Source organism: Leuresthes tenuis, unplaced genomic scaffold (genome assembly GCF_036924035.1).
Source record: "Leuresthes tenuis unplaced genomic scaffold, fLeuTen1.0.hap1 SCAF_13, whole genome shotgun sequence".
Taxonomy (NCBI): Eukaryota; Metazoa; Chordata; class Actinopteri; order Atheriniformes; family Atherinopsidae; genus Leuresthes; species Leuresthes tenuis.
The window spans coordinates 14,619,622-14,677,149 of NW_027325367.1; the positions used below are offsets into that span (position 1 = coordinate 14,619,622).

Sequence of the window (57,528 nt, forward strand, 5' to 3'; positions counted from 1 at the left end):
CAGAATTTCTCAAAGCTGGTAAATATGTAATTTGGTTATATAATATGTCCCTGTGGGCTTGCAGCTCTTCAGATGACATACTAAACAAAAATGTCTCTGATAGTTAAGGATAGTAACTCTTATTTTACTATGTGCAGGAGGTTCACGCTGGTTGTTGAATTAAAACAAACTGATCTTTGCTCAAATAATAATTAACTCTTAAAGGCTAAATAATGTGAAACCTGACACGACGTTTCTGTTAGTGGGAAAACGGGAGAATTAAGCTCGTCTGTTTGTAATATCGCGAGACTACAAAGTAGGAAGGGAAATAGGGGAAGGTCAAGAATTAAACATGGCAGCCCGCAGTGTGTTGAGGTCTGTTTGGACCTCATTTGCGGGATTAAGACTAAGTACCACGGGCATCAATGTGAGTCTACTTCAAAGGGTTAATGTGCCCCAGCTGTCTGCTTTTACCATCCAGAACCGAAGTCTTCGTCAAGGTGAGACTTCTCAGCAAACCTCACCGTTGCAGTCAGGCAGTTAGCATAAGGCTAATATGTTATCGTAGCATGTAATGTGTGTTCGTCGTTTGCTTTATCTTTGCGTTTTTCGCAATACTGCTACTATAACTCATTTTAAAACGACTCCAGTTGACCAAAGTGCTGTACAAGTTTCAGCAATATAAATGTAATATATACATATTTATTACTGACTATTGGTCTTATAAGCGGTAATAAATATGAGCGAAATTTTACGATAAAACAAAAGGAAATTATTCAAACAAAAAAAAAAAACACTGAATGACAAATAAATCATGTCTCATTGGCACAAGGCAGGTTACTCTGTGGGCTGAATAATCCTGAAGCAAGGAGAGTTGATTTAATTGTTCTCTTTTTTTTATTTCTTATACTCCTGACTTTACAGATCTTTGTTGATCAAGCCTAATACTAATAAATGGTCTTATATTCACAGTGGTGGAGAATCAAGAGGGCAAAACAATACATGTAAGTAGAACTGTGCTGTAACATGAAACACACTGGTTTTGTTTTGTGCTTGTTAGTTTTGGCAGATAGATAAATCAGTAATAACCAGTAGTAAGGTGGTTTGGTACAGTGGAGAGACATTTCTTTGCACCTATGAGGTATTTCATCAACCTGATCAGTGTCTTACTAGACCAGATGTAATCATGTTTATCCTTTTGTAGGTTGAGGGGAAAATCCTAGATGTTCCAGCTGGACCACAGCCTCCAAATCCCACAGCCAAGTGTCCTATCTACAGATGGAACCTGCAAAACAAATATAACTACACGGTACATGCGACTCAACCATGCGTCGACCAGTTTATCAGAGATATTTTCAATTGACATTGGTTGAATTTCTTTTTGTCCTTCCCCCTCAGGATGTCTTGTTGCTCAGTCAGTTCATCAGGTCAGATGGAGGGATGTTGCCCAGGAGGATCACTGGTCTTTGTCCAGAGGAGCATCGCAAAATCGCCATCTGTGTGCAGATGGCCCACAGAGCAGGTCAGTGTAGAGCTGCGATTTATAGTTGATGCAGAGGGTTAACAGATGTTCTACTGTAGCTAACCATGGCTGAGATTTTTCATTTCCTGTGGCAGCCAGTTACGGTTAGTACAGGCCACATCAGATGCTCTTCTATATGTGTTTCAGCTCTCGATGTGCAACGGATGAATTTTCATATTATTAAAAAATTTCAGGGAATTTCAAATGGTATAAAGAGACAAAAAAACTATTATATGTTGACAAAGAGTTGGGGATGTTTGGTGCTCTGTCATTGTTGCAGGAACAGAGGAGAGTTGTCGGTCGAAAGACTTTTTAGTTCTTGATATGGACCAAACTCATAGAAACGGATAAGCAAGTCGAGTTACACAGACCACACAGATTTTAAACACCATCCGTCAGACCGTGTTGCAGCACAATCCAGAAATGCTCCATCATTCTGATGACTTTCATAATAAGACCAATGTTGAGTGCAAATGAGTAGCTAGATTGTGTGAAACTTTAAAAATGATTCCTTTTTCCATTTGATTACTAATTTCTTACATCTTTTAATATCATCTGCATTCAAGGTCTGCTCCCTGACCACAAACCCAAACTTCCAGAGGGTCATGTACCAAAGAGAGCAAAGCTTCAACTCAACAGGTGTCTGGTCTTTCTGTGATTTTCAAATCTCCGTCTGCATATTTGTGCATTTGACACTACTAATTATTGTTTTTTTTCTGTTGTACAGGTACCTGACTCGCTGGTCCATTGACTCGGTGAAACCCATTTATAAAAGTGGACTGAAGTGGTGCAAGAAGCGCATGGACGTCGGTCACCCCGCGCTCAGGAACAATGTGCGTTACGGCGTCAAGCCCCTGTACATAAAACACTGAGGGACAGAAAGCATGAAAAATCAGAAAAACAGCTGGACGAGGAAGGAGGGCCCATCACATGGGGATTCTGTGGAGAGCTCCGTGTCTCAGCTACATCTGCAGTTCCAGGCGTGGGAAGGGAACCTCATGTGTTCATCCCTCTGTATTTATTCCAGTTTTTGTTTATTGAGCTGCGTCAGACTTTTAAAAAACTATCCGTTTTGATTGCTTCCTCGAAATTGCCCTTCAAGTGACAACGCTGGCAACTCAATGTGAGCAACAACTGGGTCAGTGTTACTTTTTCAAAGTAGGTGGTATGTTGTCTGTATAAACTCAAGGCAACACAGATGTTCAAATAAAACCTGTGTTTACTCTGCCTCTCAACATGTGTTTACTGTGTAAGGAAAGCTTTTGTGAAAAAAAAACTAAAAAGAACAAAAAGCTCGAGGACACAAACTGTGGTTGACTTTATAGTCAGTTCTAACACTGAAGAAAAAAACAAAGTTGTGAGGAGTTGACATCTTTGTGGAAGTTTATAATTTATCTTTCACAGCATGAAAGGAAGGTTTACATTTTTCATCCCATCACCAATGTAGATGTATCCGTGCTGGGGTGTCATTGGCATATGGTAGAAAGTCAGTCCAAGCCACAGAAGGCTGCGCAGCACGCACACTTTGCTTGTACATTCGAACTGAAGGCTCCACGAACCTAAACACAAACACAGAAGACTCATAAACAACTGATGTTAAATGCCGGAAGCTGCTACATCCTGTTCTCCGCATTGGAATAGAGGCTGCAGTAATCTTTGCAAATGTTACACTGTTCACATGCAAGAAACCGCCAAAGGACAGACTAATAAATCATCCTTTTGGCCTTTTGATGTGTGCCGTCTAACCGGTTTCTCAATATGTTTGGGTGTGACTGTGAAAACCAGGACCATGGGAATTCAACAAGAACTGGACTGACTACTAGGAAGACATTTGATTACACAAAAGGGAGGCGAATCCAATTGATAAGACAGCTGTTCCAACACTGTTGTTTTTGGACACATCTCAGAGTATGATGCAACTAAAAAACTGCCATATGACATTTGTTATGTAAGATGCAACAAGTAATGTCTGTTGCAAGAGGACAAACAGAGATGTAAATCAGGAGCTGGAAATGGTTAGCAGGATTGTTTTGGAACAGAGGGGGAGCCGAGCTTTGGGTCTTGCTGGAAAGCACCTGTCTTTTGGTGGGGATGTTAGCTGTAGCTTTTTCAGCGCGATCTGCCACAGCGAGCGTGGCACTGAAACAGCTGCGTCCTGAGTCTGCTGCAGTGACGACACTGCTGACATCCACACCCAGCTCAAAGAACACCCACAAACATGTACACATGGCTCGATTCAGACATCTACAGCATGTTTGCTTGCGAGTGCTAAACATTTTTTTTCTACCTCGAATGCGCAAATACTTTTACACCCGGGACCTCACTGTATGTGTTCATTCTGGCCTGGAGTACATCCAGCCACTAACCTCAGAGATTTGTAGACATGACTACGCATAACTAAATTCCCATGACTGGTTTCACATTATTTGTGGCTTAATGTTTGCCTCCTGGGGTTGATTTTTCCATTACATGTAACACTATAAGTGCAGAATTTGAACTCCATACAGTGACAGAGGTGACAAAAAAGAAAATTTAAGGATAAACAGGTGGAGTCTATCCCATCTGCCAACGAGAGCCAGGATACAACCTGGACAGGTTGCCAGTATATCACAGGACCAACACACGCTCAATGTAGAATCACTGTTTAACCTAACAGATATGCCTTTGGACTGTGGAAGGCAGCGGGAGCACCCAGAAAGAAGCCTACATGCACGGGTAGAGCACGCAAAGCCCACACAGGCCTGAGCTGAGATTCAAACCGTCTTGCTGTGCGACAGCAGTACTAACCACCACACTACCGTGCAGCCAAATATGGTATCCCATGTGGAAAATTACCCGTCTAAAGAAAGAAAGTCTCTCCTGGGTCATAAATCCTACTCACTCCCCTACTCACTCAGACGACTCCAGGACTAACAGTTAAGATATTTCAAATCTAACAGCAATCGTCTGGTTGTCAGACCTCTGCATAAATACTTAATGAGCTATGCCTAAAGAAAATTCTTCCAGCATATTCCCAGGAAACCTTTCCAATCTCCCCGATACTTTCACATCCAACAGTTTGGAGCTTATCAGTTTAGCCTTCTTATGCAATTCGTTTCCACTAGGATTAAACCTGCTTCACCCCTCAGTCAGCTGAATCACCAGTGTATCATATATAATCACACATCCTTTTGTTGTGGTGTAGCATGGCGGAACACATTAAATAGGAAGAAACTAGTTCTGTTCTGAGTGCTGGTTGCGTGTACTATTGTCAGAGTGCAAAGTATTTTGTTTTAGCTGTGCACATTGCAACAAGAGCTCTGTCGCTTCTTCACCTTTCGGAATGTCGTCACTCAGTACATCCAGGAAGTCAATAGCTGGGCTGCATTCGCCCATCTCATGGATGGACTTCCTCTTTTCATTCTTTGGTTCACTGAAGTGCATGAAATTGTCAAGCTTCCTCGCTTCTGAGTCAGAGAGACCTGAGGGGAAAAAAAAATCCTAATCCTAATCACATAGAGACTGAATCACTCAGTGATGATGCATGCGTACAATAAACAAAGACGATAAGGAATTATCTTGAAAATATGTCTCATATCCATCCATGTCAAATAAGTGACTCAGAGAAGCTTTGCACGGCATTCGTATGCATAGGAAAATCTTTACACTCCACAAAGAAACACAGAGACAGACTCCACATGATATGCAGTTAATTTACCACCAAAGCTGCGGTTGATCTGCACAAGGCCATGTGGATTCTTGATGAAGGCACCTCGGGGTACCACAGTCACTTCTTCATCAATGTGGTGAACGGTCACAGCCAGCCTCTTCTCCTCACTCACTTTGATCTGTAACCAAGAACAGTCGGTCTCTTAAGATGGTATTTTATAATGCTCTTTCTGATGCAGCAACACTGAACACTGTAATAACATCTCTGTTACTGTGAAGCACTTCACCTCACAGTCTAACACTTACCATTGCCTCCTCTACAGCCTCATCCCTACTGTGAACCTTTTGTTCATATACATAGGAGGGGTCTCCCAAGAAGCGAGCTTTTGGAGCTTTGGACACTTTCTCAATCATAGAGTCTGTGGCAGGGGGAAGCAGGAACCAGTCCATGCAGTTGAAGCTGGAAATGACACAGAACACTGGTATGAGGACGAACCTACAGCAGGTAAAAAAAAAATAGCATTCAATCCCACCTGTGGCTGCTTTACCTGTACAGATTAATCCTGTCTTTGAGCTCATCTTCTCCTCTCCCCTGAGCAATGAAGTAGTCCCTCTTTAATCCCAGTATTTTCCCCCAAAACAAGACTCGTTTAAACTTGTAGTTTTTCTTCAGAATCAACAAGGAAGTCTGCAGGGCCGCTCTTTGCTCAATTGTCAAAACATTCCCACTACCAGCAACGAGTTCCAAAGAATAGCACAGGAAATTCGCGTCCATTATGTCACATATAACCGACCGTTTAAAGTAGATTTTAGGTAATCTAGTGTTTTTAACGACCTACTAGCTAGCAAAACGGCTAACCAAAAACGGTTAGGCACGAGCACTTCTTTGGTTGCTAATGACAACAAATCCTGTTGCCATGGTTGTTAGCTTTTCTCCTTTATTTTGTATATACTTATTTACATTAAACACATAACTTTACTGTAATCGTCTGTCAAAATGGAACTGAAACACAAATGTTAACATCTGTTTTTGGCCGTTTAGTGCTTGTAAATTGCATCAATAAACCAGACCACGAGCGACTGACGTCAGTCCCATCGGCTCGCGTACGTGCGTGCCAGCTGCAGACAGTATGTCAACATGACTGTATGTAGTTACGTTTGTCCAGAGGAGGAGATCCGATGACTGTGCCGTCGCCGATGTAAGATATATGACTCATCCTCAGTATAACATAAAGAATTAACACACGTGGACGTGACTAAAGAACGGAGAGCGTGGTTGTTTTTATAATGTGGCAAAAGTAGACAGTGACTTCGAATATGTGTCATGAACAAAACTCAATTAAGTATTACTTAATATGGTTAAATTAATATTTGGCCCAAAGACACAGTCACAAATTATCTGTAGAGAGATGGCTTCACAATTCCAATAAAACCTTTCACTGAAGACATCTCATTTACATATACATTCAGTCAGTTAGCAGATGTTTTTACCAAATGCAATAATCCCGTATCAAAACAATTTTAGAAGGAAAAGGACATGAGATATAGTTAATAACATGAAACTGAATCCTATTAATGTAAGATGTGCTTCTCCTGCGCTGGAGGATTAATATTGTAAAATAAGTGTAGGCAATCAGTTATCAGTTGTCTGATGTAACAATTACATCTGTGCTGTTAGTGTCATGATAAAGCACACATCAGCATTGAAAAATCCCAATAAAAAAGAAATAGAGCTGTGTGAAGGATGTAGTGACATCAAATGGCTTTAACCCCTTAGCTGATGTGATTGACAGGCATTCTCTTACAGTACCTTGCACCGCAGAGAAACTGGGTTCTGACATCCATGTGTTACTTTGACACAAACCAACCCCCCAAAAAACATTGTTGCCTATGAAGCACGGCACCCCTCCATGGCAACGTCATTCTCTGACGGCAGAAACCTCTGGCAGCAGGACAATGCGCCCGGGCCACACTGCAGGAACTGAATAGCAACGGCTCAAGGAACATGACAAAGAGCCCAAACTCCACAGATCCCAGTCTGATCGAGCTTCTGTGGAGCCAGAAAAATCCCGATCCACGGAGGCCTCACCCTGCAAACCCAAGGACCCAAATCATGAACTGAAAACTTTCCAGGTTACTGACATGATACGACACACTCGGTCCTGTATCCAGTCCTTGAAGGGTCAGCTGTTTTGGTGGAGCAAGGGGGACCTACAGGTGATTTTAATGTTGTGACTGATGCCAAAAATGCTCAAAATAATTTTGCCTTGACACGTTATGGTGTTACCACATAGCACACGAATCAATGCATGAGAAAAAGGAACAAAGATAGATTTGGTACATTTACATTTATGACTTATCTCTCACTAGAATAGGTAAAATGAGGGATTTCCCTGTTTAAAACATCTCGTCGATTCTGTTGTGGCCCCAGACACAGAGGAAAGCGTACAGGGGAAAGGAAGGGCCAAGGGCAGTTTTGTGTCGTTTTCAGCCAAGTGTCAGGAAGATAAAATCGGGTAAGCCCAGAAAACATCTGGCAGGATGCATGTGTAGATCTCTCTGACATGACTCCATGGCACATGGGAATTTGAATGAACAGTGCTAGGAAATCAACTTAGGGTGCGTTTCCTGTTTATTCACGATAATTTTGAATGCATGCCTGTATATTAGTGTTGACTGGGGTGATATACAAATAGAGTTGTGTTTGTTAAAATGCTTCGTGAATTTGATTTAATTTGAATTGAATAGTACTTTATTAATCCAAAAATGGGAAATTGTTTTAAAAGTTTAATGCACATAAAAGACAAAAGACTGTGTGTCTCTTTTTGGTGTTGAGATGAATCTGGGATCTGAATCTGCAGGGCAGAGGATGAAGAAGGTGTTTTGTGTTGGTATGTGCTGTGGGATTTGAATATTGAGCATTTGCAGTCTGTCAGGTGTGTTATATGTAGTTTAGAGTAAAATCTGTTTGCTTTTGAAGGTTGATGCGACAGTGAAATGTCTCTTGATGAACTTCTGAGCATATGTGACTTATGGATTGTCATTGCTTCTTTTCTTTTTTTCAATAAAAATGGGAATTTTGAGGCCAAATGTCAGCAAGTATGACCAAACTTTTGGATTTTCCAGTGGTCACCTTGTCACCCTATGATGCTTTTGCCAAAGTTTAGCAAGGAAAATATAGTGTCTCTCTTGTACTGGTGATCTTTTTAGGAAATTTCCAGTATTTCATTAGTTAATATCCTCTTGCATCAGCTGCCACACACTACTTTCCCCACAAATTTCATTCATATCTGATCAGTCAGCCATGTTCCCGTATGACCTGTAAATATTTCTGTGATACTTTCAGACCAGACAGCCGACTTCAACCTTCATCAAGATGACTTGATGGAGATTATTTCTTGAAACTTTAAACTTCCCGCTTGACTCCAAAGACTCACACATTTCTGTCTATATTAGTTTTATATTACTGCTATTCATTATGTTGACTTGTCTAGTTGACTTCTTCTTTTCATTGAAACTCAACAGTGATGCAATGTCCTAAACATAAAGCATAAGCATGCAACAAGCTATGGAAACTATACAGTCTGACCCACACAGTGCTGAAATCATTTGCTCCTCTGAGCAGTTTATGGTGCAAAATACTGTTTAAGAGACATTGAACGAACATCGGTTGTTGGGTTTATCCTGGCTCAGGTCCAGCAGCCTCAGCCAGAAGAAGCAGCATGAAGTTGGCTTCAGTTTCACTCAGAAAAACATGATTGGCTACTGTCCAGCAAATGATTTTGGACAGTCTGCTAGTATTGGGCTAATCCTGTGCATGATGATCCTATTATACCCTCCCTGACAGTGGAGCCTTCCCCTCTTTTAATTTGAGCCATATGACTTACACGCCCTTGAAATCCAAGTATGTGAGGATTTCTGAGTTGGAAACTTCAATTACTTACATGAAAATAGAATAAAAACAACAACAAAGAAATGTGGTTTCATTTATCACTATTGTATCCCTTGAAGTTTTCCTAAAAAAATGAAACTCAATTTTCCATACTATATTCCCAGAATGAAGAAATATACCATAATTACTTTTCAGATGGCAAAAAATATACAGAAGGCTCACAGTTTTTAATATCAGCGTTTTGCATGTGCACTGAGAGAAAAGTTTGAGACATGGAATGATAATTTCTCTTGTTCCATAAGCCAGCGGATGCGCAACATATAATATCATTATTTTGTCCCAAGTTGAGAAGTGATCGCTCCTCAAATGAATTCACAAACTATTTGACCAATCCTTAAAATGTTGTGGTTCAGGGCTATAAAATAACCACTAGATTAAATACCTCTCACATTTCTTCACACAGTGGAACACAGCCATTGGTCTGTTTAGTGCCTAAGCAGAAGAACCATAGCCAGACTAATAAATAAATGTCAGCCATTCTATAATTGTGGGTCTTCAGTAACAGTCTAACACTACTGAGGCTGTAAATCAAGCCCACTGAGGTCATTTACGCCTGACTATCATTTGACAGGATGAGCAGATTCAGCTTGTCTACCTGTTAGATAGATTTCATCACATCCATCATCACAAACTGCTTTTACTGGTGTGAGATGGCACGACTGGAAGAAAAGTGAGAAAATCATGCATGGTTACGGGATTCAGCTGCATAATCCACACACTGGTCCTGTGCTCACAGCCCGTCACAGAGGGAACAAACTGCAGTGGTGTTACACTCATCAATGTCAGACCCTTCAACAGTGCTCCATTGTAGTGTTGAGGTCAGATCCCTAGACAAGGAAATTAGAGCAATTAGACTGATGGTGTGGCCCCAGTGTCGCGGTATGGGCTGGTATTACTGCTGATCTGCATTCAGACTTTCAGTCATTGGCGGGGAATCTTATTGCTCAAAGATACCACAATGAGTTACATAAGTTATCCACTCAACCCTTCATTCGGCACATCCGACGAGGTGCGATGTTCCACCCTGGACTGTAGAAAAATATAGGGATATTATCATTTTCTGTAAGACATGACATTCATGTCAGCCACAAGGCATTGGCTCCAAAATATCTCTGGTACCAATAATTTCCCATTCAAGAAGCATCAACTTCCCTCATTAAATGGTAAATCAATAAAAGCTTCCCATAAGTCATTATGGTGTTTCACTTATGGTGATTCACTTCTTCTGGGCAGAGCGCCGGTGGTCTTTGTGGAAAAAGAATTCACGATTCAATAGAATTTTGTCCTCAAAGGTATTGCATATGTCCAGTTGGATTTTAAGTATTACCTTCCAGCTCCAGTTTCATGTGCAAATATGGTCATTTCCTACTCCCGAAAGACCAAAATGGCTATCCTCAAATTCTGAACTCGAGGTTTCGAAATAGCAGTTCACTATCCAGCAGGTGATGTCACAATGACTCAGCTCATCTTCTGCTTACAGTCTATGGCTGCATCATAGCAGTGGTTGACCACCCATAGCTCAGGTCTGCGGAAAAATGATCTAATTTTGGCTTCTCTTCAATGGCTGTAAATTTCCTTACATCTGAAGCTCTTATTGACCAAGCTCCATTGCATCACAAAGATCTCATAGTTCCATATTTTTCCAACAGAGCACTTTGCTCTCTGACTGCAGGTTTACTTGTTGTCCATCGAGTTTCTAAAAGTAGTTTTGGAGGCAGACTCTTTAGTTGTCAGGACACCTCTTTTAGAACCAGATCCCAGTGTGGATTAAAGAGACAGACAGCCTCTCTACCTTTAACATTAGGCTTGATACGTTCCTGTTTGATAAAGCATATAGTTGAGGCTGGCTCAGATGACCCTGAACTGTCCAGTTATGCTGCTTTAGGCCTCAAATGTTGGGGTCCTCCCATGATGCACTGAGCACCCCTCATCACCCTGCTTTCTTTACTCTTCTTGACTGTATATGCCATACCTGTTGACACTAATTTTGGTCTTTCTCTTTCTTTTTTCCTCACAGCAGCTGTCTTTGGTCTGGTGTTGCTGTGTTTGTCTTTGTCTTTGTCTTTGTCCTGTCCTCTCATGCTCAGTCGGTCAAGGTCTATGGCCATCCTTCCTGAGTTCTTCCTCTCCACTGTCACCTGTTGCTCCGTGCACACACCCTGTGCACACTTATGTCAAGGGATTGAACAGGTTAGTACTTTCCTTAGCTAGGCATTTTTTTTAATGAATTGGCTTTGTGTGAAAATAAATATATTGAAGTTGATAGACTCAGATATACTTAGATTGAATTAAACAGAATCCATTAGGACTTGTAATGAACCTGTTTACTTAATCTTTACATTGCCTTGAGATTACTTTTGTTGTGAATTGGTGCTAAATAAATAAACTGAATTGAGCTGTATGAAGCTAATTTCTCTGAAATATTCCTATGTAATAGGAATGGTTGGCTTTTAAATTAGATATAAATTGATAGATATATAAACATGGATAAATAAAGAGATATATACAGATGATTCAGAAGAAAGCAAGCATGCATTGCATAGATTCATATACAGAGGTTTGCAATTTGAGTTTCACTGCTGATAGTTCACCCACCAAAAAGCATATCAGAACTGTTCTAAAGTATTACAAATCCAACATCTCCTGCATTTTTCCAAAACAGCAGCAGCAGGGAACATGCACTATGGGCCTGGACTGTTTTGTGTATGGGAAATAAATGACAAAATGCAAATACACTGACATCAACCATATATGGTATCAATAATGTGATAAAAGGTCTATAACCTCAAGACCCTGTTGTGGAAGCATTGCAGTCACAAAACACACATTCGAGTTTTAATTATTCCTGATGTCTATTCATTCCCATGCTTTTCTATTCCCATGTCACGCGACATTTCCAGGGCTCTGTGCGTTGGCTGTAATTGTCCAAACAAAGGGGCCTCGGTCCGGAGTCACATGCTTCATCAGCAGCGGTGATTTCAGCTGCCTGGCCCTCTGCCCTTCTGGCTAATGTAGTCCACCAAGTGAAAAGGGAGGGAGAGTGGGGTGACTTTTCTACAGAGTACCCCACACAGAAGAGAACACACAAGGACAGCCCCTCACCATCCCACCTACTCACCCACACAGACAAACACACTCTGAGCTTGTGGCTCAGGATGGCACCTCATTAGAGTTGGCAATCTTGGTGGAAGTTTTGGACTTGGAGACTGACTCACACAAATACACACCACTCAAGCCCTGCTCACCCCATTGGCCTTGGAAGGAAGTAAGACTTGGACTGAAGCGGTCTGTTTCTGTCCTTGTACCGCTGCTCTGGGAAACTCACCTCCCAGGCGGCCAGCGTTGCCATGGCACTAATCCTGACGGACAAAAGATAGGAGTGCCACGGAGCATGATACTGCTGGAGGGAAGCTCATTGGTTGGCACAATCCCACGCGATGCCGTGATTGGCCAGTGCCATGTTTATATACAAATTGGAGCAGATTGGTCAGAGGTCACATCCATCGATCTTAGTGGTGACAAGAAGGAAATCTGACCCCAAAACCTCAGAACCCTAAATGGCTTTAATCCTTATTTGATACACACACGCACACAAATAGTGGTTCTTTCTGAAGTTCACTGGCCTGGGAGTGCAGAATTAAGTGAATACTGAGAGAGAAAGAGTGAGGTGACTAAATAATAGCGTCTGCGGTATACAAAAGAACAAACGACAACAATACCAAGAATGCATTTAGAACACTGAGTTCAGTGGTTGTCACACCTTCACAGAGGTTTAGGATTAACACTGCTTAGATATTTTGCTTTCAAGAAAGGTGCATTGTGTATGCTAGTAATACCTTACTGGCTAAATCACAGCTCTTTAAAGGAAAAGTTGGCATAAAGGGGAATGCACCTATTCACTTTCCTATGAACGCATAGTTTGTATGATAAATCTTGTTTTACAAGTGTGAAAACTTCTTACTTATTTCCCAAAAACTGATTAAACATGTTTGTAAAACTAATTAGGCGCGACCCAAAGCTTAAGAACCATTTGATCGGTTCAAAGCAGGTCAGCTAAGCACACAAGAAAAGGCCAGTAAACATTAAACATCCAACCCTGTTTAGGAACAAGCTGGGATGCTGTGTGAGCTGTAAATAAAAACAGAAAGCAGAGATATACAAATCAATACAATTTCCCACTCCACCTCTTCCTGGTGTGAAGTGAAATGTTTTCCCATGCTTATTCACCTGCTCAACACTTCGGGCCTCCTTTGTTGTATTTTCCATTTCATTATGTGCCAAATCTTTTCAGTGGGAGACAGGTCTGCACCCAAACAAGCATCACACCCCCCCCCCTCCCAAAAAAAGACGAGGTCTGGATGTCAGCTTACATTGGTCTAAAACCTGTATGTATGGTGCTGCATTAATGTTACATAGCCCACATGCACCAATGCACCTCCAAGCAATCATAAATGCTGGCTTTTGCACTGAAAACAGGCCAGATGGCTCATCTCCTGTTTAGTCTGAATGATGCAGTACACACAAGTGAAAAAGAAAAACAATAATCAGACCACATGACGGTTTTCCTCTTCACATCAGTCCCTCTGAATTAAATCCAGGCTCGCAGAGGACAGCGGGATTTCTGGGCTTTGTTTGTGTACGTTTTCATGTTCTCTTTTCTTCTTTCTCGAGCATGCTGGGGTTGAACTTATATTTGCAAATGACGTGACAAATTTGATTAGTTGGCAAAGTTTTTTTTGGAGCCCACGGAGCAATTTCCACCACAAATCACGTCTGTTTTAGGACAGGGTCTTATGTGGAGATTTCTATTAATCTCTCAATGATATCATATACCGCAGATCTGAATTCTCTGTAATCTGATGATGAGAAACACTATTCTTAAATTTCTTGGACGACTGTATATGCCAATTTAGAAATTCGGAGTAAGAAGGACTAAAGACTGAATATTTACTTGGGTTTAAATGAGCGTTTCTAGAAAGGCCATTGCTACTTTCCCTGTAATTTGTACCATATTATATAGCTCCTCTCCAAGAATTCTCTTGGGAAAAATGATTACTTTTGCTATCACCAAGTATTTCTTTCTGCATGTATCACTTTAATAATCAAAGGAGTTCACAGGGGATATGTGGTTATAGAACCTTTGGTGTAAAACTACACAATGTATGTATGTCTATATGAACAAGGTATTTGTACACGACATGCCACAAACCACTCCCAGTTTACACGTCACTGGACCGAACTTTCACACACCCACGAGTAAAAGTCAAAAACCATGTGAGCCAAAGACGAGCCAGTGAATTAGTGGTGTGTTTAACGCCAGGTCAGAGTTTGATGTGTGGTTTTGGAAAGCTGTGCAGTGTAGTTCTAGCTGCTGAACACAGCTGCTTCCCAGGCTCCGGGAGCCTCAACGTCTAAATTACTTTTGCTCCACAGAGGAAGCTTCTCCTGCAGGGACCATGCATGATATACACAAGGCACAGACAGTATATCAGGTGTCTAACATCAAACTCTTATCCTTGGAGCCTTAGGAGAATATCTGCAAGTCATTAGCGGCCCCGCGTCCTGACCAAGGACGGCTGTTGTTGAGCTATGCCTATTTAGATCTGTTTCCAGGTCGCTTTGCTTGGGAGTCATGCCGTGTTTGTCTGATAATTAGATTTTAAGTAAAAAAAATAAAATAAATGACTGTATATAATCATATATGATGGGGCGTGATATCATTTTCAGGACACTCCAGATCACGCAGCACTATGAACAGAGCCTTTATTGCTCCATCACGTGCACTTTATACGAAAAGACTTAAGAGTGTGTAAACAAGTGAGACTCTTTTGTAATATGTGGCCTGTGAAAGACATCAGGGGCAAAGGACAGTCAGTGACCTTTGTGCACTTATAAGATTTATGTTGTGGTAAAGGATTGAAATAAAGGTATTTGTCCTCACAGTCTTCAATTTTGTGTGACCACAAACTAAACGTGCAGTTTAATAAAGAGTGAAAGCTGGTTTGAAGTCGTCTTTGATATTTATGTATCACTCTTCTGTATGCAGTCTGTATGAAAGGCCTCTAAGAGAGGGTGTGTGCATTAATATGGCATCAGATTCTTGAGCGAGTAAGCAGTGTCTTAAAGGAGCGTCAGACCTCTTCAGCAGTCACTGTTCCTGAACTGGTCTTTGTTGTTCAAGAGTTTTTTGGCTCCATAAGAGTACACTGAGCCTCGTTCAAAGCTCTCCTTCCACCACATTCTAACCTCGATGTGATAGCGTAGCACTTCATTACCCGTATTTAACAACTGTGCTAATCACCGCAGCACCCCAAAAGCCTTTTATTTGACAACAGTGGTGATTCCCAGCTGAGGCAGGTACCGTGGTGAGAAAGGGGAAAAGGGCAGGAGAGAGGGGAAGAAAAAGGAAAGGGAACAGAAAAGGAAACAAAAGCAAAGGATCAGGTGAGGAGGTGGAGCTGCTGGAATTGTCACCCAGTAAACTGGCTCATACCAACGTCAGAAGAAGTTAGAAATCCTCAATGCAACATTGTGTGTTTGACCTTTTTGTTGCAGCTTTATGAATATTCCAAAGGTTAAGCTACCTCACTGCAGCGCAACAGTGCCCCCCAATGTCAAGACAAGCTCATGCACACCAAGTTGTCTTTGGGTTTGTATTTAAAACTTCATGTGGGATAAAAACAGAAGACCACTTACAAAGGTAAAGTTTAGTTCATCTTCACATAAGCAATCCATTTATAAAATATATAATAATCTTTTTTCTTTTTTTAAAGAATCAACACCTTTACAATGAACAAGTTTTCTTTTGAGATCAGTTCCTGTAAAATGGACATTTTTAAAAAAGCTGCAAAAACACAACTGCATTCAATGCAAATAACTGTTGACCTGTTTAAAACATCCATTCATTAATTGTACAGCATCACTGTCTGAGTTTTGAAAGCAGTGAAGATAATTGGCTTCAACGGAAAAAAAAAAACAACACCAAAATAATCTTGGCTATAAACCTCCTGCCGTACTTGTGAATAAAAGAAATATTTACTTTCCTGTCCAATTACAAAAGCAGGAACAGTACGTTTTTTAATGTTAAGACACAGAAAGTGCATTGTTAAATCGTAACACTGTGGAGAAATCTAAACTGGATGAAATCTTAGTCTGAAGTATCTGTTGTGCCGATTAGATGATCAGCATGTGCAAAAAAGATCATTCCAAAGTTACCTGAAACATCATGGCTTGATCTGAGTGGCGGTTTTTGGTCCTCATCAGAGAGTAAAGTGAGCTCTGTAAATGAGCTTTTTTGGCATAAAACTAAAAGCATGTCTCTTTTCTGTGCTGCACAAGTGCAAAATGATAATTCTAATGTAAAATAAAACTCCTAACACTCTTTTCTGGAGAAAGCATTTTAAAACAAAACACTGCTCTCATTAACACCCTGAGCTTTGTCCTGTGGCAGAAAGCAAGGAAGTTGGGCCAGGGTTAGACAGAACCATGGCGGATTTAATGGGACTCACTGGGAAACTCTGTGTTCAGACTCGGGAAGGACGCGGATTTACGATCAAGGGTCATAGCCATTTTGACTTCCAAGCTTTAACTTAATGTTGAAGTGCATCAAGTGAAGGCTCTGATGTGCTGCTCTCCACTGGGCTGAAGCTGAGTCCTGGGCTCTCCTCCGTAGAGCCATAAAACTGCTGCTGTTTAGATCCCTGTGGGGTGCTGGCAGGAGATTTGGGATTAAGCACTCTGGGAAGATAAACCTGTAAAAACACAGTAAAGATGACAGATGTGAGCACTCACAGACACTTATGTGAGTGCTCAATGTGCATGTTAAAAAAGAATGCTGAGGATTAGGGAAAGACAAAGCTCCTGCAAAAATCAACAGAAGAAAAAAAACTTAACCTGCAAAGCTGACTGAAACAACTTACGTTTTCTATTTACATGCTCTATTTAATCAATGACTTCATTTGTTGTGCCATTTCAGGATATTTGCTGTTACTGTGGCAGGTCAGGCAGAAGCAATCGATCACGATGATAGTCATTTCTTTGTTAATGACTAACATCACAGGCATGACCAACTGGGCCAATAAATCCACAGAAAGGTTAACTTCAGGTCAGGCCTGAAGCATTAATGAAACATTTTTGATCTATAATGACGTTTGTTAAAGAACAACCACGGGTACAGTACCTTAGTATTTTCTTCCACTCCCTCTACTGTATCCTCGTCCTCCTCTTTGACCTGAAAAAGAACACAAACGACATGAACACGAACACATGTCTCTGAACGATGACAGCAACGGCATATCGCACGCAAGCAAACACTCACCGCGTAGTTATGTGGACTAAGGTACTTAAAATGGCCAAAGCAGGTGAAGCTGATACAGATGAAGACTGTGACACAGAGGACCACCAAGGTGAACAGAGACGTGGAAGTCAAGAAACCTGAAACACCACACACACACGTGGATTTAAAACAGTGGCACTGAATTTTCCCTTGGTATGCATCTGCAGGCAAACTGGAACCTGTAGGTAATTTGAATAATGCAGGAAGATTTATGAACCCTTTAGAATCATTCATTTTCTGCATGAATATCAGCTAAAACAAATGATTTCAAACCTGTACACGCCATACATTCGCAACACAAGTGACTGCAGAGGGTACAAAATGCCAAGGTGAGCGAAATGAACCCTGACACCATGATGGGGGACACACTCACAAACAGCCAATATATAGTACGACAGTTTGACAAAACGTTAAGAGGCACTGAAGCCGTGAAGATTGCTTACAGCTTCTTGTAAGCAATCTTCACGGCTTCTGAATCCTCTGACTTTGTTTTTTTTTTTTAAAACCTGCAACTTCGCAGCTTTACTTAACAGCGTCGGGCACCCTTTAAGTATCCCCAAAGCAAAGCAGCTGCATGCATGCACGCATGTGAGAGACCAGTAGCAAATCATTAACTATTCATAACCAAAAGTTATTCCCGACAAAGACTCAGAATCACTCAGGGTATAACAGTAAATCCCAGTCTGTACTTTTCTAGACCTGTTGTCACAACTACTTTGTTAAAGTTAAATACTCTATTACACAACAGCTGACAGCAGGATACCCCCTGAGCTCCATTACATCTGTCGGGACAGTTTTCAGGACTTCCTGACCTAAAACTTAATCACTGGGTTTTCTTCCCCCGGTTAAAAAAAAAACCAACAACAGACAAAAAATACGGAACTGTGACCTGGCGCTATATCTCCCTAACTGGAGCAGAGGAACCGGGGAATGACAATTCCGGGACTGTTCACACACGGAGGAGGAGAAGTGGCAATGGGGGCTAATTTGCATATGTATAGATCTTCCTATGCGAAATGCAGAAAAGACGTAGACTTAGGGCTCTTATGCACCGAACCGATGTCTAGAACAAGTGGCAACGAAAGAGCTCTTGCGAGGCCAGCGTTGCCAGCGTTGCCAGCGTTGCCAGGGGCAGTCGTCTATAAATGGTTTCCGACCGGAAGACGGCATAGATGACAAAATGCAAGCAAAGCAGTGTTTGCTTACTATCCCTTCACTGTTGTTCTCTCACCAAAGAGGTTTGGGTATACGGTTAGTGAGAACTTTATTGTGGGAATACCGCTGGCAACACTTGGCCTGTTTGTTGTGAAAGAAGATAGGAAGACATAGAGACAAAATAATAAGGAGCAAACACGCAAAGTGGGGGCAATCATGGATTCTCAAGCTGCACCAAACAGCCAGTCAGAATTCTCTCTCTGACTGACAGACGCGACACTCATTCAACATGCTAAAATGGCTGGACATAGCATCACTCCAGAGGTTCCTGATGGCCAATAGTCGGTTTGGTGTATGAGGCTGCTCGTATTTGAATTCATAGTTTTCATGAAAAAAAAAAAGACTTTATGGGTTTAAATGAATGACTTTCCGGATTTTAAAAGAAGGGCTTTCAAGCCTTTAAGCAATAATTATAGGGCACTGGCTCTTCAGAGGAACATGCTATCTTCCCTCTTTTTTATTTAGGTTAAAAACATTAACAGTTCAGTAATAATTTAGACGTGTAAAACCGCCCGCTGCATAAATAAAATCTGAAAATTCTGAGCTTGCAAAATTTTGTAACTTTGTAACTTTTGTAACATCCAACTTGTAAGTTGATCGTCGACAACCGTCTTTAGGCGCTACCTACTCAGAATGGGCCCAGCGGAGTTTGACTTGACCTTGGGCTGAGCGAGTGGATGCTAGCTGTTAGGACCTGCTTACTCATCTGTAGGAGGGACTGCTGGCACATGGTTAACTTCTCCTCAGAGTTTGCGATCAATTCAATTAATGGTGGGCAGACATGTTAGCAGGGTCAGAATAGTATCATAGATCCCCACTCACTGAATGTGGAAAAAGGTGGAGAGTCATGCCCTCGCCGCCGTAGAGCCATTTGAGGTTTTATGATGGCAAAAACATCTAAATGTTTCATTTTGAGTAACAGAGTTTTTCATAATGAATAGAGGTTCATAACGTATTCCTAACCTGCTCTGAGGACAGAGAAGAAGTAAAGCCAAATTAGGCAGATGATTGGTGCAGCCAGAGCTTGATTGACAGCTCCCAGGTGAACCTGGTGGTCCAGTCGAGTAGGCAGGTAAGCAAAGTACAGGTTGTGCCTGTCCACCAGGTGCTTGAGCAGCATGTAAAGAAGACCTGATGGAGTCGAATACAAAGCAAATTAATAACACCACCATGGAAATCACTGAAGATACGTTGTATTGGAAAAAGAGGTGGAATGTTGACTGGGTGACTAACTACTCACCAAAAGGGACAATTATGGGACAAATGATGCTGTAAGCCATAATGACAGTAAACACACAGAGAGTCCAACCATACATGGCTCCATATTCAAACTCATAGGCCTGGTTCTGTGAATAGAAAACAAGACAAGTTAGTTCTCTTCTCATGTTGTGGTGAGCTTGACAAAACACTAACTAAAAATAAAATGTTCTTTCTTCCTTTGAAGCTGCTCTATAACTTGAGTGTTAATCAGTTTTGTTCAGGGCCCTTTCATATCTTTCTAACAAACACTGTTTACAACACTTGTTTACATATCTTGCCAAAGCTCAACCATTAACCCCGAGTCTGAAATACTTGAGCCTGCCCCTGCATACTTTTACGAATACAATGGAATAATGTTGACAAAGAAATTATTTAGGACATATCAAGAGCAGGTAAAGTAGGTGTTGACATTACAAACCTGTTTGACGTATTTTCTTTCAGCAGCAGAGCGAGCGAGCATCAACCGAACGGTGTAAAGCAGTAATCCCGGCAGCCGCAGCAACTCCATTCCAGAGCCCACCAGGCCAGCGGTGATCACATAGTTGACGAAAAATGCACCTTGATCAGGTAAAAACACACACCTGGCGTGAGGAAAGGAAAGAGAGCATCAAATGTCCATCCTTTATCGTAATAAAGGAAATCTTCATTTGTGTAAGTTTGACATTTTTACTCACAAACTTAAGATGCATTGTGCAGCAAAAAAGAAAAAAAAACAAGTAGATAAATATAAACTAATACACAAGTTTAAAAAAGAAAAAAGAAAAGACATACTTACTCAAACCTGAGTTTTCCACCTGAAAGAAACTCCTTATCGAACAGCCAGCGGAAAAACACTGCGAGACTGGGGCGGAGTAACAAACAAAATGGTTAAAAAAGCTGCTCAAGGTTCATCTTGAATATAATGATGCCAAAGTGCATCTTTTCACTTGGAAAGAACAGTTTTCAGCCAAATTGCAGCCTCCTCTTTACTCTCTTTTATCTGGTAGTCCCTGAGTAAGTGCCTGCATACTATCGGGAACAGAGAAAAGCACATTTGACTGAGGCGAAGGCAGCTGGTCACAGAGTTAAAAATGAGTTTAGCCTCAGCTTTCCCCATCTCTCATTGTATGTGACAAACCATGAATACGCAAATGAGATGAAAATTCAGAGTCAAATGGTAATTTTTCAAACTGAAAGTCATAAAAAAAAAAAACCTGGTGAGTCCCAGCGAGGGAAGAATGAGGACCATGAAGAGCAGGAAGAAGTACAACTTGCGCATCATGCTCAGCTGCTCACTGGACCTGTGGCACGGATGGAATAGACAATTTACCTCAGGGAAACCACTCAGTGCTCTCAATACCAAAGTGTGTGTGTGCGTGAGTGTAATACCTGCTCCAGTGTGCCTCTCCCAGTGTAGAATAGTACACTATCGTAGGCAGCAAAGCAGAAAAGGACCACAGCAGGAGAGTTGGGAAGAACTGACTGATGATGGGGCTCTGGGGGGGGGGCAAAAAGCAACTTGAACATCTGAAACTCCGGAAGCAAAACCATTTCATTTATAAAGGTGCCACACTCACGTTAAGATAGTAGATGGGCTTAGTCACATTGAACTTGTCTATGGTGTTAATAATGATGGTGGGAGTCGTAAGAAAGGTGAGCAGGAAGAATAGGAAGAAGTTTATCATCACGTAGCGAAAGAACCAGCGGAAACCTCGCACAGAGAGGTTGTCCCTGTAGGGTCCAGAAAACACGTAGTTACACACAAAGGGATGGCGCATGGATGAAAAAAGTTCTCCAAGAATTCTCTAGACGCTAACAGGGGATCACATGCTGTGTTTCTACGTGAAGTACTTTGGATGACAAGGTTGAGGTCAATATTTCATTGTACAAAAACAGCCACTAAAAGGAACATTTCTGCAAGATCACAAACAGCCTGTTGTGTTATGGATGGTATTCAGCACAATTAAATATGCTCCAATGTTATACGTTACTTTTGGGTCACTTTGTTTAAATGCACTTTAACGGGAATCATTCACTTTCAGATAAAACCAGGCCATAAGATTCCACTAAAAATCCCTTAATGATAATATTGAATTATTGCTCCTCCCGGTGTTATCAAAACAGAGTCATATGATGTGCACGCAGCACATATCTACACGATTGCTTGCGGACGCAGATCTCACCAGAATACACTTTTGGGATGTGGTGCAACGCTGACCCGCCACTTGTTCACGTTCAGGGTTTTGCTTTTGGACGACGGTTGGAGCGCCCTCCAGCAGCAGCAGCTCGTGCCACCACACTGGAGCGCGTTGAAGTCTTTCAGAATGCTGCAGTGAGCAAGTAGCTGCTGTTATATACACTATCCACCTTTGAACACCAACAGTTGTACACAGGCCTCTTCTCAACAACGAAAAAAAAAAAAGAAAAAAAAAGTCATGTGGAGAAAATAGAAATATGTTCACATGGGATCCAGATCAGGTCAGGGGACAACGATAGTTTCTCCTCGTGATAATCCACTAATTTCAATGATTGACAAGAGTGAAACTTGAACCATGGGTAGTCAAAGGAATCATGTAATGGATTTTTGATACAGTCATGGGTACATTTTCATTAAAGTCGCACATATTGTACAAACAGACGAAGACATTGTAAGACTACTCACTATTTGGCCATAGCCTCTGTCTGTAAGGTGACAAAAGCAATCCCCAGGGGGTGCTGTGGCACTACTTCTGCCTGACGTCTCACTTCTTCCAGCAGATATTTTTCTTTAGCGCAGTAATACTCTATGGCGTCAACCTGAGAGAAAACCAACACATGAACACTGCTGCTGTACCGTGGCGCACTTGTTTTCAGCAATGCCTCTGGTTAAACTTTCTGATTTTAACACAACGTTTAGAGCTGTGCGGCTTTGAAAGATGTCTACGTTTTTTCCTCTTCTTGAAAAAAAAAAAAAGTAAAATTAAAAAGCTGACCGCAAACATCATCCGGGCCGTCTCACCTTCTCACAGCTGGAGCAGCAACAGATGTGGCTACATAAACGGGGGTTGAACAGCTCCCGTGTACCCGTTTTCTCTAGGACACGCTCATAGAAGCGCAGGTTTTTTCCGGCTCGCATCCTTGGGTGAAAAAACCCAAAAAGAATCAGTACAAATACAGAGACCTGCTTATCAAGAATAAAGCCTAAGTGAATGTTCCTGAATATCTTTTAATGCATACTGTATATATATATATAGTAAGTATAGGATATAACCCACAGGATGGCGCTGCAAAATCTGCACAATCTGCTACACTTAAAATTCTGAGGCATAAAAGTGACACATAATCACATGTTAGCATGTGCCTGCTGACACAGAGGAATATAATCACATTATTTCTGCAACACTACCACTGATTTCTTACCTTTCCTTATCAAGATGCATGAGTTTGGCCACGTCATACCCCAAAGTCACAGCACACACTTGGCAAGATGGATAAGCCTCTCTACGGACAAACAGAGCTGGCAGTGACCAATAGAGCGGGTCACAACTATTTAAGCGAACACGCTCCATCAGGTCAAGAGGTCAACTAAAACTTATTATCATCCAGCTTTGCTCACTTACTCAAAGTGGGTCTTTATATCCTCCTCTGTTGCTGTTTTAGGGACCGAACACACAAACAATGTGTTTCTGGCCTGTGGAAAAAAAACAAAAAAAACAATGTAACACAACAGCCTGGCGCCAGCTCAGCTGAGAGACCCAACAGTTTTCAGGGCTCACTGAGAGCTTAGGGGGCTGAGGAGAAAATCCAAACTTTACATCGCGCTTTGTGGTCTGAGCTGGGTAGAGACTCACCGTCTCCCTGCGCGTGCCTTTCATTTGTGATGTGTGAAGCCGCAGCAGCACAACTGTCAGGGTCAGGTAGAGAACCGCAAACACCGTATGCAGCCACAGCAGGTTGTTCCTTGGAGAGAACAAAAGAAAAAGGGGGCACCGTAAAGAATTTTGTTAGTGACAAAACTGCGCTGGGTTTTTCTTTTAATAGACAGACACTTTGACGGTATGTCACGTATTTCTGTGGTAGTTACCCGATTTTAAGATTCCCAATAGTTGTCCTTCCAAAACTCTGAGGATCATTTCCTGTAGGAGAGACATATTTTTGGGGGACAGAACTGTTAACAATCAACAGTTCCTTCCAACACGTTTTGTTTTCTGAAGTTGTGTAGTTTTCTGAAATATGATGTGTTCTGCTTTGTGGTATTTTCTGAGATGATTTTTGTGTTTCGGTTTAGTTGTTTTTCCTGTTGTGCATCTAAAACGCGACTGCTTTGTCTCAAATGACACAATCTTTCCTTTTTTTTTTCTATATATGTTTGTTATTTTCTTCTTTGTTATGTTGTTGTCCTTTGCACCTCAGGGCCACCGTAATTTCACTTCAAAGAAGATTCACAGTGGGTTCCTATTACTGAACACTTGTGTAAAGTGGACTGTAATAACTATCAAATGGACTCTCGAGCTGTGTTTTGTACTTTAGAGACAGGGTGCAGAGTGTGATGTTAAACCTACTCAGCAGGTCTCCAGTCATATTCACAGGCAGTATGATTGCGAGGGAGGTGACAGTGATGACCACCAGCAGGATAATCAGATGTCGCTGAAACGACAGGTAGTGAACAGCGTCCACGCCGCATCTCTCTTTTATTTTTTCCTCACTGAAACACAAGCGCATACCATGTTCATTAGTGGCAATCTGACGTCACGCACCTTACTTCAAAGATCACATGATAAAGTGGATGCATGTGAGAGAAATGTGCCTGGCAAAAAAAAAAAAATACTCACTCCATTCTAAGGATGTAAGGCAGCCAAGAGCAGAACCCCTGAAAGAAGGAGAGAGTAGTTTTAGTTCAAAATGATCGTGCAAGTAAATTAGCCCTAAAGGAACCACTCATTTTGATCTGTACAAGAAGTCCTTTCTGAATAAAGAAGCGATCATTTTGGTGCAAATATTGTTTTTTTCATTATTTACTTACCGATTCATACTCAAGGTCCTCCACATTGGACCTAATGGATGACATATGTCCATAGCGACGGTGTGTTGATTCATTGAACCTGATAGAAAAAGTTTTGTGTGAATGACTTTATCATACTAGAACAGACAGGTAAATCAGAAACTCCAATTTATCATCAAGCTAGCTTCTTATATTCTGGTCGTTACGTCTACAAACGTCTACAACTCTGAGTATAGGCCACTATATGGCCACTCACAGCTGAAAAAAATAAAAAGTGTCAAACTATTAACTGACCCTTCATTGTCTGCAACCAAAGCTAAGCGACCGTAATCCCAGAACTTCTCCCGAATGGTCGAGAAGAGGATCAACAGTATCTGCGGGTGGCAAGAAGAGAGGCTATTTAGCTATTATGGCATATTTCTGCCAAACAAAACAAACTTAATTTGGGGTATTCAAAGCGATACCAATTCATTTAAAACTAGACTTAAAAATTCTGCCATTCAGTACATAACAGGAAGAACCTCTGATCACAGGAGGCTCAATATTCTCTTACTTGATCCCAACTATACGAGAAGCAGACAAAAGAAACGTACAATGAAGAAGCAGAAGTCAAGCAGCAGGACAAGTGGCACTCCACCGAAGTTGAGTCCAGTGAGGACGGTGCTCTGGTTGGAGTTGAAGCAGCTACTGTTGTCCAGGAAGCCTGAGGGAGAGGTTCCATTTGAGACAAACAGGGTCTTCCACCAAGGGGGCGACATCACTGGAGCGAGACCAGCAGTTTGTCTGAAGAGAGAGACAGTAGCGCAAGTTGAGAAATGACTTCCCAGTGTTACAGCTACTACCATACTGATAATAATGTGCAGTGATTATCTTTAATGTTGATTCAGACGCCACATTCGACAGGTGACTCAATAAGCAGGAACAGTGCCTATAATGCGGTGGAGTTTCCAACAAGGTTTGAGGATGTGTGAGGTACGAGTCGTTTAAAATCAATATTTGAAGAACAATAATGGAAAGACAACACAAGAAATGGGTGATCAACTAAGATCTCTTTTGAATAACATATTTGTGTTTTAGATTTGATGCCAGCAATCCCAGTCAAAAAACCCCGAACCGCGTTGTGTTTACCACTATGTTGCATGGACTCAAGAAAAAACAGGGCTGAGTATGAGTGAGTCACAGGAAAAGAGACTGTAGTTTCTAACAGTAACAGTTAAGCAACTTTGCCTCCTTTAAAACGCCTTCGCCTTTCCTGAAATCAGAGGATGACTTCAAAGTGATTAGCATTTCTCAATCCTCCTGTGGTAACACGCTAATGTTGTCTTTCCTCACCCTAATAGTGGTACTGAAATCCTTTAATGAATGCAAAAGTAGCAACATTGCAGTGGAGGACCTTAAGAAAGGCACACGTTCAAACATTGAGTCGGCAAATTTACATTTACCCACAGAATGGCCTTAAAGGGGACATAATATGGCATTTTCTGCTCTCTTTCTCTTATAAACATGCTTCAAGTGTTATATAGAGCTCTGTAGATATGTAAGTGGAAGCTGTGGGACTGATGTAAAGATGACCCTGTGGAAGAGAGGCGGAAAAGAGACGAGTTGCTGCAAATTATATGGAGTTTCAAAGAAAAGCGTTGTACTGTGTCTCTGTGATATTTGGAACAAAGACATTCCTTTAAGGCTTCCAAGAAACTTTGTCAACTTGTGGAAAGAGGGCACAATAGCTCAGTTCTATAGGTTTTGTCCGTGATACTCAGGACATGAAAAACTTTCTGAAGACAGAGTTGAATCTAGCAGCTAAATATTTGATAGAATGCAGTGTTGGTTGTTCTTTAACAGTGTTTCACATTTTGTAAACTGAACAACTTGTTTTGTTTCATAAACTTCAAGTTCACCAGTGCTTGTAAAGAGGAAACCCCTTGAGTGCAGTGAGTACTTCCACGTTTGTTTCAGTTTCAGAGGCCTTGCGTGGTTTACTCTGACAGAAATGTACAGAATCATGATTAGACCTGTGGGTTTTAATGTTTATTTAAACGACCCAACCTGGACTTAGGAGCTTTTGTCGAAGGCCAAGATAGGAAACAGTGTCAGTGGTCGTGTGGTTTCTGTTCTAAAACCCGTGTTAACTTCCTTTGGTTCCAAGTAACTGCAGCGCTCGCGCCCAACCTTGCCTGGACTAGATGAATGGCGCCCCGGGTCACGAGGAAGCAGATAACAATTAAAAAGTACGACGCTGTCAGATGTCTGGTGACGCTGTCAGATGTCTGTTACCGCTGACAGTCAAAATTATGAGCCAGGAAAGGCACACACTTTTAAAAGTGCGATGTCATCACCGTCAGTTGAAAAATACCGACACAGTCGCTTTCCTCAAACAGCTGTTGGCCGCTTTGACAGATCTAACGAACAAACCGTGAGAAGCGTCTATTAACACACACCGAGCAGGAAATAACATGCCCAAAATGTTGTGCTGCAAGAAAACCAACTGTAAAAGCAATCAAGGAAGAACAAAAAGTTTGCTCATGCCAATGAGGTAAACAAAAATCCGCTTACCACCGCAAACTGCCTCAAATCACAAAGTTAAGTTGACACCCACGTACACAACTTGATTATTCGTCTGAAAGTAGAAAATATCTGACTGTCAGATTGTGTATGCATCTGTGGTATGCAGACGATCCCAACATTGACTTCCTTTTCACCGAGAAGGAACCTTCCCCGTACCGTTAATAACCCAAATATGTGGAAGTCTTTTCCCTTCGCTCTCTCTGTTCCGCATATGCGCAGACGCTGTCACTTATTAACCTTGTCTCGCGCGCTCGTGGTTCCTCCTGTCCTCGAGTCTTTTCAGATGAAGTTTAGCGAGTTTGGCGGCTTAAGACATCCTTGAAATGCAAATTCTCTGTTGGAGGGATATCCCTTAAACTGGCATGCTTCCATAGACAGGGTATTTTATCATGGCTCTTAGTATACAAACAAGATTTCAGTCCACATCTACGCTATATTTAGAAAAATAAGGACATTGTGGCGACCTGTCCAGGGTGTACCCCGCCTTTCGCCCAATGACTGCTGGGATAGGCTCCAGCCCACCCGCTACCCGACTGACGGATTGACGGTATAGGAAATGGATGGATGGAAGACGTGTTCTCGAAATAAGTCAATATGTTGTCGCTCTTGGTTCAAAAATGGAATTATGTGGGTTGGCCAACGTCTAAACAATCATGGCACGTTGTTAAATGATCAAGAATTGATTCATAATTTGGTTTATTTTTCAAACTCTGACTTACAACTGTCCAAACAGCACCTCTTTACAATTTCATAGGAAATGTGAATTTGAAATTCAGCTTAATTACTGAAGAAAAACTGTGTTAATAATAAAACTGGACAATTAAAGTATCATCTCAAGTGTTACACAAGATTTATCCAGGTAGAAAGCTTTTGAAAAGGTTCAAGATGAGTGTAAACCCTGTCTGTGACTTTTGTAACTTGGATAAAGAAACTATATTTCATCTTTTCTTTCATTGTACACAAAACACATTTGTTTAAGATAGACATACAGTGTTAATTGTAAATTAGTAACAACTGTCAAGATATGGAAGTTTGAGATGTCAAGTTATATTTCTCAAGACCTGATTTGGATTCAAAATCAACATTTTTGAGACCGTTTTTGATTCTCCATGGCAAGTTTAATTTACATAAAACAAAATGGCCCAAGTCCAAACTATGTTCTAATAACCTTAACCCTATTTTTATTAGAATTGAAGCAATATATTGACATGATAAAGTCACAGCTTGTCGGTTATTGGAGTGTTTTAATTTAACAAGATACCGATGACTGTTTTGTCCCCGGAATGATCTAACTGACACATTTTTTTAAGTAGCCTTTTTTATTTTCAATCTTCCTTCAGTCTGTATTACAGCATACTATGATGTCCCATTTTCTGCATAAATCCTTAACTTTTGTTTATTATTCCCCTGGCAGTGTTTTGTAAATTGAAACTAATACAGCATAAATGAAGGGAGGACAGACTGTTGTGTCTAAACTTGGGCTAGTCCACAACACTTAACAAGGTAAATCAGACTGTTATATAGTGACAACAAGTGCTTATCAGGTCACCTTTGGTGCCTATTGATTGCACCTAAAAGCTTTTCAGTTGTCCTGCCTCTAGGATGGAAATTCAACAAAAAATATTCCTGGGATTTCTGATATTCTTTCAGTCTGACTGTGACTGTATGAAATGCTGCAAAAAGAAGATGAAAATATATTTTCAACATTCTGTAGACTCGTCAATGTCTTCATGGTTCATTATCAGTAATCGTCATAGATTCATTCTGCCGAGTGCAAGTATTCAGATGTTATATGAGCAAATGAGGAAACTGTGCAACGTTCCACAGCTCTGTTAAAATGAGAAGTTTGTATTAAAAGTCAACTAGGTTGGGTATGGATGACTGACCAATATAAAACAATTTCTCAGTAAAGTATAATACTAATTTGTATAGTTTAGCAGTGTTATTTTGTAGTTGAGCTCTGAGTCTTCTTTTTAGCTGCGATGAGTAAGACTGAAATTTGCAGCCTTGTCTACCGTGAAATACATTCACTGGAAAACAATCCTGAAATTCTTGTTAAACAACTTAGGGACTTTCTTTAGCCTTACAGGATGGATGTTTTTAAACCTATTGTGGAAACGCATTGTGTTTCCTTGTTGCCTATTTTTAGTTAGAAGAGATGAATGATGTAACTGATAGATATTATCTAATAGAAACTGTATTTTATCATTTTTTTCCCAAAAGTGGACAGGAATCATCTAAATAAACTAGAACACAACTTGTCACTTGATTCAGCATTTATTTGTATGTGTGTAACTGCTGTCATATAGAAATGAAGAATACTCTAATCGTAACACGAGGAAAGACAAAAAAATTTTCCCTCCACATTCCATCAAACCATCAGACTATAAAGACGATGACGAATGATGAGCAGTATTTCAAGTTTAGGATGTCTGACAGCTCTGTCTTAAGCAAATTCACTGGCCAGATGTACACAGGTTTCAGTTCAGAGTTGGCTTAGCTTGGTTACTTTAGGAAGACTTAAGCCAACGAGACGAAGAAGAAGATGACACCGTTCTTAAGTTTCTGCCTCTTTTTCTCAGTTTTTTCGCACTTTTTCTGTGTGGGATGCAAAGGAGAAGCCAGAGCTCCGGGTGACATTATTATCGGAGGATTGTTTCCAATACATGAAAGTGTTCACCGCGAAAATGAAAATGAACCGTGGACCTGTAACAGGTGATTTTTTTTTTTTTCATCCAGATTTTTGTTGTTTGAACATATGTGTCAAAGTAGGGATTATCTGTATATAACGTGTGCGATTTGGAACATACAGGTTAAGCCCTGCTCGGCTGGCCCAGTCTCTAATGATGGTGTACGCTGTGGAGGAGATAAATAAGAGTGGTGTGTTGGGGAACATCACCCTGGGATATCACATAGTGGACTCCTGTGGTGATGTTACAACTGCCCTGAAAAACAGCCAATCCTTCATGAGTAGACTCAGTGAGTACTGTCAAAACCTGAATGCTAAACTGTGATGTAGAAATCTGCCATGATGAACAATAATTTGTAATTGTACTCAAAAACTGGGTTGGGGATCGCTGCATGTCAGTTATGGGAGATGTAATGGCAACAGGCACCAGTGGTAATAGATCTTGTAAATCATAATGGAAAAGTTGGAAACAAATGATTATGTATGTAATTGTATGTATTACATAATATGTGCTTGTCATATTTTCCTTTCCTGACATCTCTCCACACATTCAAACAACTATATTACAATTAGCATGTCAAAAACAATAATAATAAATTGATCATTATAAAAATGAATTAATAATATATAACTTTATGATATTCAGCATTTTATTAGAGTCATTTATTATATTTATTATGAATTTGATGACATTAAAGAAAAGAGGCTTTCCTCTGATAACCCTTTCAAACAAGCCATACGTTTTCAGTCCTTTATCACCTTTACTGTTATGAACGTTAATTTTTCACATGCTAACTGAGATGTAGCTCTTGGGTTTTTTACTATTTTTCTGAGCACTGCATTGCATTCTGACCTTGAGGTAAACTTGCTGGGATGTCCACTCTGCTGGAAATATTGTGTCTTGAATGTTTTCTACTTGTGAATAACATTTCTTACTGTACAATGATTGATTCCAGATCGTTTTGAAATTGCCTTATAACTTTTCCAAGACTGCTGGGCAGCAACAGTTGTTTCTCTAAGGCTACGTTCACACTGCAGGTCTTAATGCACAATTAATAAATGTGGCCTGTCTACGGATTGCTGTGTGAACAGCACACGCTCCTGAAGTGACCCGCATGCGTAGTTGATCATTGATGACATCACGTCCATAGACCACGCCACGATGTTTACAGAAGCAACCATGGCAACTGCAACCGGTACTGTATGGCTAAATGCTAAAAATCAGGGTTCTCAAGTCTCATGAGACACATACATTTCAACAAGTTCTCACGCTCACAGCCACACATAGTATATTTTACGCTGAAAAAAAAAAATCTATATAATATAAATTTCTCTGGCGAGCCGCTATTGCCACGGAAACGGCAGGAAACAAGCACGTCTCCCATGAGTCTGAGCAGAGCAACGCTAACAACAACACTAATAATAATATAAGTAATGAAAGATCTGTCCAACCCCAACCACCCCCGGCCCGGCTCACTCTTGCCTTCATTCATAACTTGAGAGCCCTGCTAAAAATAGTGTGTGGCAGCAGCCGGCAAATCTGTGAGATGACAAAGGAGGAAGAAGAGGAAGAAAATTCAGATGTTAATGATGGCTCTGTGCGGAGCAGCAACATCTGCACAGAGAAGTATTTGGATGTGGCGTCGGAGCCAGGAGTGGTGGGATTAGGATGTGGCTGGTTACACGGAGCAGGATTTCTTCCAGAACTTTAGAATATTGAGGAATACCTTTCATCACATTTGTCAGCGCCTCTCCCCGAGACTTTCAAGAGGAGACACATCGTTCAAGAGATGGGGCTATATTGGGCAATAGGGCGGGTTAAATGCGACCTGGCTGTTCAGGCTGCGGTCGCATAAAAAAAATTAGATACGTATCCGGTTCAGTATCACATTTAAAAGTGGCTTGATTCCGATTCGAAAATGTCAGATTCAATGTGACTTGTGCTGTTCACACTGTCAAAAGCGGAAAAAATCACATATGGGTCACATATGAGTGAAAAAATCTGATTCAGGTCACTTGCAACTGCAGTGTGACCATAGCCTAAGATCATTGTTGATGTCTTTCCTCCTTTGCATCTTGTTATGTCACACCTGAATGCTCCAGACCAGCAAACCTTCTGCTTTTATAGCAGTGCTCATACTTATTGGTAATCAATTATTCAAGTGGATTTGATTGATAAAGTTACTTCCTTAAATCCTATGGAAGCAGTAAGGGTGGACTTTAACACACACTGCTGCAGCGTTTTGTCTTAGTTTTTGTTAAAGAAGTGAGAATACCTAAAACAATAACAATTTTGTCATTATTGGGCCAGATACAGTAGATGTAAAGTGCAAGACAGATAACATAGAAACTCTTACACATCAAAATTGGGTTTCATGCCGATTTTAAATGTATGTAACTGCATCTGTTGATGGGATTTTTTCAGGGAATACCAACAAAGATGATTCAAAGCAGTCCTCCTCGCCGGTGCTGGCTGTCATAGGTGATTACTACTCAGAGATATCCATAGCGGTTACAAGGCAACTAAACCTGGAGAACATCCCTGAGGTATGACTGAGTTTAAAAACATTCTCTAGATTTTATGTATTTATTGCACTGATATGAGAATAGATAGCCCATCTAACTCTTAGCAACAAAGTATTTTTTTTCCAAATTTCTAACCATTCATTCAGAGGATAAATATAGAAGACGCAGAAAAAAATTCTCTTTGCTCTTTGCTATTGCTACCAAACATTTCTCTTATTTAGTGGCTGTTTTGTATTATTCGCACAGATAAGTTATGGCGCAACATCTGGACGCTTGAGTGATAAAACCCGATTCCCAAGTTTCATGAGGACTGTGCCAGAAGACGATCACCAAGCACAAGCCATCATTGAGATTCTAAAAGAACACAATTGGACTTGGGTTGGCGTAGTGACAACTGATGGTGAATATGGTCGCTACGCAATTGAGCGCCTCCGTCAGCATGCAACCAAGAACAACATCTGCTTTGCCTTCACTTCCATTCTGCCAGAGTTTCTTGTTGATAATCGAATCCAGGACAGCATCGACTCCACAGTCAAAAGCATCACTGAAAATGAAAAAGTTCAAGTCATTATATCCTTTGCAAAAGTCTATCATATGATGTATATTTTGGACAAAGTTCTCAGGAGTCGTCAAGGCAGAGGAAAAGTTTGGTTGGCGAGTGATAACTGGTCACTGTCAACTAATGTGCTGAATACCAAAGTCTGGAAATTGACTGATGTTGGAACAGTCTTTGGGATCACTCTTAAATCTAAAAACCCAGCCAAGTTTAAGCAGTTTCTCCGCAGTCTTGATGTTAATCCTAAAAAGCACAAGAACAACTCATTCCTGAAAGACTTTTTAACGGATAAAAAGGGCGAGGCCATTGAGTCATTGATCAACATGACATATCCATATGCTGTGTTCAGTATTGAGTTGGCAGTTAAAGCAATTGCTCATGCGGTTACAGACCTCTGCATCAATCGGAAGTGTGACACATCTACATTACAACCCAAGGAGGTAAGTATGTACACACAAACACTTTAATACTTTAGAGTAACTATAATCAATATTTTCTGCAATGTTGGAGTAAGAAGAATCACTTATTACAAACCTCTTAGCTTTATGTTGCTTTGCAGCATCTGGGTTTGCTGGTGCCAACAATTACACCGTCACCGGTCACTCACTGCTTATTTTGTGCTGTTCACTGTTGTGACAGACAGCTGCTTAGAGTAAAAAAGAAAAGAAAAAAGAGAAGAACAAAAACTCAAAAAGCCCACTTACTGTACACAGACAAAGTTAGTGACAAGCAATTTCAGCAGCTTGGATCTTTTAGTTGAGGAATAAACATGGATATTTAGTGGAGAACAAAACAAAGAAAAAAGAAGGGATTTAATACTGGACTCACATTCATTAAACAATGCTGGATGTGTAAATTGACGGCTATTAGTCATTCCAGTCATAATCACAGCTTTCAATATTTTACAATTTCAGTTCCGAGATGCCTTACGGAATGCAAGCTTTGTCATGGATAATAACACCTATTCATTTGATAAAAACGGTGACATAAACTCTGGTTATGATGTCATCTTGTGGAAAGAGACTTCACCATCCATGCTGGACAGCAACTACGTTGTAGGTCATTATGACATAAAGAACCAGATGCTGACTTTCGAGAAAAAAGAAGATTTATACAGTCTGACGGTAAGTATTTGTCTTTCACTGTCAAGCTATATTTCTGTTGTTTTCAATTTCCTGGGGATGAAGCTGACCTACTTGTACTTCGTGAACCATTAATCATTTGAGTGATCATAGTATAAGACTTGTGTAACCCATATGCATGCCATTTTGCTGGTTGCCTTGGTTACAAATAAATACAACACATGACTGTAATTGACTCCCCTTTCTTCACAGAAAAGTGTGAGTTCCAAGTGCTCAGAAAGCTGTATACCAGGCCAAAGGAAGAAAACCTTTGACGGCCAGCCTTCTTGTTGCTATCAGTGCGTGTCCTGTCCGGTGAACTACTTTTCCAACGCCATCGGTGTGTATTAACTTAAACGACTGTCACATTGCTTCATTGTAAAATGCAATTAAAAGTAAACTCATTATAACAAAAAACTGCTTCTTTTCTGGGCCTATTTGATGATTATGATTTAGCATTTGCCCTCTGTTTGCAGATGCCACAGACTGTCAACCTTGTAATAATATGACTGAGTACTCCAAGGAAGGGGATACTAATTGTACGAAGAAAGAAGTTGTTTTCCTGAAGTGGAGAAACCCTTTCAATATAGTGATACTGGTGTTTACTACGCTTGGTGCTCTGCTTACCCTTATTGTTGGGATCATCTTCATTGCATGCTGGAAAACCCCAGTGGTACGATCATCAGTTGGCCCCATCTCCATCCTGCTCCTTTTCTCTCTTTTGAGCACATTTGGTAGCATAATTTTATTTAGTGGTAAACCCAATGATTTGAAGTGCAAGGCACAGCATGTGTTGTTTGCCTTGAGTTTCACATTGTCTGTTTCCTGCATCCTGGTCAAGTCATTTAAAATCATCTTAGCCTTTGAATTTGACCCCGTCACGAAAAGTGTCCTGGAGAAACTCTACAAGCCCTACCTCATTATTCCAACATGTATGGCAGGTCAAGTACTAATCTGTGCTTTGTGGCTTGCAATAATACCTCCAGGGCAGGAGTGGAACAACAGTGGATCAACTAAGCGTTTGCATTTTTGTGATACGAGGTCAAATCATGCTTTTGGAGTCATGTTAGGCTATATTGGATTTTTAGCTCTCCTCTGCTTGGGTATTGCATTCAAGGGAAGGAAACTGCCTCAAAGTTATAATGAGGCCAAGTTCATCACTTTTTCCATGCTCATTTACTCCATTGCCTGGATCATCTTTGGCCCTGTTTATGTCAAAGTAACCGGTGAAAACACAGGAAGTGAGTTTACTCCAGCTGTTGAAATGGTTGTCATCCTCATCTCAGCCTACGGCATCCTGTTTTGTCAGTTCTTAACAAAATGTTACATTATTCTCTTCAAGCGTGAAGTGAACACAAGGAACGCTTTCTGCCAAGATGTTATGAATTACTCCATGGGAAAAGACCGAGTTAGGTGCTCTGATGGAATCCAAAACCCCGCTTTAGCTATGGAGTCACTGTCAAACCCAGAGTCATCAGATCCACTGACTAATTGGAAGCTGTCTGTTAACTCTACTTTGACCACACTCGCTTCTTCCTCTGCGTTAAACCCACCGCCGACTGCTCTCAGCTCTGAGAAGAAACAGTTACAGAGATATGCAAGTTTGCCAGCATCAGCAACCAACTATTTGCCATAATTTAAAATGTCTTTCAAATCTGTTCAACGGAAGCACAATATTTAATCTGTTTTGAATAACTGGCCCTGTAATGGACTGGCGACCAGGGTGTCCAGGGTGTACCCCACTTGTCACTCATCCAATGGCAGCTGGGAAAGGCTCCACATCAACCCCCCTCCACTCCCATCCCCACCCCACAGACACCTGAATTGGATTAAGTGGGTATTGAAAATGGATGCATGGACTGACTGAATAACGGAACACATTGCTGGACAGTTACTTATATTATTTGTTAGTATCAATTTCTTTTTGCAGATTCTTTTCTTTTTTGACTTTTTACTTTTGTTTCAGTTTTAAATAATTTTTCTGATCTTCCACATTTTAATATTTGTGTTATTGATTAAGCTTATTGTTCCATAATTAGTTATAGAAATTAAAGTAAAATATAAGTCAATACATATGTTTTCTTTTACTAAAAGCACCAAATCCTTATTTTTTAGGAATGTCAGGCATCATTAAGATAAAATTAAAGGCAGAAAGAAATTTCTCAAACTGGATAAATTTCTCTGGATGCACTGACATTTTCCATTAAAGATTCCTGATCACAAGAGGATTAATCCCATTTATATATTTGACTGTTAGTATTTATTTTTCCTATCTCTTCAACTTTTATATGGATTTTCAAAAATCTGAGCATATTGGTGGGCAAGAGAATATTAAATTTTGTAAAACTGTGTAATTAGTTATATTTTCAAGATTTACTTGACTATAATGCCCAATATTTTCAATGCCTGGTATCCAGTAATCCAGTTAGTCAAGCGACTAATGACAAAAATCTCAGTGCAGTTGACTAATTGTTTCAACTTTGAATGGCAGATGGTAAAGGTCAAAAGGTGAAAACAGACACAACAGCATGATTAAATCACACGGAATTCCAAAGTGTGATGAAACTGTAACTCATTAAATGAATAGTAGAAATGACCACAGTGGATTTTTACTTTTTTCTCAGCACATTAATGTAAAGAGTCATAAAAACCCATTTTTATTGTGGTGGTTATTTAGCAGTAGTTGCTCACATTTCCAAAATGACCACACAAACTGATGTTGGTTTGGAACATTGTGACATTTTATTTTATTTTATTTATTATCACCTTTATTTATAATTACAGTGGTTTTGCTTACACCATTTTGTGAGTGTATGTGATTGTAAAGAATAATAATAATATAAAAAATGATCTTATTTGAAAATAACATCTCCTGAATTCTACCAAGTTTTCTCTTCATACAGATTGCAAAATGATTAGCAGGCTCACTGTAATCAGTGTTATCGCTGATTTGATGCTGTAAATACCTTCTGATGGTCAAATTTGCCAAAGAAATGTTTGATTATCTGTTGGCTTCTGTATAGTAAATGTTATATATAAAAAAAAGCCTGTCTTGTTGAGTGTCAGACAATGTACCAATGGCTCATTGTCAGTTGAACCTATTAAATCATGTAATCCTTCCTTATCTCACCTTCTTGTTGTTTTTTGTTGCGTGTGTGTGTGTTCAGGGTGAAAAGACATTCAGAAAATGGGGTGACTTTTATAGCATTTGGAGTTCAAGTAAACATTTGAAAAATGAATGAATGATGAAAAATGAAACGGTGTGCACAAAAGCCAGCAAAATTCTCAAGCAGCTCTGCAGATATTCCACTCAATGATGAAACCAGAGCAGGTCAGTGTTTCTGCAACATGCTGACCCCACCAAAGAAGAGGAATAATGAGCTCTTTGTGACTTGTCCCATTTCATCTGCTCAGAGATTGGTCAAAACTGTATGTCACTGGTATTTGAACAGTAATTTGCATAGCATCAGACGTAGCAGAGCAAATCTGGATTGTTCCACATTTCAGACATCACATGAGACGTGTTGTCGTGGTTTTCAGGACTGAGCGTTCCAAACCAATGTCACAGTCCCCCCTACCAGATGTGCCAGTGGTCAAATTAATGAATCCAATGTAATTAGTCAATCAATTGTGAGATTCTGCGGTTCCTCTTTCTCCCTCTTTTCTGTAGTTTTCCGAGAAGGGATTTTCTGTTTATCTGGTGTGCTGGTGACTGTTCATTTCTGCTTCCCATGTCTTGCTGAGTGTATTTGTATGTTTCTTGTCTCTGAGTGAGTGTGTACATGCAGAGTGGTAAGTGTTGCTAGTGTGTGTACACAAACATCAACCTGCTGGTGTGTGTTTGAGTGTGGTGGCTGTTCATGCCTCACTGTGGGATGCGTTGATTAGTGCTCACTGTGGTTCAGCTCCCAGCTGTCCTTGCGGCTGGCCGCTGATTGAAACCAATCAGGCTTACGATGGCCCCATCGCAGTGACCCCTCACCCCTCCCACCCCCGGCCTAATCACCTGCTGATTGGCCCACGCAGGGCCCCCTCCCGTTGGCACGGAAGGTTAATTTGACCGGCGGATGAAGGCTCCAGGAGGGAATAGGAACGTGCGCTGGGTGATATTGCATGGATATAGCCCAACTGTCAATCACAGCCACTTAAAAAAGAGCAGCTTGGGAAACAGAGTGACAACAGAGAGGAAGAGTGAAATAAAGAGTCTGGAAGGAAAGGAAAAAAAGGAAGAGTGTTGTTGATTATGGACTTTGCAACTACATTTTATAAAAGGAAGCAGCTTGAAATATTTTTCTTTTTTTCTTAAGCAAAAAGCATTGTCATTCAAGGTCCACTCACCCCCCCTGTTGCTGTGGAAGGGTTAACTTAAACTTTTGTTCTGGTGGGGAAAGGAAAGGGAGAGATGAAAGAACATTTTTGCGCGAAAGGTTTAGGTTATGCCGATCATTTATTGTTTTTGTTAAACAATTTAGAAGCGGTTCAGGTGTTAATGATTGTAATCCCACGCAGATAATCATCTGTACAATGATGGGTTCACATACATACATACAGTGATCTACAATGAAAAACTATTTTTATGGACTTTTCAGACAAGATTTTAATTCCCCAGTCTTTCCAAATTACAATTACAATCCCCCCCCCCACCCCCCCCCCACCCCACCCCCCCACCCCACAGACACACACACACACACACACACACATTTTCTAGACTTTTCTCATCTTTATTGTTATTTTGTTCAGTCACTATGCTGTATATACTGTACAATACAAATGCTGCAGTGTCAATGTTTTGTCAGAGGGTGGCAGCGTTGTATACACTGTGAAAAGTTTTATTCTGTGTAAAACATGAAGTCAAATGAATTGATAGTTAATTTTTCCTGTTTACCTCTTTCATTCAGTTTGATGATTCTCCCTTAGTGAATAGCCATTACTCTGTATTTAAAAATACACATTATTTTACATGTAGAGAGTATATATTTTATTCATTTTGCTGGTTGCAGTTTGGATTTCACACATACACACACAGACAAAAAGCCAAAACCCACACTTTCTGAAAGCTGCTCGAAAGGTTTTTGGCGCTGTCATTTTGGTAATAACACACTCACAAATCTAGCAGGTGGACCTTTAGTCAAGATTTCTTTTTTAAAACTAATGGGAAGTACTTTTCTTAAGAAGCACAACACAACTCGCTTTAGTAAGTTTAAAAGACTGATCCATTTTGTCATACGTTTTGACACAATCTGTGCTTAATACACAAAGTAACGATAGTGGTATGCCAGAGATGCTTTCTATCACCATCAGCATTACACACCTTGGTGGTGGTTGAGCCCCTGCTTAGCCACATAAGGCCGTAGATTTCTGCTTATCCTGTGTTAGTGTGTGCAGTTTGTGGCAGGTTCTTCTCCCTCCTAGTCTCTGGTGGGCAGAATAATGTTGCCAGATTACCATCTCATTACCATATCATTTCCATGTCATTATCATACTTCTCCCTGATATGTCTGTGTGTGGATGTGTGTGTGTGTGTGTGTGTGCGTGCGTATGGGTCTGAACTTTGCATCAGATCTTCAACATGACCTCCCACAGGAATACACACATCTCTGACACGCTCATTCTGTTTTTCACTGTCATAGACTCTGTCTTTCGATCTCGCTATCCACGTAAGCGCACCATAATTCTCATTAATCTGCTATTCCTAATCCTTGCTTGCACATTTGTTTGTGTTAATCTAAATGTCGAGGCCTGGACTTCTACCTGTTTAGTGATATCATTCTGTTGTTACCATATATGAGATCTGAAACTTGTTAAGTGATTAGTTGGTTGACAGTAAATTAAATGACAACAGCTGCACACACGCCGACATACTCAACCTGCCTGCTCTCACACACAGACCATCGTACTGACACACGTGATACTTTTCATACACTCTCATGCCACTCTTCCATTTTCCATCACGATCTTATCATAAGTGCTGAAATAGGCACCATTTTATTCTCTCAGATGAATGACGATCTGTCTTTCTTTTCTTTGTCTTTGGTTACACTTATTACAGGCTTTTTAAGTGGAGATAATTTATTGTGCTTGCGCAACAAAATAAAGATTTTTAGCAAGTGGAATTCAGATGACGTGAACTGGTCTACTTTAAGGCATGTTACAGCATGCGATCTTTTCCTTAACCTTAACCAGTTGGTTGGACAGGAGTTGAACTTTTATCTCCTAAATGCCAGCCTCTGCTATTGGTCCACTTCTACCCCATCTCTACCCCTCTACTCTGTCCAAACATGGACATTATTGTCTCTTGAAAAATAAAACTAATTCAAAATCATAAATCAATAGAGAGTTTTGTGAGTTTTTTGTGAGAATTACTTTGATTTGGTGATGTGATGACTAAACTGACAACAACGCAAAAAAAAGGAAAGAAAAAAAAAGGGAGACTCAGATTTTTTCCGATAGGCCAGACAGAGCAGCAGCATCATGTGGTAGAACTGTTCGGCCTGATCAGAGAAATTCTGAAATCTATTGTTACCATTACCATTCATGCTGCTCATAATGATCTAGTCAGTGGCAGAACAACCTTGAATTAAAAAGATCTGAAACTTTCTTGCAAATCCTAAGAATAGATTGTGTTTGTTTTGCTTTTCTCATTCTTGTGTTCCTTGGCAAACTAATGCATATAAGTACCTGAATGTATAAATCTAGCAGTATGAGACATTATTCAATGCATGGCTGTGGTGTTTTCTAAACCAAACAAACAAACAAAAAAAACCCAGTTATTTTTCTGTTGTTTTGCCTTGACATCCTGTTCTGTACAGAAACCTCAGTCCAACTGACCTAACGCAGTTCAGATCATTTTTTTGGTTTAATTCAACAGGTTAAAAATCCTCACGACACAAACTTAATTTCCTATCTTGTCTGTCTACCCACTGATGAAAATATACAATTCAACTGAACAAGACATATTGCGGTCTCCTTCAACAATATGAGTTTTGCGCATTTTAGAGCACTGAGAGCAGTGCAATTAATAGTTTTGGACAAATGACAACATGACATATTTTGCTCACATTTACAAAATGTTGCAGTAATGAAGATCAAAGCACCCTTCCCTGTGTAATAGCCCATCGATTCTGGCTCCAATTCTCACCCCCACAAAGTCAGCCATTTTGGGGTCCGCAGATGCCAGAACAAGCCCATTTAGTGAGGGGAGCATGTTTGGGGTCATGCCCTTGTTTACACGGGGAGCCGGAGCTGATGGTTTTAAAATGGCGTCCAGATGGTTACAGAGGCTTGATTGCAGCAGAGGGGGCTTCTGCATCCCACCCACTCCTGCTGTCCAGCTACTTTAGCTAAAGCTGCTTCTCTATATCTACTCCTTCGTCCTCTTTTCATCAAGCTATCTCTGCCGTTTTAATCACTCCCTCTTCTGTCCAACACTGCTTGCATCAGTCATTGTGTGGATGGTGCCCCACACTTGGTATATGCTATCTCTGATATTGTTTTATTGAATTTTTGCCCTCTCTAGCTCAAACACATCTACACAATCACCTGCTGGTGATGTGAGGCAGCAGTGTCTGTGTACATTAAGTGTGTGATAGATTGGATAACCCGTTGTTAAATGAGAGTGTCGCTGCCACCCTACAACCACCCCCACGGCAGCGCTGTAGAGAGCTCTGTATGAAGATGGAAAGGAGAAAAGGAAAGGAAAGGGTTTTTAGTTTTGAAAATTTTGGTTAATCAATTATAAGGGGGCTCCACATGAGGAGGAAGAAAAGAAACTGAAAGTGGAAACTGAGGAATCAGATGATTGAATAAGGGGAGGGGGGATCACTGGAACTGCTTGGGAGGAAAGGGGGGGGGGGTGGAAGGGCGGGCAACAGTAGTTACAGATGTTGTGATTGTGTTTGTGTTGGTGTGAAATATGATTAGTGTTCTCTCTCATTAGGAAGCTGATCACCATCACGCCGACCCCCCACATACACACACAGTTGCAGTGGGCAGGCAAAGCTGCTAAACGGGTAAGCATGAGCAAGTCAGGGAGTCTTGAGTGTGACCTGTGTGTGTTTCCAAACTGTCATTTTGCACATTTTGAATTGTGAAACGGGGCTGTCTGCATCCTTGCATGTGCACAGTGTGATTTCTTGCATTTTTCTGTGCACATATGCTTATAATACCGCCTCTCCCCCACTGTGGTGGCTGGTAAGTGATTCCACAGGCTGTTGGCAGAGCTCCAGCTCAGCTCAGACACAGAGAAGTGAAGGGGAGGGAGAGGGAAAGGAAAGGAGGAATGAGCAACCAGAAGCAAGAGGGGAGAGAGGAGAAGGGGAGGCAACGACTGTGTAATTAGTTGCAGGTTTTCGCAGCCCTCTGCTTCTGTTTAATTAAAAAGTGAAAGAGGAAACAAGGAAGGAGAGGGAGTCTCTGAGAGCAAAAGGGAGTTTTACACTGTTATTCTGTTTTTGCCAGGAGCAGGTGTGAGGCTTGCACTGGGACAGATGCCCAACAGCTCCAGGCTTCTCTCACTGTGGGCTTTGGGAAGAAGGGATGAACTCCAACTGTTTGAGCCATTCAGAGAGTAAAGCAAAAAACACAATTTTTTTTCGTCTTTCATATTGAAATATGCACATGAGGGCTTTTTTTGACAAGTTATGATAATGACTGGCAGATGTGTGATAGTGACAGCGATAGTGGCAGAGGCTTTTTTTTTTTATTCTGCAGTTGTGTTTCAGGACAATGATGAGTCAGCAATATTGACAGCAGACGAGGTGCTGATGAAGAGTTCTCTGTCTTCTCTAACCCAGGGCTATGGATCCATATTGCTGAGCACGCTCTTTCTCTTCCACAACAAACTCCTTCCTTTGTCTCTTTTCTCCAACCTCAACCTGAAGCAACTTTGCTGTCGTCATTCATCTCAGCTTGTTGAGGATCACCGCCCTCTTTTTCATTTGGTCCTTTTTATCTTTCTCCCCCTGGTCCACCTCACGTGCGCCATCCACTGTCGGGGATTGTTTTGTCTTGCACTGTTTTCACGCTTTCACACAATCTCCACCGTAATGAAACTCAGTGGCAGAAGCTGCTGTAGTGTTGGATTCCCAGCCACATGCTGATGAGGAAATTGAATTTTTACACTCACATTTTTTTGTTTTTTTTAAAAACAACCTTTAAAGCTGCAGTAGTTTATATGCTTTGGCCACTTGGGGGCAGCACGGAGACCAGTGCACTCATTTTACCTTATAAAGTTTTTGTTTTGTTTTGTTTTGTGGTGAACATATATGATGGCTGAGAGAGCTCGAGATACTAAACTAATGAAAACTATTTTGCTAATAAAAGAAAGCAGCAACTTCAGTTTCCTCCAAATATGCCAAACAAATGCAAACAGACAATGGCATGAAAACTGGAAAGGCCTGAAAATGCAGAAACACGGTGCAAATAGCACATATAACGCAGATGTTTCCACAAAAATCAAATTAACTGTTTTTGTGTCCCCTTAAACACTTCCATGTAGATGTATTCCTAGTCTGCATTACAGGACACCAAATAGAAGTCAAACGTCCTTGTCAGGATATGAACCACTGCCAAAAGTACTGCTCGAGCATTATTGGTTAATTTGTTTCTTCATTTAAATTAACTATAGAACCCGAGATAAGATTTCATGTGAAGCAAAAAGCAAGAGAAATTCATTTAAACTTACCACTTCAAAGGTTCAACGAATGCAGTATCATCAAAAAGTAGGAGGCTGGATAACCTTGTAGAGAGACACAAGTTTACTTGCACATCTGAACAGCTCACTGCAGGCGAGATTTTCAGATGAACAAAATACCAGGGTAGGTTTTTTCTGAGGTTTTGAGTTGGTAGTGACTTCAAACACCCAGATATGTGCTCTCAAACACAGAAAAGAAGATGATGTGTCCATAAAGAATACATGCCTAACAATAAGCATGTATGCATTGAGAATATGCTTGTGTTGTGCTTATTTTCATCTGTTTTCTCAGGTCTTTCTAAGATGAGGCCTTGTGGCAGACCTAGGATTCAATGGTGAGATTTTATCTTGTGGCTGCTTGAAGTGCTTTCATGTTCCCCTAGAATAGCTGGAGAAGTTGGGAGGGAAGAGGGAAATCAGGGGATCTCTACTTAGACTGTTGCCCCCATGACTTGGAAAAGCAATAGAAAATAGATGGATGGATTCTCATCAACCACACAGGGACAAAGTAACATTAGCTGTTGAAGTAGCGTTTTTATCTTCAGTATTCATTCAACAGGTACCTTTGTTTAGCTCTCCACTAATTCATGAAGAAACTGCCAGGTTCTTTAGCTCTACTATTGTTTCCAGCGTTTCATCTGAAATTGAAACCAACACTCATAACAAAGGGATTAATAAATTGGAACACTTTCAGCTATGATTTTTGTCTTAATTATTTTAAACTGCTTCAGCTTAATGCTTGTGCTCACTTTACAATAATTAAAAGCGGACCATGATATTGGTGCTGCTCCTTTCACATCAAGAGTTCCCCTGGCAATGAAACAGAAACAAGCACTGGTGAAGTGCTGTAAAGAAGTTTCTAAATTAACATTTTAAAAATATATATATTTAAAATGTTAATTTAATGTTAATTCGGCTAATTTGGTTCATTTTTCTTCTTTGTACTTCTGTATGTATCAATTACTTGTACATTCTGGCAAAATTATTTTTGCATGTAAATGACTCTTTCATTCTTTTATTTTCATATTATCTATTTTGAAGTTTTTATTTTTCCATATTCGCTTCCCTATTCCTGTTGTTTGTTTGGCATGTGATGCGAAACTGAGGTCTGCATCAACCAAAAGTATTTTTTTAAAAATACACTAAAATTGTTTCTAGCCAGTTGACAGCTGCACAGATAATTCATTATGAGGGCCTCCTTTTGACATTGATTTAGAATCTATATAAACTAGTGATTATTGTAGCACATCTACAAATACGCTTGCAATCTATTGTTAAAAAATGCTTATCTCAAATCTTTCTGAGGTAATAAAGGTAGTTTTCAGCGTTCGGGTTTTGTAGTGTGATGTATGTGGTTGCCATGGAAATCCAAATACTGGGAGCTACAGAGTTCAACCAGTGTTGAGCTGCTTGCAGTGGATTATTACTGTATGTTAGCTGCATTCCACTGATGCAGCCTAGAAACACAAAATGTGAACAGCTACAAGCAGTGCTTTTTTCTGCTCTTCCACCTTGCCTTCACCTCCTCTTCTGTCTGCTTTTCTCTCCATCTATTCAGTGTATTTCCTGAACAAGCCATGTTATTCCACACAGTATTTTCTCTTCTTTTTGTTATTGGAACATGCCTTTGGAGGCCGTCTCTGTGATGTTCTCTGCCTCTCTGTCATTCTTTTTGCTTTTTCTCTTTCATCTTTTGCTGAGTCTCCACGCCTTGGGAAGCAAATGAGAGGGAAAATGAATTGACATTTGGTCAGGTAGGAAAATAAAGACAGGAGGAAATAGAAGCAGGGGGAGAGAAAGGGGGGGGGGACTATAGATGGAGGAGGGGGGGTCGGGGAGTGAGGAGCAGCTGCCAAAGTCAGTCAGTTGGAGGAGAGTGAGGAGTAGGGAGATAAGGAGTCAGCCAGAGAGTGAGAGCTAGCAGGCACCCCAAAGAAAGACACTGATACCCTCTCTCTCTCTCTCTTTCACATCCCACCATCACACCCCCCCTCTCTTTTCCTCCCCTTACTCCCAGCCTCCACTCCTCTTTTGTGCAGTGTCTCAGCGGAGCTGCGTTTGAGTGGCAGGCCGTCACAGATCAGCTAGCAGCTAAAGCAGAGGGCTCTGTGTGTGTGTGTTTGTGTGTGTGTGTGTGTGTCAGCCAAGGCAGGGGGCTGCCAGCCCAGAGCGAACAGATCAGGGGAGAGTCTAAGTGGGTTTATCAGTGCCGCTGAGAGCCAACACACACACACACGTCATAAACTTCAACACACAACTGTCGCACACCAGCAGAAAGTAAAGAAACAAAGAAGAGGGGAGTATAAGGCACGCATGCAGTCAGATTTAAGCGTATGCTCACATGCACACAAACACTCACACACATACACACGCGCGCGCACACACGTACAGGAAAAAAAAAAGGGGTATTAGACCCAACCAAAGCAAACCTGTGAGCGTGAAAGCGCCTTACTGCCTGCCTGCTAGCAAGAGATGTGACTGGATTCTTAAGCAGCCAGCTAGAGAGTGAGGGCTGCTAAATACATGCACACACACGCATGCACACACATATACATACTGTGCTAATATATTTAAAGGTTCTGACGAAGGTTGCTAGTCATTCCTGCTGTGGCCCCACCATGCTTGTTGGGGTAATGATCAGGTGCAGGTCTGTCAGTGATTTCCCTGGGTGTTATATCTATATCTTCTATATTTGAATGACTTTTTGGCTCATTTTTAAGGGAGTAATGTTTTTATTAGATGATATAGTTTAGACAGAGGAACGGGGATGGCAAATCAGTAAATGCAAGGGCATATCGACTGTACTCAAATTTGCTTTGATCAATATTTCTGTGTTTACGTTCTATGAAATCCCCGTTTGTAAGATGTTGAAAACTCGTAGTTATGATGCCAAGACAAAAAGATTTGTCATCAGCAGGTTCTCCAAGTTTCAGGCAAGTTTGGCATCTTTCAGCACATTATTTTAAGTTTAGAGTCAACAACTGAATTGTACGCCTGTGCCTTCTGCTCTCATTAGCTTCATTGACAGAGCTGGCTGCGTGCTGTCCTGCACCAAACAATAAAAAGAGAATTATGTCTCCAAATGGAAAAAAAAAATACCGCTCTGTGACTACTAAATAACTGTTTATGTGTCCACTAACAGCTGTATAAGGTGATAATGGGTCCTGGTTGCATTTGCATGTTGCCTGTGGCAGCTTTGTTTGAACGCCACGTGAGGCACCAATTAGGGTTTTTAAAAATGTACAGTTTTGATATAGTGAAAGTGTGTTTTACAAAGTCAAAGTGGGATCTAACTCAAACCAAATCATTTTAGTACTCGCATACACATTCTTTTCTCCAGATTTATAAAGAAAATTATTTTTATCATGCATACATTTCAAGCTCAAGAAACTGAACACACATGCACAAACCTGATTTCCGCTCCCATATTTTAAATTGTCTCCTAAATTGTCATTTGCATATCAAGACAATTGTTTGCACCACAACTAAATGGGAATGATAACGAAAGTAACAGTGGAAAAAGAAGGAGAGTTTTTCTTAACATAAAACTGAGACAGTCAGTGAAGCAGAGAAGAAAGAAAATATGTCTAGTCTCAGTCTAACAGAACCAAAACTGCTGAATCACAAAAAGTAACACGCGATCGTACATGTAATTTCAGGGAAAAGGATCCAGTGGAGATAAAAAAGAAATTATTATATACCAGCAGCCAAAACACTACGAGCTCGCATGTCACATCACAGCTATGGGAGGACCGGCAGCTCCTGTTTTATCTGTAACGGATAACACAGCCTGTACAGAATACAGTCTCTATTGGAGATGATCAGGAGGGAGACAAAGATGTTTAGACGGATCATGGTATGTTTGTTTCTTAAACTTCACTGTGGAAGCCTATGAGACAATCTTGTGCCATAAAATTTGTATGATCTCTAGATATTAATTTTCTTTTTAAAGGGTCATAACATCGGTTTTCCACTGTCATTATGCATGTCACAGGATTGCAATTATTTAGAGCATCAACAATTACTGTATGTGTATATGTATACATATATGTATATATATATACATATATGTATATACATATATGTATACATATATGTATATATATGTATATATATGAAAATTGATGATAAGAAACAAAATTAATTTTTTTTTTATTATACTTGGGCATGCTCTGTTAAATAATTAGTTTTGTTTTATCTATATATCATTCCTCTGTTTCACCTGCACTTTAGGGTTACATTACTATGAAAACAAATGTACGCACAACCTGAAGAATGTGTGAGCTTTGCCCATTTTCAGCGCACCTTTCTTGCTTTATAGACACCAGTTCACGTGGAGGAAAAGGTGTACACACGTGTAACTTCTACAAAACAGAATAGCTCGATGCCCTGAGCGTGAGGAGTGGTTGGATGTGTCATTGTTGCCCCCAAAAGACCAAAAAAGTCAACCAGTGCCAGTCCAACAAAACTCAACAAACATTCACCTGGCATTCATGAAACATCGCTGATCACACACTAAGATGATGCTTGTAACAAAAGGTACTTAAACAATCCAATGATAAAACTACTTTAAAGGGCATAGTGATAATCATAGTATCTAAGCGATTTTTTCCTTTTTTTAAAAATATTTTTGATAAAGGGGTTCTGGTAAGACTTTAAATGTAGTCAGACAGGGAAGTTAAACTAAAAGCTACTACTCTTCTCCACTTTGCATACAGGGTGACTGCACGTCATAAATTGCTGCTGATCAGCTGTGACTCACAATCCTGTCAATCTAATCCCAAAATAACAACTATGAGAATGTTAAAATCAGTGATGGTCTGACACAACTCCTGATGTAAAATGGTAAATGGACTGTACTCGTATAGCGCTTTTCTAGTCTAGCTGACCACTCAAAGCACTTCTAACACTACATGCCACATTCACCCATTCACACACACTCGTACAGCACGTCTTAAGTCTGTATAACTACATAACTACATGCTTTGTAACCATTCATACACCGATGGATGCATCGGTAGACAACATGGGGTTCAGTGTCTTGCCCAAGGATGCTTTGACATGTAGCCCAGGGGAGCCGGAGTCAAACCACCAACCTTCCGATTGGTGGGCGACTGCTCTTCCTCCTGAGCTACAGCCGCCCCGAAAAGTGATACGGTGTAAAAATTCACCATATAGAGCATTTGCTTGAATCACTATGATATTTCTGAACTTAGAGTTATTTCATATAGAAACAATTTGGTCCTCTGTGGCCACGTTCAAGCTGTGCTCTGAGTCAAAATTCCTCCAATATATCAATACATCCATTTTAATGATAAGTTACAAAGATCTCTTCACAAGGTTAAAACCTAAAATTTCATCAGCTCATTTTCCAACATCAATGATGACCGGTTAACGTCACCACATGTGGTGTCTCTGCAGTAAATGTCATATGAAATTGTTCAATTTCAATATGTTTCTCACATTTGTAATTACATTGAGCTCTCTCTGCCACCTGAACCCACACATAACCCCAACAACAAGCCATAATATTTACTTCCGAAGTGTTTTTTGTATGTTACACTAGAATTGTTAGTATGTTCATTAAAATTGTATGTGTGTGTGTGTGTGTGAGGGTGCGTGCGATATGTGTGGACATTCTCTCTCCATTGAATGTCTTCCTTGCTTTGTTGCATGATATCTCTTTGTGTAGCAGTGGAACAAACAACCTCATTATGTCTTTAAGTGTGTAATTAGATGCAAGTTAAATTGGTGGTTGCACACACCAAACACTCCCGACTGGAAAACATGAATCATGTCTGATACTATGCCTAACATGGCTGGTGGTGTAGGGTGGATTTTCTGTGGTGCACACACTAAACCATCTGTAGTATTTCTTCCAGTTAAAATAATCTTAATCAACCAAAGTAACTGATCAAAATTGAAGTTTGATGGTGTAATATTGGACTTATTTGGTGTGCATCTTAAACACTTGACCACCAGGACAATAAAATGTGATCCAGAAAGCCCTCATGAAGCACTGGAATAGTGCACAGCAGTTGTCACTGACTTGGCAATGTTAATACTGTGCTTGCTCTGTCATCCAGTACACAAATGATGCATGCACCCTCTCTCGCAGGCATATAGAGGAGACAGGGGAGTCAGAAGAGAGGAGAAAGAGATTGACAGGGCAGGCTTCAGCCTCTCTCCTGTCCACAGAAGGGCTGTTTGTTTAGAGGAAATGACACGTGCTGCAGAGGAGGAAATGATCTGCTTGGCCCCCTGTAAGATCCTCCCTGGCACCAACGCCACTGCACTCAGCTCTTTTCTCTCAACCAAAACACGCCCTCACACACACACACACACACACACACACCCACATGCATGCACCCACTCCCCCCTCCGTGCCTTTCTTCCCTTCATCTTCTCAGCTCTCCATCCATCGCTCGTCTGTCACGGCAGGAGTGCAGCCAATCCATCACGGGTCGGAGCTGGGCAAACCGTTAGGGCGCGCGTGTGTGCGCGAATGACTGAATATGTGAGTCAGAGTCGTCTCTGTGTATCAAAGCACTAGTACAGAGCACACATCGAATGCACGGCTGAGCTTTATGTTTGTATGCAAGCTTTTCTACACAGGGATTCACACACACACACCTTTCCTCGCTCTTTCACCTTTAATAAACAGTGTGAGTGGTGTGTGTGTGTTTGTGTGTGACACCAAGGAAGTGGATTGGCTCTACCTTCCCTGTGCTCTGCTGACAGATTGTTGGACCGTGGCGGGCTGCAAAGACCCACACCATGCTGGGATAGAGACTTATGATGAAACATCAAATAATGTGTTGCAGGAGTGTGCCTGCGTGTGGGCCTGTTACGCACACAAACACACCCACGTATGCACAACAACACACCTAATCGAGCTGTTGCTGCATTCAGCTAAAAGTCTCCCACTGAGTCATTATGATCTGGTGGTAGCAACAAGCCAGAATTACCGATGGCGTGTTGTTTTATTTACATAATACATCTCCTTTATGCCGCTGATGTGGTCCCCGTAAAACCACTTTGAATTTATGAGGCCATTTTCACGCTTGTTACCGCAGGAAATATGACTGTCTATCAGCATGTGTTAGAGAGGAGAAGAGTGAGAGTCCTATAGCTTGGTGCAGCACTACAGCATCACACAAATACAGTACGCTCACACACATGGGTCGCTGTGCTTTGTTTGCTGGTGACAGTAAATTGTAGCTGGGTGCTGAAAGACAAATTTAGGTTCATAAAGCTTACCAGAGCTGAAGTTTCATTTCCTGTGACTGGAAGTTTGAAATGTCTGTGTGTGTGTGTGTGTGTGTGTGTAAGCCATAGAGTACCTCCTCTGACATCCAAAGGGGCACCCTGGGATCAAGTTAAGCCCACAGCGGAGCTCTTGGCAAGGCATCTGCATGCACCACCACAATGTTTCTGCACTGGCTTTCATGTGTGTGAGCATATGTATTTTGATAAGTACCTGAGCACACATAATACCTGTTCATCTGTCAAAATTTCAGGCAAAGGCATTTGTGTATACTGCCTTGTCTGTTTGCCTATGAATCTGCCAGTGAATTTGTCTGTAAAAGGCTCATTAACTCTGAGTGCTGTGTGGTCATAACCACGATCAAGGTTGCGGGAGTCAGACTGATGTTCCGTGTTTGGAACTGTGACAGTGTTTAGTGGTCAGCTGAGAGCAATCACACCCTCCAGAGGCAAAAAATCCTGTTCAACCTTTCATACAATCATGTGTAACCATGACGATATGATCCAAGCAAGAGTGTAGCGTTGTGTCAAAAACGTGAATGAATGCAAAATTAAATTAATTTACAAAAATGTAAAAAACAAGAAATTGATTAACACAGCCCAATAATGTGGCTGGAGATGAAATCATTGCTGCATTTGCATTCAACAAGACTCAAATAGGCCTAAGTGCTCTGCAAATAGTCAACAGTACCATCTGTGTATATCAATGCATCCAATAAAGCTGGTCATATGTCTTTCTCGGTTTGTTTCAGCTGAAAGCATCTGAAACTGTGACTCAAAATCAGCCTATTTTAGTCTGTGTGTAAACTCGTGGTCGATTAAAGCATTTCCAGACTGTTGCTCTGCTCTGAAGTCCTGATTATATAACCACAGCTTCACCTGACAAAATCACCATGTAAGTAACTTAAAGACAGCATCTGTGCAGGGAATTCAACTATACTTCCATGTATGATGATCTCACATGGAGAATGTTAAAGTGGCAGAATGTCATCAACGTTTTCTCAAGCGCTTCACAGCATTGCTTCGCAGCATAGTTCAGTCAATTACTCGATTCCATTCCTGTGCATCCATACTGGAACAAGGATGATGATCCAGTTAGTTGGCCAAGTCGAGCTGTAACATAGCTTGACTCAACTGTGCGTGTAACCGCGCGTAGTGCGTTACCTACAGTAAACACCGATCAGACTGCTCACAGTTTGGAGAATTTGAAGGTTCCCTGATGGGTGTGCTAAATGGAAAAGTTACTCTGATTAGGACAACCAGAGGAGGAAATGTTTTCTCATCTAAAACAGTTTAAATGTCAAAAATCTCATAGCACTTTAAGCAAGAGTTATTTTGAGCATTTTTACACTGAATTTCGTCTGCATCTGACAACTGTTTACTGTATCACTACATTTTCTTAACCACAGAATGTCAGAGTAGCAACAAGGTCCGCAGTGTGCTCTAAAACAGTCTGGACTGCATTACCAGGATCTATTCTGTGCAACTGATGCAGAAGTCGTATGGGGTAAAAATCCGCTCACTCGAACTGCTATGAATTTTTCAGAGTTTGAGCTGTTTTGGATTGTGAAAATAGATGCCATGACCTGACCTTATGTTGCGCTCTGGAGCCTTGTTTAATTTCTGAAGAGGAATCAGTGATTTGACCAAACACGACTAAACAGACTCTAAAGTTCCAATAGAGTTAAAACTTGATTTTGTTTGAATATTTGATATGAAGTGCAGTGACGGTCTCCATTACTTTCACCAGAACCTCTTTGCTTTTATTGAAATGCACTTTAAAATCATAACATGAAGCATAGAATTAGTCCATAGCTAGTCCATAGATGGCTGTTAGTTAGTGGCAATGATCTTAGTCTACCTGGGAGACACAAGTATGTCTATGTGTCTCGTAATTTCATTTGTTTGTTGTGGGTGAATAAACACCTGGTTGGTCTGCACAGAATCTCTGCCTCAAGCCTCCTGTTTATGCCAGCCGCTACGTGCCATCCTAACACGAAGGAATGAAAACATTTCTTATTTCAAATTCATGACATAGCTCCACATAATGGTTGACAGGTTTCAAATCCATTTGTCGTCTTTTCTTACAGAGTAATAGTTTTAACCTGAAGTCAGTTTGTTAAAAAAAAAATAATCTTATATTCATTTGTGTCTAAATTAAATGATTTTTCTCCTATTATAATTCACGAGGTGAGCAACTTATTTTGTGGGTGCGGTAACTCAAATTACAACATCTAGATGGCTTAAACGACAATCAAATATAGATCATATGGTTCAGTGGTAATACAGACACAGAGAGGCAGAGACCCTGTGAATCAAAAGCAATTTCAGGATCGATGGCTCATGTTTCAATAAAAATCAATGGTGCTTGCCTTGTGTCAGGCTGGGTCAACTCTCCAATTCAATTTCCTCCTAAGGCACAGCTACACAGACAGGAGTTGGAGGAACCAGTCTGTGTGTGTGTGTGGATGTCTAAGAGTGTGTGTTGTGTATGAGCATTTATAATATCCTGAGATCACACCAGGAGAGTCAGCTTTGGTAAAATAGACATTACAGCCTTCGTGAAGCTTCTCTCATGAGCAGTAAGTGAATTATATATTTTTTCATGTGCGCAGTTATCATTTCATGCCCTCCAAAAAAGACATACTTTAGGACATATTTTACAGTCTCTTCAGAAACTTATCCTAGCTTATAGCTTGAGTTATGCGTTAAACAACAGGGAAAATCACACATCTCTGTCAGCATTTTGCATTTGCTTCCTCGACAACGAGACTCGTCTAAATTGCACAGAAAACAGATCACTTTGACATCAACATTTTCTACAGCCAGATGTCCCTCCTCTCTGTAAATGTGCTAACAAACGATGTCAGGACATAAGACTCTGTGCCAGACACATTCTTACTACTGGAGATGGGAAATGCTTGGGTAGCACCTGGGTAGCACCTGTAGCAGTACTTGAGGGAAAAAAAGTCAACATGCAGTCCTGTAGTAATCATAATTTGATTATGAAAATTTGTGTTTTTCTTTTCCTTAAATTAGTCCAATGTTTTCAGTGTTGGACAGTACTGTCTGGAGCTTCATTTTCTCATTGACTCTCCAGTTGTCATTAGAATCTTTGCATTTAATAACAGATTTTTCTGTAATTCTGGTTTTATGCTGGCTACATTATGAAAATGATTGCTCTCACCTGTGACTCACACATGAAATCAATCACACATGATGTACACGCTTGTGTGTTCTCATATGACGCTCCCCTGAGTCTGTGTGTTTAGGGTTTATGGAGGCTTTTTTTTTCTTTCCCTTAGCCTTGAGTGTGTGTAAGTTTGGAAGTTGAAGAGACATTTAGAAATGGCTATTAACCTAAGGAATTCAGGATGTGTAGCCCAGTCTCACCAGAAAACAAATAGACCAAATTGATACGATTGTCAACCTGTTCAAAACATATTACTGTCAAAATCCATTGCTGTAATTTGTGGAGTGGAGGATTTTGGACCCATGCGAGTGCATAAGGTCTCTTGCTTGAATCCCCGTCCTCGTACATTTCAGAGTTACAAAACCAGCATAACGTTTCATGGAACACCACAGCAATGCAGTCCTATAGAAAATGTGACATTCTGCCTATAAACGTATCAAAGACTACTCTCTTGGTACAACTGATTATATTAATTAGAGTAAGTCATTTTTTATTTAGCATTAATGCATACAACTCCCATTACAATATCTAGATGCCTTTTGTTGGCAGCTCACAGTCCATACATTACAACAGTTGTGGCATTTTATAAGACACAATAAACTAAATAAAATCGTGTATCACTCATTGTCAACCAGAACCTAAGTAATTATATGAATGATTAAACAATTTGGAGGTTTTGTAGCTGCATTTTAACTGGTTGACAAGAGGACAAAAAGAGATATTTAATCTTCATACTGCATATTATCCAGTTTGCTACCTTAAATCGACATCGCTCAGAAACTGTTCTTTGAATGTGAGCGTATGCAGGATGCATGTGGACGCCATCTTAAACATAAACTGAAGCATATGAGAAGTCTTAGAATTAAAAAACCCTAGCATGCCCAACATTTCAGTTATTTTCTTTGAAACTTGCGATCTTTTACAGAGGTGTCAGCATTAAACGCAGTGTGGACTTCAACAATTCACCTTCTCCTCCATCCTTACCCACAGTGAAATGACACCTTCTTGTGAATCCTGGAATAATATTGGATACAGTCATGAAAGCCAACAGAACTGGCATTCAGAATTCAGTTAAGTTAAAACTCTACAACAGTCTGCACAGATGGTGAGCACCTCTCTCACTGAAAATCTCACCGTTCTTGCCATGAACAGTGTTGAGCTTGCATATACTTAATTTTTAAGAAAATAAATCATAAAACGTGGGAATAATTCAATATTTTTCACAAGTAGAATACTGGCATGGGTCTTGCAGGTGTCCCTGGACACACACACTCAATTTCCCTGAGCTGTATATACGCATGCAAAATTCATCCAAGATGAAATATAGCCCTTCAGAAAGAAGGGAGAGGATCACCTTCAACCTCCACTCATAGCCCCTTACCACTCTCTTACACACATATATACTTCACACTGGCTATGTGCTGATTGGACGGTGGCAGGGGTTCGCAAACAGAACTGCTGCAGAAAGGAACTACACAGAGAGATATGAGAGGAGCCCCTGCAGTGCTGAGGATTGGTCCACAGTCCTTTATACTCTTAACGATGAAAACATCAGGAATCTAGACAAGGCACACAAGCAAGGACACAGACTACAAACATCTTGACACACACATAAAGAAATACCATTAATGGCATTTAGGCTGGTGGGGCTTTATGGCTACATTGTAAACTGAAAACACCCTCTGGTCTTGTCAGTTTGGAATTTAAGCATAAGGAGGTGCTTTAGAGAAAAAAAGACAAAAAAACTGTTAAGAGGTAGGGGGAAAAATGAGCCAGGATCACTGACCTCCAGCCATCCCATTTCATTCAGATTGTGTTGCCATTTCCCGACTGATCTACGCCATCTGGCTCTGGATCTAAATTTTGGCACCCTGTCCGTGTGGAATGCCCTGACACACGGCTCAGCTCGCAGAGAAATGAAGGGAAAATGAAAATGAAATGAGCCGAGCATCTCTCCTGATCCTGGTCTCCGCTCCGTCCTCTGCTCAATCTCATCACCTGCCCACCACCACCTCCCCTCTGTATCATCATCCTCCATCCTCTCACCCCTCCAACACCCCCTCACACTCCTCCACCTCCTTCCCGCCACCCCTGGGTAATCAGTGTGCTCTCTCATTCTGTGGCACATGGAGACACATTGATCTGGCAATGCGCACTCATGCTCATGGAAATGCACCTACATACACACACACACACACCAGGATTGTCTCACACACATTAACACACACACACATACATTGATCTAGCCCGCAGGTCAAGTTCAATAGGAACAGCCAAGCGTCCCTTTTTTTTCTTTTTTTTTACACTGACTAGTTCTGCGGTATATTGCAAGGAGCTCTCACTCCTTATCTATCTCATTCTCACACAAACACACACCCTAAAGCATGCTCTCAGCCTTTCTTTTCTTTTATGCATGATGACTATGCACCTGAATCTGATACAAAACACAACACATACACAACATACTGTAGAGTAAGACCTGTAACTTTAATATTTTTCCCAACAAAAATGCTTTCTGAAAAAAAACATAGGGGCACAACTACAGCGGCTTTGTTCCTGTCACAAAGCTTTTTGTGCCATAACAATTCACCATCCGTATTAAAGTACTGCCGGTGAATAGCCCCAAATAGGTGTGGACGTGGTGATCTTTATGCTTGACCCTGTTGCACATGTATTTATGGGAGTTTCCCTTGCAAATCACCAGATTCGGGGAGGTGAGTATTTAAATAGATCACTGTGGCATATTCAACAAGCTTTGCACCTTTCAATTCATGCTGTTTCCGCCTTTATTTACCATAGAAAAAAAGCATGTCTAAAATTTTGTGCCTGCCTTGGCTGTGTTGTAGCTGCGCAGAGGCGGCACAGGCATTGTACATTACCAGCAGGAGGAGAGTGTGTGGAGGAAGAGATTCTCTATTTGTATGAAATTATTTGGAATGACAGAAAAACACTATTGATTGCTCTTGACTGCCAAGCCACATTATCCTTAATTGACTGAAATAATTCAAAGATGACCTGGTTTCTCTGGTTTCGAACAAGAGTTCTAGACG

At 40.8% G+C, this 57,528-nt stretch overlaps 4 protein-coding genes across 4 annotated transcripts; 2 read left to right on the forward strand and 2 right to left on the reverse strand.

Annotated features, from left to right (window-relative positions):
* Positions 1-308: 308 nt before the first annotated feature.
* Positions 309-2,736, forward strand: mrps18a (mitochondrial ribosomal protein S18A). The gene is made up of 6 exons (XM_072362603.1): positions 309-479; positions 952-983; positions 1,184-1,288; positions 1,378-1,501; positions 2,068-2,140; positions 2,229-2,736. Exons 1-6 carry the CDS (start codon positions 332-334, stop codon positions 2,371-2,373), a joined length of 627 nt encoding a protein of 208 aa, XP_072218704.1. The 5' UTR covers positions 309-331; the 3' UTR covers positions 2,374-2,736.
* Positions 2,737-2,808: 72 nt separating this feature from the next.
* rsph9 (radial spoke head component 9) lies at positions 2,809-6,036 on the reverse strand. The gene is made up of 5 exons (XM_072362602.1): positions 5,698-6,036; positions 5,456-5,609; positions 5,199-5,328; positions 4,816-4,962; positions 2,809-3,060 (listed from the first exon to the last, which is right to left on the reverse strand). Exons 1-5 carry the CDS (start codon positions 5,922-5,924, stop codon positions 2,900-2,902), a joined length of 819 nt encoding a protein of 272 aa, XP_072218703.1. The 5' UTR covers positions 5,925-6,036; the 3' UTR covers positions 2,809-2,899.
* A 9,704-nt stretch (positions 6,037-15,740) lies between these two features.
* On the reverse strand, positions 15,741-27,681 carry tmem63a (transmembrane protein 63A). Its single transcript, XM_072362029.1, has 23 exons — positions 27,425-27,681; positions 25,465-25,654; positions 25,166-25,245; positions 24,893-24,971; positions 24,702-24,739; positions 24,432-24,574; positions 23,954-24,005; positions 23,721-23,829; positions 23,490-23,560; positions 23,290-23,370; positions 22,889-23,006; positions 22,553-22,686; positions 22,074-22,217; positions 21,468-21,621; positions 21,280-21,386; positions 21,105-21,191; positions 20,687-20,752; positions 20,330-20,492; positions 19,892-19,997; positions 19,615-19,782; positions 17,419-17,534; positions 17,281-17,331; positions 15,741-16,852 (listed from the first exon to the last, which is right to left on the reverse strand). Exons 2-23 carry the CDS (start codon positions 25,627-25,629, stop codon positions 16,691-16,693), a joined length of 2,394 nt encoding a protein of 797 aa, XP_072218130.1. The 5' UTR covers positions 25,630-25,654; positions 27,425-27,681; the 3' UTR covers positions 15,741-16,690.
* A 2,164-nt stretch (positions 27,682-29,845) lies between these two features.
* On the forward strand, positions 29,846-36,237 carry gprc6a (G protein-coupled receptor, class C, group 6, member A). The gene is made up of 7 exons (XM_072362589.1): positions 29,846-30,151; positions 30,249-30,415; positions 32,551-32,672; positions 32,898-33,647; positions 34,122-34,331; positions 34,542-34,668; positions 34,805-36,237. Exons 1-7 carry the CDS (start codon positions 29,982-29,984, stop codon positions 35,962-35,964), a joined length of 2,706 nt encoding a protein of 901 aa, XP_072218690.1. The 5' UTR covers positions 29,846-29,981; the 3' UTR covers positions 35,965-36,237.
* The last annotated feature ends 21,291 nt before the right edge of the window (positions 36,238-57,528 follow it).

Bases quoted from the DNA above. Each gene is read 5' to 3' on its own strand.
- mrps18a (XM_072362603.1), top strand. From the start codon at position 332: ATGGCAGCCCGCAGTGTGTTGAGGTCTGTTTGGACCTCATTTGCGGGA. The intron at 480-951 runs GTGAGACTTCTC...TTATATTCACAG, and splicing joins GAACCGAAGTCTTCGTCAAG to TGGTGGAGAATCAAGAGGGC. The intron at 984-1,183 runs GTAAGTAGAACT...ATCCTTTTGTAG, and splicing joins AAGAGGGCAAAACAATACAT to GTTGAGGGGAAAATCCTAGA.
- rsph9 (XM_072362602.1), bottom strand. From the start codon at position 5,924: ATGGACGCGAATTTCCTGTGCTATTCTTTGGAACTCGTTGCTGGTAGT. The intron at 5,329-5,455 runs GTAAGTGTTAGA...TCTTGGTTACAG, and splicing joins AGGCTGTAGAGGAGGCAATG to ATCAAAGTGAGTGAGGAGAA. The intron at 3,061-4,815 runs GTGAAGAAGCGA...GTTTGTGTTTAG, and splicing joins GAGTGACGACATTCCGAAAG to GTTCGTGGAGCCTTCAGTTC.
- tmem63a (XM_072362029.1), bottom strand. From the start codon at position 25,629: ATGTCGCCCCCTTGGTGGAAGACCCTGTTTGTCTCAAATGGAACCTCT. The intron at 21,622-22,073 runs GTGAGATCTGCG...TGGACCCTACAG, and splicing joins CATCCCAAAAGTGTATTCTG to GGACAACCTCTCTGTGCGAG. The intron at 19,998-20,329 runs GTTTGTAATGTC...TTCTATTCACAG, and splicing joins AAAGAAAATACGTCAAACAG to AACCAGGCCTATGAGTTTGA.
- gprc6a (XM_072362589.1), top strand. From the start codon at position 29,982: ATGACACCGTTCTTAAGTTTCTGCCTCTTTTTCTCAGTTTTTTCGCAC. The intron at 33,648-34,121 runs GTAAGTATGTAC...TTACAATTTCAG, and splicing joins CTACATTACAACCCAAGGAG to TTCCGAGATGCCTTACGGAA. The intron at 34,669-34,804 runs GTGTGTATTAAC...CTCTGTTTGCAG, and splicing joins CTACTTTTCCAACGCCATCG to ATGCCACAGACTGTCAACCT.